The sequence below is a fragment of the Amblyomma maculatum genome, chromosome 10, assembly GCF_055883805.1.
Source record: "Amblyomma maculatum isolate TAMU_Amacu chromosome 10, ASM5588380v1, whole genome shotgun sequence".
NCBI classification, from domain to species: Eukaryota; Metazoa; Arthropoda; class Arachnida; order Ixodida; family Ixodidae; genus Amblyomma; species Amblyomma maculatum.
The window spans coordinates 140,640,888-140,712,976 of record NC_139353.1 but is presented as its reverse complement, the minus strand read 5'-3'; the positions used below and the strand labels follow the sequence as shown (position 1 = coordinate 140,712,976).

Here is a 72,089-nt window from a genome sequence, read left to right as displayed (position 1 = left end):
CTACCCACGAGCTCCGTCGGTTTAGAGCAGTGTTCGCGCGGCATGATTTTCGGCATGGACACCCTAAATAAACATAAGGCGATCACCAACCTCCCATCCAATCTCATAAAGCTCTTAGCGGACAAAGCCATACCTGATACGACGACTTTGGCGCAACAAGTCACCCTAAACGTCCCCGGCGGAGACTTAACCATTCCACCCCGATCAAGTGTCCTAGCCTGCGTGGGCAACACAGACATCGAGACAGCCGTAGGCGTCGTCGAAGGAAGCACCCAGTTGCTCTTGCAGCGTGCACTGGAAATCGCAAGAGGCGTCTCCCATTTCCGCCATGGACAAGCTGAAGTGCTGGTCATGAACTTCACCGTAGAATACTGACACCTGAAATACAGCTGGATATGGACATAAAGTACCTACAGATGCCTTCTCCGTCCATAAGCGAGTGCGCTTTTAATGTTTTCTTATGGCATAACAAACAACACATCAATACCTGGCCATGCTAATACAGGACATCTGAGGAAGTAGCTTGCAGCAGAGTGCAAGCACATAAAGCAAAGCCAGTGATGAGATGATGCGTCAAGAGATCCTGGGGTGTATGGGCAACAGACCCTAAGGAAAATGCGTACACCGCGCAGGAACATATTTCAAACTGATAGTTTAGGCTTTCTGATAGCAGTGATGGAATCTCTGGTTCTTGCATACATTATCAGCTACTTTAGTAGTACACATGTCGACACGGAGCAATAACGACCCTGCCAACTACAAGCATTGATGTTAACATCGAGCTTATATGGAAGGAGATTTACGAATAGTAAATAATTATCTAACACTCCTCTATTCAAATGCCGTGCGTAATTTAGGTGAGTAAAATAGTATCGTTGTATATTTCGAGCCATCAAAGTTACCTACAATAGGCAGGCGGTGCTTGAAATTTCATTCATGAATTTTGCTTCCTTGCGCGTATATATATCTGAGATCATTAACATAAAATGCGTCTGGTGGACCTAGTAAGATATTAAAATGAATGGAAAACGTTTGTGGGATTCTCTGCGGGGCTGCGGCTCCGTTCTCAGAGAAAACAACGCTCCGCTCGCTCAGACCACAGTGGTGGCCACCAAGAACAACACGAACACCGATGAGCAAAGGGTAAACCGGTTTAATGGTTTTCCTCGGCCGCGCGCGCGCGATCAGCCAATTCAGTTCACCTGGTTCCAGTCCCTCTTTTCCAAACGCGTCCGCAGTGCTGGCCCGTCCGGTCCGCTCTCAGAGGTTGCACACCACCACACACACCACACACGCACTCCCTCTCCCCGAAAACCACACCCAGTCAACACAAAGCGCTCTTCCCCTGTCACTGCAGTCGAAGGAGAGAGGACGAAGGAGGCTGTCACGTGATGTAGAGAGGAGAGTCCACACCTCACCCTCGCCGCCGCGTCGTAGCCAGGAGGGGAAGTAGCGGCGATATGTTCCTTCCCACACTCCTCCTACCTCAATCAAGGCGTTCGCCCGGGGGTGCAGGCGCGCGTCGCTTCCACCCTTTAGTGCCGTTGGTCTGGCTTCTCGGCAGTTTCCTGCCGCTGGACACTAGGATGTGCCCCGGAGATGCAGGCTCTACATCTGGGATCGTAGTCGCTGCTGCCGGGGGGGAAGGCGCGACGTTTTAAAGCTGGAATCGTGGTGCGCCGCTTGCTTCAAGCAGCGTCGACGCCCTGGGATTGTCAACCAGAGCAGGAGGCAGGGCTCGTTCATCTTCTCCAGCCAGGGCTGAACAGACGTACTCGGGTCCGGGAAAGCCTAGACTGCGGCGGGAGAGGTCAGAGTGCACTGGTATCTCCTCGCCCTCCCGTTCGTCATTCGGTCGAGCTCGAATGCGAGCTGCTCCAAGAATTTTGCAGGCTGGCGCAGCCACAGGGCGCGCTGTCTAAACATCACCTCCGCCGCTCTCGCTGCCTAAATGCAGACAGCGTGGCCCATGCGCCAGGAGTGCCGGTGTCATAATTATGGCCAGTCGGCGGGCTAGGTCCCTCTGAACGTGCTCAGCAGAGGCTTCGCGTAAAGGAACACTGCCGGCTTGTGTATCGACACGCACCGGATAAACACGAGACCTCTTGTGCCCTTGCGGTTGACATTAGGCGACTTCGCCTACCTTCCGCACTGTAATATCGCGAAAAGGACTGCCTTCCCTTGCATGCGCTTGCGCGCGAACTCGCGCGTCTGGTGTTCCTCCCTCAACAGCTTGAATGCGAACTGTGCAAGCAAGGACCGCGTTTGAGGCCTGCATGCGTGCTCCCACGCATGCGGCCTCAACGATTTCGCTGGCTGAGGGTGTTATAGCGATGCCTGTAGAGAATGCTCTCAGCATCGCCCGCCTCGGCGCTCTCCAGAACTAGAGGCGTTTCAGCTTCCGCAGCATCTCTCTGGAAATACTGCTTCAGCTCTCCCACATCAATGGGTCCGATTATTCGGCCCAAGTGCGGGTCTTTCAGTCGGTAAATCAGCCGCGACTGTTTCTCTGCGATCACAAAGGGCCCGACCCATCGGGGCGCAAGGCCGGCCGCGAATCCCGCGGATGCATCGCTGAGAACATGATTTCGCCTCAGAACCGTGTCTCCCAACTGGAACTCAAGGTCCCTGTGGGCTTGGTCGTAGCTCGCCTTTTTGCTTGCCCTGACCTTCTCACGGCTGCGGCTCGCCTCCTTAATGGCATTGGCCAAACGCTCTCGTAATCGCCGTGCGTAGTCGTCGACATTGGCCTCGACTTTGCGAACATCGTCCGACCTATGGGTCAGGACCGTGTCCGTTGGCGTGTTCAGCTGCCTGCCAAACATGAGAACAGCCGGCGTGAAGCCGGTCGAGCGATTTACACTCGTGCGCAGAGCGAAGGATATGGCGTCCAAGAGCTCATCCCAATCATGCGACCGCGCATGTGCGCCCAGGAGCGGCTTGATATCCCGATTGCGGCGCTCGCTCACGTTGGACTGGGGATGATAGCACGTGGTTTTCTGCTGCCGTACACCCATTGCCGCGCACGTATCACGAAACACCTACGACGTGAAATACGTGCCGTTGTGGGTTATCAGTCGCTCTGGAAAGCCAAAACGACAAAACACCTCCGACAGCTTTCCCAAGATCTCCCGGGCAGTAGCTTTCCGCAGCGGGTACAGTTCAGCGAAAGCGCTGAAATTGCACGTAACGACGAGCACGTATTTGTACCCCTTTTTGCTGCGCGGCAGCGGCCCCATCAAATCGCACGCCAGGATTTACCATGGCTTCGTGCTCATGATGGGCTGGAGTAAGCCAGGTGGTTTGCCACCTCGAGGCTTCCTCTCTTGGCAGATGTGGCATGTTCGCACGTAACGACATACGTCAGCCTTCATTCCGGGCCGGGTAGCGAACTGACAAAGCTTCCGCCATGTCTTTGGGGCGCTCCCATGACCGTCGTCGTCGTGATAGTGCCGCATAGCGGCGCGGCGCACTTTACGCGGAATCACAACTTTAAAGCACTCACTGGAGGCTTCTTTGTCTGGCACGTATTTTAGCAAAGCTCCTTCACAGTCCAGCAGGAAGTTCTCCAACTCACTCGTAGCAATACCAGCTACACTAGAGTTAGCACCAACTACACTACCAGTGGCTTCACAGCGCAATTTGGCCTGAGTTGTCAGAGCATCCGTCTCTTCGCTAAGACAATTGATTAACTCCTGACAGTACGAGTCTTCCTGCTGAGCTCTCAGAAGCTCTTCTCTGCTGAACGCAACTTCGAGGGGAACTACTGCTCCCACAAAGCGCACGTGCTTTCGGGGCTCCGCAGGCACGGTGCTGCCCGCTGCGCGCTACCTACGCAGAGGGGGAGACAGATGCCCTTCCGTCTCCTCCTCGTCTTCGCCTGCCGGTTGGGTGTCAGTGACCAGCGCCCGTGACAGTTCGTCCGCGACTGCATTGGCAGTCCCTTTTCGGTAGCGCACTTCGAACTCGAAGCGTTGTAGTGTCAGGGCGCACCGCGCAAGCCGACCGCTGGGCTCGCGCAGGCGTTTCAGCCATGTTAAGGCCATGTGGTCGGTCTCGACCGTGAACCTTGTTCCTTCTGCGTACATTTCGAAACGTTGCAGTGCGTAGATAATGGCCAAACATTCCTTTTCCGTCGCTGAGTAATTGCGTTCTGCCGGCGAGAGCGCGCGGCTCACAAACGACACTGGTCGCAGCTGATCCCCATCCATCTGGAGGAGTACAGCGCCCACTCCGATGTCACAGGCATTGGTCTGGATAACGAATGGCTTGTTTAGGTTAGGCAGCTTCAGAGCTGCTGTCTCAGCGATGGCGTGCGAGAGCTGGCGAAAGCTCCTTTCCTGCTCATCTCCCCATTGCCAACGGGAAGACTTTCTTAGCAATTGTGCCAAGGGCGCTTGCAGGCGCCCTTGCAGTATCGTAGTATCGCACGTAGTATCGCACCATACCCAGATATCGGCGAACAGCGCTGACATCTGTAGGCGCAGGAAACTCCAGGATCCCCCGAAGTTTCTCTGGATCAGGAGACACCTGCCCCCGTTCAAGCAAGCTCACCTGAGCCGGGCATATTTGCGCCTTTGCAGTATTGAGCGTAAGGCCAGCGGACCTGAGCTTTCCCAGAACGTCTCTGAGGTGATCGAGGTGTTCCTCGAATGTGTGGGAATAGACGATCACATCGCCCAGGTAGGAGAGGGCGTGCTGCCATCGGGCATCGCCGAGTACGCGGTTCATTAGTCTCTGGAATGTGCTCGGAGCGCCGGACAATCCAAAGGGCATTCTTTTGAAGTGGAAAAGTCCTCTGTGACATGAGAACGCCGTTTTGTACTCCTCGCCTGGTCGCATTTCGACCTGCAGATACCCCATGCTGGCGTCAAGTATCGCAAAGAACTGAGCGCCGCCAAGATTGGAAACAATCTCGTCTAGTCTCGGAAAGGGGTATGCATCTTTCTCCGTGACCTCATTCAGATGCCGATAGGCCACGCACAAACGCCAAGTGCGGTCTTGCTTTTGAACGAGCACCAATGGGCACCCCCATGGACTTTGAGAACGACATATAAGACCAGCATCGAGCAACTCCTAGAGCGCCTCATCGATCGCTTGCCTTTTAGCAGCGCTGACGGGCCTTGGGTTACATTTCCAGGGCAGCGCGTCACCCGTATTTATGCGGTGCTGCACCAGATTGGTAAATCCCGTCTGGTCTGTGAACATCTCGTCGAAGTTGTGTAGCAACAACAAGAGTCGGTCACGTTGGTGCTCTGTCAGCGCACCGGCATCGGCCAGCAATCTCTGCATTTTCTTTTCCGAATGCGGATGAAAAGCGTGCTGACAAGCCGCCGCTGCCGATCGCGGCAGCTGGCACGGAAACCCACTGTCTCTTTTTCCGCCGGCAGTGGCCGGGGTTGTATGCGTTTTCTTCTCCGACCGCGGAGAGGGAGCATTGAGACGGGCCGCCCTAACCGAGCTCGGTCGGGGCGGGGGGGGGGGGGGGGGGCGAACAGCGCTCATAGGAGGTATGCCTCCCGTCTGCGAGCGGATCGGCCGTGCGCGTTAACAACGATTGCGTTGTAACCGGCGGTTCGGCGAATGGCCTGAGCGGGGCACACGGGCTCTCCCGATAACCCCCACTGGCGATATCGATCACCAGTCCAGTTTTTGCGAAGAACTCTCGGCCTAGGATAATTGGTACTGTCAGGCCAGGCAGGTGAACAAAACGCATTCTGCGTACATGCTATCGAAGCGCACTACGAGGCGAATGTCACCGCAGGAGCGCACCTCTCCGCTAGCGAGCAGGAGGGGCGTTGTTCGCTGTCGCATCCGAAGGGACCGTCGGAGCTGGGAAACGACCTCGTCTCCAATGAGCGAAATGCTTGCACCCGTGTCCAGCAGTGCCTTAAATGTTGCTCCCGCTACGGCGAAGTCAACAAAAGGCGCTGGCGTGTTAGTTGGCTCTCCAACTTTGAATGCGGACGTGACGGGTACAGGCTTCCGAGCGTTTTCAGCCTCCGCCAGTGCTGCTACCGGCGGCCTTCCTCGTTTCCCGATCTCGAGGGGCAATTTCTGGCTATGTGACCAGTTTCGCCACAGCTAAAGCAGCGCACAGATCGCCATGCTTGTTGTTGCGACGCTCGGCGGTTTTGAGAGGCACACCGACCGTCTGGCCATATGCGGCCCTCCGGGGGTGCGTTCTGAGTAGGTACGGACTTTCGCGGCTGAACCCCGGTGAACTCACAGGGGTTCAAATCAGCACTGCGCAACCGGTACCCAAAGGGATCCAGGGCGCTATCCGATATTTCGAGCTGCCGCGCGCGCGGAAGAGGGTGTTCGCCGCGCGGCGAGCACCCTCTCTCTCTCTCCGGGAGCCCTCATCTTTCCACTTTTGGCCTCCTTCCTCTGGTGATGTGGCGGAGAGCGCGGGGGTGAGAGAACGGCCCCTCCTTCCTCCTCCCCTCTCATTTTGGTGGACAGCAGCTTCACCCGGAAAGACGACGCCAAGACGACGCCGCGACGCCGTAGCGCGCGGATGCTGCTATCACACCGAGAAAGAACCCCCATTGGGCGTTCCCAATAAACAACTTGTCCCGCTGGCTATGTTTGCCTCGGTGTGACGTTCTTCACGGCCACTGCTGTGGTCAGAGCTAGCGGTGTGGCCTCGGTTCTCAGAGCGGAGCCACAGCCCCGTGCGAATTCCCACAAAATGACGCCCAACGTGGGGCCCCACTGGCAGTCCAGTTGGGGTGGCTAGCTCACGAAGAATAGTGGAATACCACGCAGTAAGTCGTCCAAAGTTGGCTGGGCGATTCTGGCCGGTATGCGAAGCCTAGCCCAATGGCAGGGGCTTCCAACCGCTATAGCGATACGCCTCAAGTTAAATCGCAGGTGTGGTCCGCCGAACGAGTCATTCTCAAGGAGATCCTGAGCTACTCGTCAAGCTACTGCCAGTTGCCTACACTACCCCCGTACACCCGCTCGGGAAAGCCGGCCCGTTGGTCCAGCTCACGATAAGTGCCCATTTGCCTACCTCCGCCCAGAACCGCCGATGCGGTAAGTCCGTTTTGCCCGTTGGCTCAAAACCGCGCTGTCTGTACGGCGGAGAATGCGGGTGAGAGCGCTGCCGAAGCGCGCCGAGCGCAAGTTCAAAGTTCACCGGCTCAGGAGAGTCGAGAGCCAAGTTGACTGGAGCGGCGTCGCATGGATATGCGGTGAGGTCACTGGCATTCGGCAGGTCAGTTCACGAGCAGCCAAATGCTGTTCGGAAAGAGAGCGTGAATTATAGTCGCCTGTGCGATGTCACTAGGAGCCGTAGTACACAAAATTTGCGGAAGGAGGTCGCAGCGGGGAGCGCCCTACTGCGGAAACCTCCAAAGCACGTGCATCTCGTAAGAGTGGGGACACCCACTTGAGCTTGCGTTCAGCAGTTAAGAGCTGTCAGGGGTTAGTAGGAAGGCTCATATTTTTTTTTTATTTTGTCGTAAGAGGGTCGCTAGTCTTATTGAAGAGACAGAACCCCACGACGATGCAGGCCAAATTGCGCTGTGAAGCCACTTGTACTGTGGTTGGCGTTAGTTAACTCTAGTGTAGCTGGTATTGCTACGAGTGAGTTGGAGACTTCCTGCTGATCTATGATTAAGCTTTGCTACATACGTGCTAGGCAGTGACGCCTCAACTGAGGGCAGCAAAGCCGTTATTCGCAAAGGAGCGAGCGCCGATGTCGGAATATAGAGCCACTCTAAGGTGAATATGCGCAATCGCATAACTACCGGAATGTGCACTGGCACGCCATTTCCTTAGCTCTGCGCATGAACGCAAAGGTCGAGACCAATGTCGACGACTACGCAATGTGATTGCGCGAGATTGTGGCCAATGCCAATGGGAACGCAGCCGCGGTAAGAACATTGCAAGTCCGATGGCTGGCTATGCTTACCCACTCAGCGACGTGAACGCGAGATCGCGACGAGTCGAGCGCCCAGATGGGTGGGACCGTTAGAGGTTGCTGAGATTGTTTCGCGGCTGCAAGTTGAAAGGCCCGAGGGCGGATGGAATCGACGGACCCATGTCAACAGTACTTCCTTTGAAAGTAACTGTGGAAGCGAACCCTGCATGCGCATAACAGCTCATAGGCAAGCGATCCCGAGAGCGGTCTCTACGGGCACCTATGCAAAACCCGAATCCAGCGCAGTCGCTGCGACAACGGGAAAAATGCCGCGCAAGTGCAATCATTCAAGCAGCGGCCCTGTAGCACCCACAGCCAGCGAAATCGCTGAAGGATTGTCAAATGCTACGCATGTGAGATCACGCGCACAGCTACTCCGTGGGAATCGCTACATCACCCTCCGTCAGCGCGATCGCTGAAAGAAGGGGGAGTGCTCCAAGCGTGGAGGTCACGCACGCAGAGCAGCGCCGGCGGCGTCGGCTGCCTGTGCAGCTTGAGCTGACGACGGACAAACGCCAGAAGCGCGAGTTCGCGCGAGCGGATATAAAGGAATGCAGTCCTTTCCGCGATGATACAGTACGGAAGGTAGGCGCAATCGCCTAATGTCAACCGCAAGGGCACGAGCGGTCTCGTGTGAAGTTATCCGATACGTGTCGATACACAAGCCGGCAGTGTTCTTGTACGCGAAGCCTGTGCTCAGCACTTTCAGAGGGACCTAGCCCGCCGACTGGCCTTATTTATGACACCGGCACTCCGTGCGCATGGGCCACGCTGTCTGCATTCACGCGGCGGGGAGCGGCGAAGGTGATGCTTAGTCTACCAGCCCAATGGCTGCGCAGGCATACAGCGGTGCCCGAAAAAAAAAAGCTGGCATTCGAGCTCGAATTGGAGAAGAACCCGGCCCGTGTAGATATGCAGGCCGGAGTGGTTCTTGTATGCGGAGGGACGGATCCTGCTGCCCTGATTGACGACCTGCGGGGAGTCGGCACGGTCGTAGGCGATCAGCGCACTGCGGGTGTGCCGGCGGCCCGCGACCGGATGGCGGGCCATCGGACTTCGTCCCCGTGACGGCAGCGGCGGGGATTTGTGCTGCCTGCACGCGGAGCCAGCCCGACGCGGGGGCGGTCATCCCTGCTTTGGCCGCCTGTCCTGCGGCATGGACCTGCTGAGGTATCAGCCGTGCAGCTTCAAAGGGGAAAACGGCGCCCAGGTGGAGGTGACGATTAAGGCAGGAAGGGTGTGGGAATTCAACATTTCCCTCGCCCGCACGACACAGCGAACAACCTCTCTTTCTCTCGGGGAGCCTTCATCTTTCCCCTCTTGGCCTCCTTCCCCTGGCGCTGTGGCGGAGAGGGCGGAGGTGAGAGAACGGCCCCTCCTTCCTTCTCCCCTCTCATCTCGGCGGACAGCAACTTCAACCGGAGAGACAACGCCGCGACGCCGTAGCGCGCGGATGTTGCCATGACACCGAGGAAGAACATTGGGCGTTCCCAATAAAGAACTTGGCCCGCTGGCTATGTTTGCCTCGGTGTGACGTTCTTCACACCGATAAGGGACAAGGCGGGCAACGTCATCACTAATATGGACAAGATAGTCAAAGTAGCCGAGGAGTTCTATACAGATCTCTACAGTAGCCAAAGTAGTCAGGACCGTAATGAGATTGGCGGTGGGGAAAAACAGTCAGATGTTCCACCAGTGACGAAGGACGAGGTCAAGAAAGCACTAGAAACTATGAAAAGGGGGAAATCAGCTGGAGAGGATCAGATAACTACAGATTTGCTGAAGGACGGGGGGGATATCGTGCTAGAAAAACTGGCCACCCTGTATACGCAGTGCCTGGTGTCATCGACGGTACCGGAAGCATGGAAGAATGCAAACATTATCCTCATTCACAAGAAAGGGGACTCTAAGGACCTTAAAAATTACAGACCAATCAGCTTACTGTCTGTTACGTATAAGGTATTTACTAAGGTAATCGCTAATAGAATCAGGACAACCTTAGACTGCAATCAAGCAAAGGATCAAGCAGGGTTTCGGAAACGGTACTCTACTATCGATCATATCCATACCATCAATCAGGTGATAGAAAAATGCGCGGAATATAACCAGCCCTTATACATAGCATTCATTGATTACGAAAAAGCATTTGACTCAGTTGAAACCTCGGCGGTGATGCACGCATTGCGAAATCAGGGGGTAGACGAGCCATACGTGAAAGTGCTGGAAGATATATATAGTGGCTGCACAGCAACCATAGTTCTGCATAAAGAAAGTAACAAAATTCCCATAAAGAAAGGTGTTAGGCAAGGAGACACAATCTCCCCAGTACTATTCACAGCTTGTTTAGAGGAAGTATTCAGAGACTTGGAATGGGAGCAGTTAGGGATAAGGCTAGATGGAGAATACCTCAGTAATCTGCGATTTGCTGATGACATTGCCTTGCTAAGCAACTCGGGAGATGAACTGCAAATAATGATTGATGACCTAGACAGGAAAAGTAGAAAGGTAGGCTTGAAAATCAATATGCAGAAGACTAAGGTAATGTTCAACAGCCTCGGGAAGGAACAGGAGTTTACATTAGGTAGCGAAATACTGGAAGTAGTAGGCGAATATATCTACTTAGGACAGGTAGTAACCGCAGATCCGGACCATGAAAAGGAAATAACAAGAAGAATAAGATTGGGATGGAGCGCATTTGGCAAGCACTCGCAGATTATGACTAGCAGCTTACCGGTATCGCTCAAGAGGAAAGTATACAACAGTTGCATCTTGCCTGCACTCACCTATGGGGCTGAAACGTGGAGGCTAACCAAGAGAGTTCTACTTAAGTTGAGGACAACCCAGAGGGCTATGGAACGAAAAATGGTAGGGGTAACATTAAGAGATAGAAAGCGTGCAGAGTGGGTCAGAGAAATAACTCAAGTTAACGACATTCTAGTGGAAATTAAGAAGAAGAAATGGACATGGGCAGGACATGTAGTGCGAAGAGAGGATAACCGATGGTCGCTGAGGGTAACAAACTGGATTCCAAGGGAAGGAAAGCGTAGCAGGGGGCGGCAGAAAGTTAGGTGGGCGGATGAGATTAGGAAGTTCGCAGGGGTCAAGTGGATGCAGCTAGCACAGAACCGGGTTCAGTGGAGAGATATGGGAGAGGCCTCCGCCCTGCAGTGGGTATAATCAGGCTGATGATGATGATGATGATGATGATGATGATGATGACGTTCTTCACGGCCACGGGTGTGGTCAGAGCTGGCGGTGTGGCCTCGGCTCTCAGAGCGGAGCCGGAGCCCCGTGAGAAACCCCACACATTTCAGGACAAACACTATAGGGGTGCACTTGGGCATTACAGGTGTGGAATGGCAGTGGCCTGGCATTCTACATATACGTGAGCTAGAACCTTTAGATATTACTTTACGGGAAATGCCACATGATATAAATATAAATCACCGCTCCAGTTCATGATGAAACTCTGCCACCATTGTTTACGTTTTTTAACCTCACATGCACATGGATAGGTACTCATAATGTTCTTAATGTTCCATCGTGTTGCTAAACAGTTAATTTTTGTAATATTAGTTATTTTCATGTTTACATTGTGACATAACTAAAACTACGCAGGAAACTTGTTGTCAAAGCTAAAAAGGCAAAACACGTTGAACATTTTTTAAATTTTTATTTCACCTTCGTGATACCAACGGGTCAAGGAAATTTAATTTAAATTTTTCTCCGGGTTGGCTGTGAACGCCGCCGTGAGTTTAGATGGAAGTAAACATTCAAGATGAAGCATGCGGTAATGCGCATATGAGCACGTTCACTATGAACGAATGCAGATCATAGATCGGGGCTCGTTTGCGCTTTCATTTCCAACATTTGAAGTAGAGTAAAACTATTTTAATGTGTGGAGTCATTCACTCATTGATGAACCCACGAGCCAGCAGTTTCTCTCTGTCACAAGTCGTCCGGCACGACTCAGCTGAGCTGTTCATCAAATGAAAATGCTGTATTTAATGATGAACCTTGAGGTGGTGTGGCGTATGGCCTGCCATTTGGATTCCGAAACGAGGGCGAGGTGGACGCACTGACGCTCGAAAAATAGTTGTGCGCGCCTGTTCATTCTAAGAGTTGTACGACAACGTACAACTCCCAGGGATGCACTGCTCAGACATCGGTTGTACCTCCATTCAGCGCTAGCTACATGCACCTGCATTACCACAACTTTGGGCACAACTTGTGCATTGCAAAACATTGAGCTTAGTCACAACGCCGATAGCAATATGCGGTTGCTTTACAAAGGTTCGGGGAAAGTAACCATTCTCTATTGAGCAGTACAGACACAACGGAAGCTGCACACCTGGGGGATATTCTGCGGGCGCTCAATTTCCGTTCATTCAAGGAAAGTTTTATTTGAAGTGGGGCAAAAATTTGAGTCCCTGTAAGTTATTTAACCGCCCATGCTGGGGACTCGTTTGAGATGAGAGTATGTTTCTTGTGCACCAGACAACCTGAATTGTTTTCTCAAGTTTTTGTAGCGAAAGTAACCATTCCTGCGCGTGTACCATTTTCACAGAAGGTACTATCTCAGAGCATTTCTAGTTTAATACACACGCAGCAGTCGTTTGCAACGTTAACAGGATGTAAACATATTAATGTCGGATATACTGCCCAATATTGCCGAAAGGACAGGATGGATTACTTCGTAATAATAGTGAACGTCCGATCATTCTATAAATATCACGAACCTTACTATTTGGCGCCAAAATATACAAGCGTGACGAAAACGGGTGACGGGTAATACGACGTATTCATCTTTCTAGCAGAATAACTATGTTGCTGTCTAGATGCTCAATGTGGTAATAATCCTACGTGATACACACCGCGATTTTGCAATGCACACCATATGCACTAGCGAAATAATCACCTGTGGTTGCTCTTAGTGATAGTAAGATAAGCCTTTATCTCCGAGCCTTTAAATATTAGTTACAGCTCTTACGACAGCTACACCGGTGTGTTTCATCACCATAACAATTCTTGTCATCATGAGATAGTTTCGCTAATGGTCTTGCTGTAGCATCTTCATCGGGTATACCATAGATTCTCCAGAACCAGCCACTGGGATCCTTTCCAGATCCATCGCTTCATCTCCTCTTCCAAGCTCATAAGTTCAGTTGCAGGCTGCGATATTTTTTACGGGAATTCGATTCTTCTGGAAGTATAAAATTTGTTTTTCTCTTCATTCCTTATTTCACGAATGGTCTCTTTCCACCGTTCTAAACCTGGCTCTGTCCTTAAAAGTGCAGCTACCTCTCACTTGTGCCCGAATGTTTTCAGGTTGTTCTTACCAGTGGTAATTCTTTTTTGTGCGTCAATGTGCTTCATCGCTTCATTCAATTTTGGCTCCCCACTGCAGATGTTAACTTTCCATAAGTTCGAACATCCCAACTAACGCCACTGGCCGCTTGGCAACTGCACCGCAAGGCTTAGACGCTTGCAGTCAGCGCATCAGATATTTTATGCATTGCTATGGTGAAGGCATCCAAAAATAATAGGAAACAAGTTGCCTCGACCCGTGCTCTTAAGTATAACGGCCTTAGGTATATTATACAGTACAAAATATTTCAACTCTTTTGACAGCCTTGAAATTGATACTGAGGTAATATAATCTGTAACGTTGCCCTGCCGATCGCACACGGTCATTAACAAATCAGCCGTTAAATCATTTAAACAGCACCTATGACGTTATCTGTTTTTCATTCAATATGTCCGATTGAACGCTAATATGCAGTGCCCTATAAAATTATAAGTTTTATTTGTGTTTTATCTTAGTGTGTACTTTATTGAATTTTAATTTTGTGTCATTGTATGGTATGTGATAACGAACACATACACAATTCGCATAGTTTTTTAGTAAACAGACGTCATACTTTTCGTGAAAAGACCAATCACAACAGCGCTGTTTAAATAATGTGCGGCATGGAAAATCCAACTTAGGCAACATTCTAAGACATCTTTTATGTGTTCAGTATCTTGAACCCCGTTTCCCACTGAATAATTTTAAAAAGCGGGTTTCTCACTGTAAGGCGCTGAGAGCCTGCAATTTCTGAACGTAATCTCTCGCCCCCTTAATCAAAGTGAAATATCTGTTTCATGTATCACTAATATTATTGCGGACTTTTTTGCAAGTGATTAGTTTCCGCACAGTTCACCAACATAAAAGGCAATTAATTTGTTATTTCAGCGTCTACAAAAAAGGTCGCCAATAAATAATTTGAATTTTCAGGTAGGATATATGCGTAATCCTTAAGGAAAACACCAGCGGCGTTGTTTTCTTTTTTGCGTTAGTAGTTAAGGGACCGCTTCATGTATGGTTTTACTGATGCTGTCGCAAGAGGTCACCTTTGCGCATCTGCTTCCACAGGAAACGAGCAGACGTACCACTGTGGGGCAACGCCTTCATAAAATAAATATATTGAGGTCATACGAAACAGCAAGGCAAGCATTACAGCAGGAGCGATGTTAGACAGTTGTGGCTTGCAGGCGCAATATAACTGCAGATGCGTCCTCGCACACAGCATACAGAAAGCAGAAAAGCACTCGAGTGAAGATCTATAGCAAAAAAGCTCAAGCAACGAGCCACGTTTAGGCAATGGCTTTGAATGGAAGATTAGCTCTGGTGACGGGAGGCTCCAGCGGTATTGGCGAGGCGGTTTGTCGCCTCCTCGCCGCTCAAGGGGCCACCGTGTTGGTTGCCAACAGGCGTGTTGAAGCAGCCCAGAGAGTGGCTGAATCTTTGCCAGGTGAGAATTTAGTATATTATATTATTATTATTGCGAAAGCAATACTACTTGCACTTTCAAGCCGTCAGCGTGGTCCCGGTGGTAACCACGTTTGACCTTTGATGGTCAAACGTGACCCCCGTAGACGACCTCAAGCTGGCAGGAGCTGCCAACTTGGGTTTCTCGTTCAACATGGGACGGTTATGTCAGAATAAGCCTGCTAGGACCCTGGCATTCACGCTACCCCTATAGGCCACAAAGGCACGTTCATACGGCCTGGTTAAAGCGGGGCTTTATATGTGGGCTGATGAAGAGAAAAAGAGAAGAAGAACGCTCGGTCACCCGCAGCTAATGCTTTCGCTCAATACTTGGTTCAGCAGCGTAGAACCCTTGTAATTTTTCAGTATATTTAGTATTTATTAGTTTACTTTTGTGCCAATACAGCCGAAAGTGCTTTATGGAGGTGAGACAACTGCTGCCGCCAGAGCTGGTAGGATGTGGAGAGCTGAGAAGGGGTACGAAATGTCACCGGCTCAACTGGTGGCCTCGATCATGCCTGCTACTTTGTTAGTTCGAACTGGACAGCTAAAACGCCTGATCGATCTATCCCTGAAGCGTACTCTTCCAAAAGAGGCGTCATAACATGCAGGTCAGAATTTACACCAGGTGTTTCTAAATGCATAGGGGCTCCGTCTGCAGACATTTAGCAGTGCGTGGTGGTTTTCTCTGTATATTGTAAGGGGGCCGTGTTGCTTCAGCGCAGCTAATGCCGATAGTTTGAGATTCGAAAGCCTCTCGCCAGTGGCAACACAGAACTTCGGCCCCCCTCCTCTGACATCCAACTTGGAGAAATTGGGTCGCCTTCTCCAGTCTACCGCCCTTCTGTTTCAAGCATTTATCTCCCAGTTTTCCGGTGCACAGCTTCATTGTTAGTTCTACTTTTTTCCACATCAGCTGCAAGTAGCCTTGGGCTGATAACTAGCCCTAATGTTGTAATATTTGGTTGTAATTATTATATGCAGGTGGAATGGCCAGGATTGTTTTACGTTCGTGTCAAATATTATTTTGGTGGCGGGCGGCTGCCATCGCGGTCCAGATTGCTTCTGAATTCTCCTTTGTACATACTGTCACGTGGTGGTGACTAGGGTCGATGACATAAATGAAGACACAGGCTTGATGGTACGGAAATTAACTCTTTATTGGGCTGACTTGCGCCCGCAAAGGACTAAGCAACTCGGCGGCGGCGATAGCAGCAAACGTGTTGGTCGATCGTCCAACAAAGAATGCTCGTCACACTCGTCAACGCTCAATTTAAAGGCTGCACAGAACAATCTAGATAACGTCGAAAACAGCTACCAACACGGGCTGGAACATTGTGGAAAGACACACGAGTCGCCGGAACCTTCGAGACAGATCTCGGTGCCTCTTGCGCTACAACGAAACTGATAAAGGTGTGACTCGCGACATCGAGCATTGACAAACAAAGATTACGGAACTGATACGCGATCCAGAATGAGAGTGATGAGCCTGTATGCCGGCGGCTGTTTAAAAACAACAAATAGTTTTGAATGTTTCGCGGCATTACTGCCCTCTTGAAAAAAACATCGCCTCGATGTTCCAAAACAAAGCAACTTAAAAATAAACACTGCAAAGTTTAAACGCCAACGATTCTTTAACGCGCGTAATATGGCTTCAGTCATACAACATGTACAATTTCTGGGTGTGCGCGTCGCCGTTGTGATGCTGACGTTCCGTCGGGAATGACTCATAGTCCAGTGGTCCGACGCAGCGAATGATTTTGTACGGCCCGAAGTATCGACGCAATAACTTTTCATTTAATCCGCGACGGTGAATTGATGTCCAAACCCACACTTGGTCTCCTGGATTGTACTCTGCGTGGCGTCGTGTAAGTTGTATCGTCGGCTGTCGGTGCGCTGTTGGTCTTTAATACGTAGCCGTGCGAGTCGTCGGGCTTCCTCTGCACGCTACACGTAGGCGGCGACGTCAAGATTGTCCTCATTGGTTACTTGCGGCAGCATTGCGACGAGCGTTGTCATGGGCTCCCTGCCGTACACAAGCTTAGACGGGGTCGCTCTGGTCGTCTCCTGGACTGCCGTGTTATACGCGAAGATCACGTACGGCGAGATGGCGTCTCAGGTATTGTGTTCAGCGTCGACGTACATGGCAATCATGTCTGCGATTGGTCTGGGGATGGTACGTAGCTGTTTGTCGAGGGCTTGTCGAGGATGGCTTGCGTCAACTCTGCCGTAAACGCCGATCCCCTGTCCGTGATGAGCACTTCTGAGGCGCCATGTCGCAGGAGAATTTGTTCGACAAAACATTTGGCGACTTCTGCCGCGGTACCATTTGGTAGTGCTTTTGCTTCGGCGTAACGGGTAAGGTTGTCAGCAGCCACGATGATCCACTTGTTACCCATAGACGAAGCTGGAAAGGGGCCGAGGAGATCCATCCCAATTTGTTGAAAGGGCAGGATTGGGGGCGGAATCGATTTTAGTAGTCCTGCTGGTCTGATAGGCAGCGTCTTGCGTCGTTGGCACGCACGACACGTCTTCACGTAGTGGGCAACTTCGGATGGCAGTCGCGGCCAGTAGTACTTCTTCTGGATTCGATGCAACGTGCGCGAAAATCCGAGATGGCCTGCTGTGGGCTCATCGTGCAACGCCTGCAGAATTTTCTGCCGGAGGTTTTTAGGCACTACAAGAAGCTGCGCGTTCTTGTTGGTTGCGAAGTTCTTCACAAGGAGGCCATTGCTTAACGCGAACGATGATAAATGTCGCCTGAACACACCAGGAGGGGAAGTGGTCTTTCTTTCTATAATCGGCTAGCGCTTTCTCGCAGGGTCTGGTCGCTGTTGTTGTGGCAAACTGCTGGCGCTTACCGGTCCTAAAAAGGCGTCGTCGTCATCGTCCTTCGGGGGAGCGTCGACGGGAGCGCATGATAAGCAGTCTGCGTCGGAATGCTTCCGGCCGGACTTATAGACTACAGTCAAGTCAAATTCTTGAAGTCGTAGGCTCCATCTGGCAAGGCGGCCGGAGAGATCTTTCAAATTAGCCAGTCAGCAGAGCGCATGATGGTCGCTTACCACCTTGACTGGTCAGCCGTATAGGTATGGACGAAACTTAGAAGCTTCCCAGATGATCTCGAGGCACTCCTTCTCGGTCGTCGAGTAATTGCCCTATTGAAAAACCAGTGCTAATGGGTCCCAGCGCGCCAGCGCCATACCTGATTATGGTCCCAGTATGACGCTGGAGACTGGGCGCACTGGGACGCGGCATACTTGGACGCTTCGCAATGGCGGCACTGTTCGCCCGGAGAAAACAAGGCGTTGGATAAAAATTAAAAAGTAACGAAACAAGTTAAGTACATAAAAAAAACAAAAAAGTGAAAAAAAGAAACAAAAGTGAGCGCACCAAGCGCTCTTCGAACTCAGTCCCTTGGTACATTTCAATCACTAGCTCAGCACGCTTACCACTCGGCCACGCCGAGAACTGGCTTTTTTCGAAACATTTTTGTATTTTATGTCATGACCTGACATGAAGGTTGGGACTTCATGTTTCGCAGTCTACAGGCCATTGCTACCGCTGTAACATTTACAACTTCTTGATCATTGGAGCTTACTGTCTGCTCTTACAACTTGCAACTAATGTTCTGGGTGCCTATGCGCAATATTTTGTGCACTGGAATCATTTTCACATGTGGAGTTTGACATCGCTGGCAAATTTACCAACGCCGACTCTTCGGTGGTGCTCTGCTACCGTGGGCGTAATTTTCGCTGAACACGGAGCTTTAGTTCAAACCTTCAAGGAAAAAAGTGCGACCAAGCTTCAATACCGGCAAGCGCCGCAGCGATGACCCTATATTGCGTGTAACTAAACCTTATTTGTATGTAAACATTTCGGGAAGCGTTGCGATGACCGAGGGCTCGGCTGCTTCATACGCAGAGTAAGAAGGAGCGCAAAATCTTGAGAAACACGCCAAATATTGTGCATTACAAGCGCTGTATGTTGTTTTTTCTATCATGGGCCCATCGCTCGGTAAACTACTCTCTTCCTCGTTTTAGTTCTTCGTTCTGCTGTTTTTACTGGGCCGTGGTGCAGGCTACGCTCGCCTGCAATTGAGCCCGCATTGAACATTTTGGCAGTAATCATTGTGTTAGAGTGCCCTTAGATCAGCTGTGAAGTTGGTTATGCATGGTAGCCTACATTATTCAATTCCAGCTTTAGTTCTCCGTTAACCATCAGTGTGTCATGAGATAGAGTCACAGCGGTCGTGGTCTCTCTAGAAACGCTCGAAACGACCTATCGAAACATAGAAACTCTAGAAAAAAGATACTGCCTTTGTTTTTCTTACAAATGCGCAATGACTTCGACGCAAAAAAGCGCTTGCTTGAACCATATTTTCATATGCGCCCCGATGGTCGATTGCGAGTACGCTGTTGCCCTGTTGGCCCCTGAGGGATGCTACTTCGGCTGACGCCGCAGGCCGCACCGGCTATACTGGTGCACTGGGACCAGTGCGGCCCCAGCGCACATACAGCGCTTCTCCCAGTGCATCGCGGATGCCAGCAACACATGCAGCGTCAAAAGGCTAATCCCGGCGTTTTTCTCCCGTCGCACCAGTGCAGCCAGTGTCTTCCCGTTACTGCTCCAGTGTATATCGCAGACCTCCAGCGTGCCCAACAGATCCACTGCAAAACCATCGCGAAAACCTTACTTGTTTCGCACTGGAGACACTGGTTTTTGCAATAGGGTGACTTCGGCTTTTTTAAGGAACCTGCTCGCGTAGGGGATTGCTTTCTCCTGTTCGGCACTCTTATGGACGAGAACGGCTCCTAGGCCCGCACAGTTCGCGCCAGTGTGAATTTCGGTCTCGGCGTTTTCATCAAAGTGGCCAAGTACAGGAGGGCATTGCAGGCGGCGCTTAAGTTCACCGAAGGCTTCTCCATGCGGCGCTTCCCATTTAAAAGGTACGTCAGCCTTTGTAAGCTGCGTCAACGGTTCGGCGATCCGCGAAAAGTTTCTGACAAATCGTTGGTAATAAGCGCACAGCCCAAGGAATCGGCGCACAGCTTTCTTGTCGGTAGGCGGTCGGAATTGTGCGATTGCAGCTGTTTTCTCCGGGTCTGGGCGAATACCGTCCTTGCTAATGATGTGACCTAGGAACCGAAGTTCTTCGTAGGCGAAGTGACACTTCTCTGCTTTTAGCGTTAGTCCCGATGATTGGTGGCTTCCAGCACTGTCTGTAGTCGTTTTAGGTGGTCTTCAAAGTTTGACGAGAAGACAACAACGTCGTCCAAATATACCAAGCAAATTTGTCACTTCAAGCCTTCCAGAACTGTGTCCATTACTCGTTGAAATGTAGCTGGTGCGGAGCAGAGGGTAAATAGCATCACCTTGAAACTCAAAATACCGTCCAGTGTGATGAATGCTGTCTTCTCGCGATCTCTTTCGTCGACCTCAATTTGCCAATATCCGCTCTTCAGCTCCATCGATGAGAAGTAACTTGCATTGCAGAGCCGGTCGAGAGTGTCGTCGATGCGGGGAAGCGGGTAGACATCCTTCTTAGTAATGCTATTCAAGCGGCGAAAATCAACTCAGAAGCGAAGTGTGCCGTCTTTCTTCTTCACCAAAACAACTGGTGCCGCCCAGGGGCTCTTCGATCGCTGGATTACGTCATCACGCAGCATTTCCTCAACTTGATCGCGTATGGCCTGGCGTTCTCGCGCCGATACACGATAGGGGCTTTGGCGCAGAGGTCGAACGTGTTCGTCCGTTATAATGCGGTGCTTGGCCAGAGGTGTTTGTCGTACCTTCGATGATGACGAGAAGCACTCCGCGTAGCTTCGAAGAAGACTGAGAATCTGGTATTTCCTGCTGTGGCTCAATGCCGGGTTGATGTCGAATGCGGGCTGACGGAATAGGTCCGGTGCGTCTTCCAGCGTTTGGTCGGGTAGGGCGAATACGTCTTTGAGGTCCGCTAATTCGTCGAGAAAAGCGATCGTCTTGCCCTTGTTGGGTTGCCGGTATTTTTCGGTGAAGTTTGTTACCAGCGTCTGGGCTTGTCGTGACGGGAATTTCGCGATGCCTCTTGCGATGCCGATACCTCGTTCTAAGAGCAATTGGATATTTCCTTCGACGATGCCTTCAGCGGTTTCGATGTTCGCGCTACCTACGCAGACTGCGATGCTTGATCGAGGCGGGACGGTCAATTCATCTAGGACGTTTAGAGCGATGTGTTGCGTCGACGTCGTCGTAGCAGGAAAGGCTTTGTCTGCAGAGAGCTTGATGAGCTTTAATCGCTGGTAGATGATAGCCCTATGTTCATTTAGGAAGTCCATGCATAAAATCACGTCGCGGGAGCACTGCTGCAAGACCACAAAGCTGGTGGGGTAAGTACGCCCATTTACGGTTATTCTTGCAGTACATCGTCTCGATGGAGTAATCAGGTTGCCACCTGCGGTGCGAATCAGCGGGCCATCCCAAGCGGTGGTACCTTTTCTGAGCTGAGAGGCTAACGGTCCACTAATGACTGGATAGTCAGCTCCGCTGTCTACTAGGGCAGTGACTCTGCGACCGTCGATATCAACTTCAAGGCCACTTGTTCGCGTCCTCGCATTGCACGTGGGTCTTAGTGTCCGATCACGACTTCGTCGTTTCTTCAGGTCATGGCCAGGGCATACCATTATTACTTCGCTGGGCGGCCGTGTCTGCTTGCACTCTGGTCGTGTTGTCGTCGATGTCGTCGTGTGGAGCGGCGATGAAATGGCTGCGTCGTTGTTAGTGGTCGTCGGCGGAGGAGGATGATCGTCTTTTCGCCGTTGAGCAACCTCACCTCCAAAGGTTGCTCTGTTTAGTTTCCCCTGCGCGGGCTTGGGGACCTTCCGCGCACACTATCATCATAGTTACGTCGTGGCGACGCAAAGCGGGCCCTGTACGGCGATGCAGACCTGAATCGACGGCTTGGTGGCGCAATCTCACCGCTACGCAGATAGTTGTCGATTTCTTGCGGTCGTTCACCTGGGCGTGGTCGGGGAGGTCGACTGCAAATTCGCGGAGACCGATTCGTCGGTACAAGCAGTGCCGCAGAATGTGGCCGGCCTCACCGCTGTGGAAGCATAATGGCCGGTTGTTTGTTGTCCTCCAGGCGTCGCACTTCCTGGGGCTTGGGGGTTGTTGGTAGGCTTGGCGGGCGGGGGCCAAGGGGCGGTTTTCAGGAACAGGACGGTAGCGGCGAGGGCTGGGAATGTCATCACGTCGGGGCACAGGGCGACGTAATGCACCAGCGTAGTTCATGGCTGTTGCCTCCTGTGCTGGAACAGTCGCAGCCGTCGCTGGAGGAACGCGCAGCGCTTGCTGGACTTCTTCACGGACGACGTCCGCGAGAATCGCCACCTGCGGTTGTTGCGCTGTGGCATCAGTCGGCGGAGCTCCTCTCACACGATCTCCCGGATGACGTCCGAAGGTTCTCTCCGCTTAGAGATGCGCTGGGGTAGCGGCTTGAGTAGTCCGGTTGAAGTGGTCGCTCGTAATGGCGCATCCGGTTGTCCAACGTCTTCTCGGTGGTAGACGCTTCTGTTTCAAATTCCGCCACAGTTCTTGGCGGATTTCGCACAACACCCGCAAAGAGCGACTCTTTAACTCCTCGCAATAAAAGTTTGACTCGCTCACCTTCGGTCATATTATAGTCGCCGCGGCGAAAGACAAGCTTTATCTCCTCAACGTACGCCAGGACAGGCTCGTTAGGGAGTTGAAGTCTTGACTGAAGGAGGGTCCGGGCTCTTTCCTTTCGGACGACGCTTGAAAGGCAGTCAGAAACGCTTCTTTGAAAGTCTCCCAATCCTTCCTAGTACCCTCATGGTTTTCGAACCAAACTCGGGCATGTCCTTGAAGAACAAAGTAGACTTGCCTAAGTTTCGCGGTGTCGTTCCAGCCGTTGTATTCTGCCACACGATCGAAAAGGTCCATCCAGCCTTCCGCATCTTCATCCGGTCGTCCATGGAAGCAGGGGGGCTCACGGGGCTGGACGAAAACAACCGGTGCTGTAGGCTGGGCCATTGTCAGCGTCGATGCCTTCCGAGATCGAATGGGGTAGGCAGCAGGCCGTGTTCGGGTTGTAGGCCTTGGAGTCGGCGGCTGGCTCGGTGACCTGTAGGTTGGTCTTCCAGGGCGGCAGGAATAAGGCTGAGGTCTTCGCTTGAAGGATCAAGGGCAGCACCTCCACCAGACGTCACGTGGTGGTGACCAGGGTCGATGACACAAATGAAGACACAGGCTTGATGGTACGGAAATTAACTCTTTACTGGGCTGACTTGCGCGCGCAAAAGAACTGAGCAACTCGGCGGCGGCGATAGCAGCAAACGTGTTGGTCGATCGTCTAACAACGAATGCTCCTCACACTCGTCAACGCTCAAATTAAAGGCTGCACAGAACAATCTAGATAACGTCGCAAACAGCTACCAGCACGGGCTGGAACATTGTTGAAAGACACACGAGTGGCCGGAACCTTCGAGATAGATCTTGGTGCATCTTTCGCTACAACGAAACTGATAAAGGTGTGACTCGCGACATCGAGCATTAACAAACAAAGATTACGGAACTGATACGCGATCCAGAATCAGTGATAAGGCTGTATGCCGGCGGCTGTTGAAAAACAACAAATACAGTTTTGAAGGTCTCGCGGCAATACTCACCAGAGTTTTGCGCGATTACTTGTAAAACATTATGAGTAACTTTTTAAGGAATCGCTTCATTTTGTGAAACAGCAATTTTTTAGGTAATATAATTGTTTTCTTCTTGAAACTGATTACCTGTATTGAGTGACTTATTTGCGAAAAAAAAAACTGCTGGGACGAAAAGACCATTGCGAAGGGATTCTATTGAAAGGTTTGTAAGCGCGAAGATGGGCAATGCAGCCTGGCATCTTGCGCTCTTTGCTGCCTTTTATTCATGGCGTAGTTGGCGATATATCTGGATACCTCTTCAAATAAGACTTGTCTTGATAATACGTTGTTACAATAAAAACTGTTCTTTTCTTGACTTTAAATGTTTCTTGTTGGCAGCCGTGCAAACGGAGGAAGTGAAATGGGCATCATATTCGTGAATCTGTCATTGGTGCTAAGTCTATCTCGCTTACATAAAACGTCCATAGGCGAATTAAATAAGGATAGACTGGAAAGCAGTGAAGCAGAAACATATCACAGCCGAACAGGGACTGTCGATGCATGCTTCCCGCATAGGCTTTTGGCAAACATAATTTTTTTTTATTTGATACTGTGAATCCCATCAGGGATTGAACAGGAAGGGCTGTGAGCATATTATACTAAAGCATAAAAGCTACACAATAATACATGGTGAAGAGTGTTACATGCAGCTTACAACAATCGAATAACACAGATAATATCACCTATATTAATTACATGATTACGGATGATACAGCGAGGGGATCAGTATTAGTTGTAATTGACAGTCAAGGCACAATCAAGGTTTAAAATACTAAAAAAAGGAGAAAATAGACTATAATGAATTCACAACTTGAACCTGGCACAACAGGCAAATAAAAATACCAAGAGAACAAGGAAGCAATTTCAACAAATTTTCTGCGATGACTAAGATAATATTTAATCCAATCTAGAACAGGACCAGTTCCCAAAGTTAGCTCAAGTTTTACCAGAAGTTTTGTGTGTGATACACGGTCAAATGCTTTAGAAAAGTCTAGAAATATGAGGTCTATTTGTTTCTGGTTACCAATGCTCAAGAATATATCATATGTTCATTCAATCACCTGAGTAATGGTGGAAAGGCCCTTACGAAAACCATGTCGGCAGGGGGTTAAAATATCATTTACTTCTAGGAAGGCATTTATGTGTTTCAAGATATGCTCTAGTAGCTTACATACTGTGCTGGTTAATGATATTGGTCTGAAATTCGAGGGGTCAGATTTATTTCCCTATTTGTGTACTGGGGTTATTTTTGCTGATTTCCATTCCCTGGGAAGGGTACAAGTGGATAATGATTTGTTAAAGAGTAGAACAAGGAATTTAGCCACCTACTCAGCATATCGACGCAGAAATATGTTAGAAATGTTATCTGGCCCTGGTCCTTTCTTAGTGTCTAGATTTAGTAATAGATTTAATACTCCAGTTTCTGTTATAATTATAGGTTCCATCTTCATACCTGTGGTAGAGTTCATTGTGGGCAGTTTTTCATTATCACTTGCAAAAATGGAGCAAAAGTAGTTGTTCAGAGTAATCGCAGTATGTTTGTTATCTTCGGTAGATGTTTTTTTTTTTCATCTCGTATTTTAGGGTTTAAATAACGCCACAATTTTTTGGGAGCATTCTTCAGGAAATTAGGAAGTGTTTTTGTATAGTAGTATGATTGGGCTCTCTTAATCTTTGATTTCAAGTCGTCAATGGCGAAGGTTAATTTTTGTACTGTGCGTTGCGACGGATGGCTTTTTTGGTTTCTTCTGAGCCGGCGAACGTGTCGTTTTGCGGGGATAACGGTTCGAGTAATCCAGGTGTTGTGTTTATGCGTTTTCTTAGTCTTCAATGGGACGTAGTTAGCGATGCAATGTGACACAACGGATTTGAACCGTTGCCATAAAATTTCTATGTCTGTGTTTGCATCATGTGACAGTTCATTGAATGACGACAGTTCATGAAACAGTGTATCAATGATGCTTGTATCGTCAGCTCTGCTGTAGTCTTTGTATGTTTTTGTTGATTGTGAAGGTAGCGAATCGTGATATGGTACCGCACATAACACTAGTTTGTGGTCCGATAGGCCAGATGACACTTCGATATTAGCTTTATGACTGGGGAAATGATCACTTACAAATACTAGATCTAAAATGTTACAGCTGGATCCTTTTACGCAAGTGGGTTCAGTTACTATCTGGGTTAGATTAAAAGAGAGTATGATGTCTAACAAAATATCTGCGCAAGGTGAGTGGTGGTATAGTGTGTGCCAGTTGGTATTGTGTAGATTGAAATCGCCTAATAATATCACCTTGTTTCCCTTCGCATACTGCTGCATATACACGTGCAATGATTGCAGAACATTCAAATCAGAAGAAGGACTACGGTAAATGCATCCCGCAATGAAGGTGCTATTAGTAAGGCAAAGTTTGCAAAAAACGGCTTGAACTCCTTCGACCTCAGGCAGTGTAATGGAAGGGATTTCTTTCTTTACTAGTAAAGCAACGCCTCCGCCTCGAGTTGATCGATCTTTGCGAACAATGACGTAGTTTGGGGGAGTAATTTCTAAATCTTTGATGTCTTTGTTTAGCCAGGTTTCTATTATGCCTATAAATGCCGGTTCGTAAGCTATTAATATTGATTCGAGGGGACCGAGTTTACAAATGATATTGCTATTTCTTTAATTGCTTGTGCAGTCCACGATCACGCATTGCTGTCCAGATGACGTTAGCATTAAAAGGGGTGCTAATAACGGCATTTAAGTCTCTCAAACGACAAAATACCGAGGTGCAAGGCCGCTCTGCTATGCATGAAGCGTGCGAATGCACAGCCCACTCGGTACTGGCAACAATGAACCGGCGCAAGGAGTCTGGTTAGAGAGTATTTTCCTCCTCCCCTGCTCGCTCTCGGTAAAGCGGTCTATATGCCATGACTCGAGAAGGCGTCTTTTCCGTTAATTGGTTTTGGTCTCCAGGAGGAACGATTCTTAGAAATTTATTCTCTGATCGGAATCTTCGGAATGTTCAGCTACGGGGTTGCGCTCTCTTGAAAAATTTCGTACACCGTTCTTGTGTTGCCGAATTCTTTCTTTTAGGCATTATGTTTCGCAAATATAGCTGGTGTCACAGTCGGCGCAGAGACCTTTGTAGACAATGCCTTGGGCCTTTCTCTTGGCGGGATAGCACGCTCCCCAAAGTGCTTGAAGGCTTGTGCGCCACTCGAATTCCTTCTTTTCTTAGTGTATGGGCGATGGTTTCGCTGGCGCCTCGGACATATGGGATAGTTACATACTTTTTAAATGCAGTTGCTTACGGTTGGCTATTTTCTTCCCGGGGCCTGTCGTTGCGTTTTTGGAGGCGAATGATTTCCCGGATAACATATTTTGGGTAGCAGGTCATGGTTAGTTCCTTGAATATCAAGCATTTTTCGTTTGCTTTGTCGGGTTCTGTGGTCCAACGAGTTTCCACTTTTTGTAACAAGGTCTTTACAACTGACGTTTTATGGCTTGTCGAGTGGTCCGAAGTGAAATGCAAATATCGCCGTGCGTAGGTGGGTTTTCGGTACATGGAGAATTGCAGACGGTTGTATTCTCGGGTCACCAGAACATCCAAAAACGGCAGATCGCCTCGCTTCTCCTTTTAGAGGTTGAACTAAATCTCCGGCTGTATGGAGTTTAGATGAGAGTGGAAAATTTGGACTTCATATTTCTTAATAATTGAGAAACAGTCATCGACATATCTTAGAACTGTTTTTGGCGGTAGGCGGAAAGAGTTGAGGGCTCGTTCTTCGATGTGTTGCATGGTTTTTTTCGCCATAGCGACAGAGTTGAAGGCACCCATTGGGGTTCCCTTAACTTGTTTGTGGAATTCTCCTCTGGATGAGAAGTATGTGTTTGATAAGCATAGTTCCAGAAGGCGGCATACCTGGTCAACACTGAGTGGAGTTCGTGCGCTGAGTGTATCGTCGCGTTGTAGAGCTTCTCGTGTGGCGGCTAACGCGAGATTTTCAGGGAAATTTGTGAAAAGGGACACCATGTCAAAGGAAACAAGGCACTCGTCGGCCTCAAGGCTCACCTGGGATACGAGTTCGATGAAACGCCCGGCGTGTCGGACGTGTGTCGCGGTTATCTCCGTGATGGGTGTTATGAACTTGTGCAGGTATTCCGACAACGAATGGGGGGGGGGAGAGAAACGGAAGTCGGCAATCGGGCATAGAGGGGTCCCAGGTTTAAGGACTTTGGGCAGACCCTAGAAGGCTGGGGCCGATCCGTTGGTGCATGATAACTGCATGTCGAGGTTTCTAGCGGTTTGCGTTGGAGATGATGGAGTTGTCAAGTTTCACTTTGTTCAACCCAACCAGAGAGGCAAATATGACGAAATGCTTAGCTTCCAACAATTACAAGTATTTGGCTTATACTTCTGGGGTCCTGCACTAGAAAACGATCTTGTTGGGACTGTAGATATTTTGATATCACTGTCCATATATCAGCAGTATTCCCCATTGTACAGTTTTCGGATGGAAGTATTCTAGTTAACAAAGTCAAGATATAGTCAAAAAGTTTGGGCTCCCAGAATAAGCTTCATTTAGGTGTAGTCCTTATTAATTAGTGCAAGATTAACGAGGAACGACAGTACACCCGGAATTTTAAATACTGAAAATATATTATGCTTACCGTATTAAGCTGCCTGCGGGATATTCCTAGGAACACACCTACAATCTATTTCATCAACTCTCCACCGTCCTAACTTGTAGCTCGTTCTCTCAGCGCCAACAATAAAACGCGTCGCTTAGCGACGACGTAGAAGACATCGAATCATAGAGCAGTTGCCAGGCTGTGTGGAAGTTGTTAGCACAGTATTTTACCTCTCTACCGTCAAGTGTTTACCTTGAAGTAATGTTTAGTGTAGCGTATCAAAATAAGCGAAAACTTTGAAAACAACTTCTTGCAAAAATTGAAAATTTGTTTAATTCCAAACAAGCAAAACTAGTTCAATGCAGTTTAAGCATTTGTGTCGATACCAAAGTACGTAGTGAAAAGCAATAGTAATCGATTACTGTTCTGTAACTACTCTATTAAAAATCTATAGAGGTCTACACGACCACTGTAGTCAGATACACTTCCCATAGAAGAATGGCAATTGCGATCGGTAACTTCTTTTTTGTACGTTTTCATGGCTGATGACATTTTCACGGAACAAGGCTGTTGTGTTTCAAGAACATTCACATAATCATTAGGCACAATTAGCGCCAAGAATAATATCTATTATAGGATGAAGGTTTATTGAAGTACTGGGACGCGATTTAGAAGCGCGTCAGGAACAGTCCGCTTACAAACCGGTCCAGCCCACACACCGACAGCGCACGGCAGCTTCTTTATCTTCGCACGCACATCTTCATCCTTACAACGACGCCAGGGGAGAAAAAGGAGCCACCCTGTCGACTTACGGCACTGCCAAAAATGGCAGGGTCGTAATATTGTAGAAGACACCGGACGTGGACAGTTTCGCGGCCTCGCCGACCGAGATCAGGTGAGGACTTCAGAGGTTCCACAATGTAATTGACTGGCAAGATGCGCTCCAGGACACGATAGAGGTCGTGATATATGGAAATAAATGTTGAAGATAGTCCGGGAGTACCTGATGCAATACAGAGCCACACAAGACTGCCGGAAGAGAATTGCATTGTCGTCTGGTGTGTGTCGTGGTGGGATTTCTGGTGGGACTGCATTTCAGTTATGAGGCCGGGCAATTTTGCGGCACTCCTCTGTGTGTCGGTCGGGCACCTTCAGAAACAATGGTATACACAGGTGCTTCTGATTGATAATAAGAATGGTATTTAGTGGAGCAGAAGGGTGACGGCCATAAAGAAGATAGAACGGAGAGAAACCGGTAGTTGACTGTGTAGCAGTATTGTACGCGTACGTCACATATGGAAGGAGGAGATCCAGTCAGGGTCAGAGAAGACGTACTTAGAAAGAATGTAACCAAAGGTGCGGTTAAAGCATTCAGTGAGTTCGTTAGTGCACGGATGATAGGCGGTAGAGGTTCGGTGAAGTATGTGCCTTTGTTCAAGAGAGATTTAACAACGTCAGATAGAACGACGCGTCCTCTGTCACTGAGTAGTTCACGTAATGCGCCATGGTGAAGGACGAATCGCTGCAAAATGAATGAGGCTACGTCTGACGCTGTGGAAGATCAATGGGCAGCGGTTTGAGCATATCTCGTCAGGTGGTCAACCGCAACGATGGCCTAACGGTTTCCAGTGGCAGTGCACGGGAGCGGGCCGTATAAATCAATACCGATGCGATCAAATGGGCGTGATGGCCAAGATAACGGCTGCAGCTGGCCAGCATTACGATGAGGAGGAGGCTTTGGACGTTGACAGTCGAAGCATGAGCGAACATATTTGAGGACGAAGTTGTACTTGCCCCTCCAGTAGTATCGTAAGCATAGCTGATGTTTGTCTTGTACACTCCCGCATGGCCGCATTGGGAGTCAGCGCGGAAGCAGCCGCATACTTGCGAGCCTAGGTGGAGGGTAATGGCTAGCAATCATTTGTTACCATCGGCACTGTAATTCCGGCTTTAAAGAAGGTCGTCGCGAATGGCGAAGTTTGATGCTTGTCGGCGAAGCGCGCGCGATGGAGAAGCAGCCGATGGATCGGAGAGAAGATCTATAAGAGAAGCAACCCAGGTGTCTCTTCGCTGCTCAGAGGGCATGCCACTGATTTGAAGTGACTTTGGCGAGGCGTCCAAGTTGGAAAAGATAGCGACGTCAGCTGGTAGACAACAGCGAAAAAGTGCATCAGCGTCTTGATGCTTGCGGCCAAATTGGTAGACTACGTTGACATCAAATTGAGGTAGACGAAGAGCCGACCTGGCTAGACGACCGGATGGGTCTTGCAAGGAGGAAAGCCAGCACAGCGCATGGTGGTCCGTCACTACTTCAAAAGGGCGGCCACATAGATAAGGGCGGAATTTGGTCAGATCCCAAACTATTGCCAAACACTCTTTTTTAGTTAACGAGTCATTCACTATGCCTTTGTGAATGCTCTGCTTGCATGGGCGACGACGTATTCAGCAAATACAGATTTCCGCTGGCCGAGCACAGTACCGAGACCGACACCACCAGTGTGTACTTCAGTAGAGGCCGTCGGGTCGAAGTGACGCCGGACGGACGGTATTCTGAGATTGTTGCAAAACGTATTGAATGCGTTGTCGGATGACAGTGACCAGAGCGCAAAGTCGGAACTGCCTGACAGAAGCTGTTTCAAAGGGGCAGCGATAGAGGCGAAGCTTTGAATGAACCGACGACATTAGGAGCATATTCCTAGGAAACTGCGCAGGTCTTTGATGTATCTCGGCTCTGAAAAGGCAGCGACAGCACGAAGTTTGGCCGCGTCTGGAGGAACCCCTTCCTTGCAGACAACGTGCCCTATAATGGTCAGTGGGCGGGCGGCACAATGACACCTCTTTAAGTTTAGCTGCAAGCCGGCATCAGAAAGGAAGCTCAAGACGTGCTTCAGGCGGAAGAGAGGAGTGTAGACGTCAGGAAAGACGACGGCAATGTCGTCGAGATAGCATAAGCAGGGTTTACATTTCAGTCCACGCAAAATGGTGTCAATCGTTCTCTGAAATGTCGTAGGAGCACTGCAAAGGCCGAAAGGCATAACAGTAAATTCGTACAGGCCATCTGCAGTAACAAAGGCGGTTTTAGAACGGCCGGCCACTTCCATCGGGACCTGCCAGTATCCGGAAAGAAGTCAGCCCCTTGCAAACTGTCCAGTGTGTCATCTATGCGCGGAAGAGGATAGACGTCTTTCTTCGTAATCCTATTCTGTCGGCAGCAATCTCCACAGAAGTAGATGGAACCATCCATTATTTTAACGAGCACAACAGGAGGACCCCAAGGACTGTTTCAAGGAGATTCATCAAATAAAGGTATTTCGCGCTGCAGAAGCAATCCAGAGCGTCGTCGATCCGGGGAAGAGGATAGAAATGTTTGTGTGATTTTGTTTAGCGACGGTAGTCTTCACTGAACTGCAATGTTCCATCTTTTTTCTTCACAAGGTCAACTGGCGCCGCCCAGGGACAGCGGAAAGGACAAATTACGTCATCGCAGACCATTTCCTTGACTTGGCGGCCATTAGCGTCGCGTTCACTACGATACGCTCTGAGGGGGGCTGCCGGAGAGGGTGCACGTTCTCGTCCGTATAATGCAATGCTTCGCAACGTGGGTTCGTCCACCATGTGACGATAGCGAGAATGTATATACGCAGCGCACATCTTCTATTTGTTATTGCTTCGTCGGAGAGAGCGCCGGATTGGCGTTGAACGTGAAGCCAGTAACTGAACTCTTCCTTTCCGACGACACCATGGAAAGACTTGATGTGCTGCTGACATGGACGATGGCATTAACTTGAGCAACAATGGTTCCACGTTCAGATGTTGGTGTGCACCACCAAGAGTGGTTATGAGCACTTCTGTTTCTCTGTCGACGATACGAACGACGCCTCTGGAGACAGCAAGGCTCCTGGCAAAAAGCAAGATTTGGTTGCCCTCCAAGATGCCTTCAAAATTACGCAGTTTTGGCACCAACAGAAATCATTAGGCTCAAAAGAGGCGGAATAGTGACGTGATCGTTCGGGATGCAAAGTGAGGTCGGATGGTCTGAATCTCTGTGTATTGTGTTCTCTGTGGAGAAGTACACGGCCTTTGGCTGGAGGTCGATGACCGCGCCGTTCTCAGTCAAGCAAATAATTTTTAGAATGCCACCACGTAAGCAAAGTTCGACTATGACAAACATCGCCAGGTACGTGGCGCCTTCAACTGTCACCCGATGTGCAAGTCCCAATCGCAGTATCCAAGTGACCCCCGGCTGTACAAATCTGTGGGCTCAACCAAGGAGTGATCACCTTTTTCAAAGTGGCGGCGAAACGTCCACTGACGATAGAGTAATCGGCTCCTGCGTTGACGAATGCAGTGAGGTTCTTTCCATCGAGGGAAGTGCTGAGGTTTGCTATCGTAGCCCTTCCGGAAATGCCATATCTGGACTTATAAAAAAAATCCAGATCAGGTATATCAGGAATTGGGCAGATATGGCATATTAAGACAGATCTGGGCCAGATAAGGCATATCTGCCCAATTTCTGATTTCGAGTACCAGATAAGGCATATCTGGTTGTATATGCCTGATCTGCCCAATTCCTGATTTCGAGTACCAGATAAGGCATATCTGGTCAGATATGCCTTATCTACCCAATTCCTGATTTAAAGATCTAGCCCGCATGGCAGGTAGGTTTTGAACTATAGATCTATATATCTGCATATCAACATAACACTTTATTACAACACACACAAAACAATTTCAGTATTCCAGCTAAACGCATGCTCAATCAAGTTTGCCAAGGGAAACCTGAGTTTCCCCTTTTATTTCAAACCTTACAGGAAAATAGCTTTGAAACCACAGGTTTTCTTTTTTCCTGCCTATATGGAATCGCTCAAAGACAGTCCTGAATTACGTGTGTATACCGAGGGTCAAAGACATGCTCATCTGTTAGTAAATATTAAGATTCTACTCATTTACGCGCGATACTATAACAAACTAACGAGATATCTGAACAGAATAATGTCTACACGAGAAGCTTAAGTGAAATACATACCTATTAAATTAGATATTACATTTTTATTCAGCTCTTTTACACACAGAGCTTTAACCAGTAAATGCTTTTAGTTTGAGCTGGTTTACTTGCGAAGCTAAATCAAATAAACGGCTATTAATCAAACTAGACTATTAAAATGAAATTTAAAGGTTTGTCGACACCCGGAAAAGGTATCGCTAAACCGTAGGGCGATAAAACACACACTGCTGGGACTGCTGATAATACCTAAACCTTAGCAAAGTACACATAGGCTGTCAGGAAGTACTGGTGTTACCTTAAGCAGAGACTGCAGTGCAAAATGAGCGAACGCGCCTAACTCGTGGTTGCTTTTCAAATTAGGAGAGAAAACAAAAAAACATGTCCGATGGCATTTGTCATGACAGCGACAACTCTGCCCCTAAACCAAATCTAGCATGAAGCTGCTTAGGTAGTGCAAATAATATTAATAATAATAAACAACGAAGGACCCTATCCACTCACTGAAATTTGTCAAAATAGCTAGAGCAAAAGACATTAGCAACGAAATGTACGGAAAAATATCACATACTGGCAATTACCATCCAATTTACTGATTGGAAGATTAATTTTCCATCAAAATAATAAAGTGAACAATACCCTGAGGCTTTGCTAGTTCCCAACAAGAAGTATCACGCTCACGGTTTTGGTGATCGGGCGTGAAGATGAGGCGGCACGATGAGGGTGCGATCCGACACAATGGTGAAGATTTGGCCGGGCCACCCAGCGCAGAATCCCCGAAAAGCGCAATCGACCATCATTCTCGCTGCCAAGGCTTGGGAGGCGGCTTCCACCCGCACTGGGACACAGTAATTTCCTCTGTGCCGACGGTCAGACTGAAGCTCTTGTAGGTTTGCTGTCGCATTTTTGTTACACGCACACAGCTAATAGCGAACAGGCGCTGGCACACGCACACACACCAGCATACACAACATGCAGCACGCCCGCCAGCCGCACCGAACTCCATGTCTGCCACCGAAGAGGAACGAGAGACGCCAAGTGCTTAGGCGCACGGAGTTGAAAGGGGGAGGGAAAAGCAAGCGCACACAAAGTGGAGAGCGCGAGGCCTACGCGGTATAGAGCGTGGCAGCGAGGAGGAGAGATGAAATGCGAGCCAGCGACGCAGGGGCCGCCGCTGTCTGAGAGGGAAGAGGGGAACGCGGGAGAGGAGGAGTCACTGTCTAGCCGCTGCGGCCCTCGACGAGGCAACCGCCAGCTGTCTCTGAGGGTGAGTCACCGTCTGACAGCGCGGAGGGGGCCGTATACTGAACTGCCATCATTTTCTTGATATTTTGAATCGCTCAACTTAACCGACCATGCTTTTGTGCACCGGACTGCGGCCGCATTTTAAATGAAAATGCGAGTTAGTAGGCGGAAAGAGGAGCATGTAGCTATAACCCAGCGCACTCCTGGATAAAGGAACACATGGTGTAATAATTATAGTGCAGCGAAATCTGCAGAATATTTGAAGTATGAGTCGTAGCTATTTTCTAAATTGGATACAATTAACACGCAGGCCATGCTGAGTGTAGAAAAACTGAAGCTCGACCACATGATGCCAATATTAGGTATTTGCAGAAGGTAGACGAAGGCCATAATACAATAACTATGGCGCCTGCATAATTAAGGCCCCGATGAGGTTATATAAAGTCCTGTTGATGCCAGGCATATGGCCCTGGTCTGTCTATATAAGGTCATGACGATGCCACATATGCCCTTTATCAGGCCACATAAGGTCGCGAGGATACCATATATGCCCCTGATCAAGCCATATAAGGTCCCGTTAGCCGTTCAGATATGGGTTATATGTTGCATGATATGGCCAAATCTGAGCCATATAAGGGCAACATTTTGTACATATATGACCTTATCTGGCCCAGATAAGGACTTATTTGCTGCCTTATATATTTGTATCTGGCAGCATATGTTCCATATCTGAAGCAGATATGGGATTTCCGTAAGGGAGACGTCATGTGAGAGGTATAACGTGGTGTTTGGGCGCAGCTGCGGTGTGGCGCGGGATAGATTCGATTAGCCAGTTGGTAGTGGCGTTGAGTCGACGTATCATTGTTTTGGACGGTGGTCGGTCATGACACCAGGTAGCCTAATTGCGGCGTAGGCGGGTCTTGTACGTTTTGTGGATAAGCAACCTCCCCAAAGGCCTGCCTGGGGCATATTGACTGCGTAAAGTCACCGTAATACCGACGAGAAGAGAAACGACATGGGGATGGCGATCTACGTGTCCCGCCAGAATATTTGCCCAGATATTTGTCGATTTCCCTGGGTCGCTGCCCAGGCTGCGGGCGTGGTGCGTCGGCAGGGATCCGCTGCAGGCCAATCGGACGACACCTGCAATTGCGGTGCAGGTGGCCCGGCTCACGGCTTACAGCAGTGATAGCACAGTGGTAGATAGTTGGGAGTGCGCCAGATATCACTTTTACGTGGGCGCGCTTGAGCCAGACGAAGAGGTGGCTGTGGCCGTAAAGAAATCGGTTGTTTCCTGAAGGCGACTCGTTGGCGAGCGTGCGCAATGGGCAACAGAGGCGTATGTCGTAAGCGGTATAGCTGTGGACGGCTGAAAGGAAGCTGGGGTCGTGTGCCTGTTGAACTCCTTCGCGAGAAACCTCGGATAAAGCAGCTGGAGCTTCTCTATCCGAGAACAGCTTCTGGAGCTCCTCGCGAAAGATAGCTCATACGGCTTCGCGTAGCGCATCAGTGGTATTGATTTCTCTGGCTGCTGTATTCATTGCCAAAGACGGACGCCCGTATTGCCGCAGCCATATATCGAGTGTCCTTTCTATGGTGGTAGCTTCAGACACAAACTGTGCGATTATGTTCATAGGACTTCGAACCATTCCGGCATAGGTTTGCTCCTTTATACATCGAATTAAGTAGCGGAGCTTTTTCTGCTCTGCCATATCCGGTGAGCCCGGCGAAGTAGCTTCGTCATCTCTTGAAAATACACCAGCACAGCACACTTTCATTTGGGAGCAGAGGTTTGGACTGAAGGAGCAGATCAGCATTATCTTTTCAGAGCACCGTGGTGAAATCCTTCAGGAACAGATATTTAAAGACAGTCCAAGTCGTTAAGGATGACTCCCGGTTCTCGAACCATGTACGTGCTGCGCCCTCCATTAAAAAGAACACGTGTTAAAGCTTGGAGTCATCCGTCCATCTATTATAGCGTGCCACGCTTTCAAATTTCTCCAGCAAGTCTGACGGATCTTTGGCTGGGAAACTGTGGAAGATAAGAGCTCCCGAGGGTGCTGAAGCACAACGTAAGGTGTGGTAATGTCGTCTGCATGCCTAGTTTTGGCGGGTCAGTTGTCAACGATGGTGCCCGACGGACTGCTTAGGTTAAGCGAAACTCCAGAGGCCAGAATTTGGGTTAAAGGCAGGCCTTGGAGCCAGCGGCTGCCGTGGTTTACTGACGTCCTCTCAAAGGTAGATGACTCTCGCGGACAAAGAATTTCTGCTTGCTGGGGGAGTCCGAGGCGTGTAATGTGTTACCCTGCACCTACACCAGAATGCACACCTGGATCAAAAAGTCAGTCACGATTGCGTACTTCTGAGTAGCAGAGCTGCAAGGCGATCCCAGCGGATGTCGATTGCAGCCCAAAAGCGCAGCACTGTAGCTTTTTTAGGCAAGACCGCGCGCATGCCGCGCTCTTGTGGTTCCAGGTAAACGACGACGACGGAAGGACGGCGTCAATGTAAATATTGTAGCAGTTTTAAAAATACTAAAAGGTTGGGAAACTAACGAACCCAGAAAAGGCCCGTATTCTCACTTTGACATTCTGCGCACTCATCTTGTCATTGTTTTAAATACGAGCTTCGGTCACAGAACCGCAGAGATGCAGCGGTCAGTAAATATGTCCGCATGCCATTTCAGTCGAATACGCCGCTGAATCCTGACGCTACTCCGCGCTTCGCTAACGATGAAGACGAACATCTGGCTCTTGACCGTTGAGGAATAACAAGGTGAAGTCTTAAGTCTACAGAAAAGATTTCATAGAACAAGGTTCTGAGATGTAAACAAATGACAAATATGTTAAGTTTTTTTCGAGCAACACTTTGGCTTATGTGGGGCGACAAGGTGAGGCATGCTCCCTGCATCCCCCAGGCACGTGCTAAGCCACTCCTCTACCATCGTCGTCCTCATTCTTAAAACGTAATATTACTCTGCATCACTTCAACAGTTCGGGACCCTGACCCTAGGTCGACACACTTCAAGGAGTCTGGTCAAGAGGCTACATTTGTCTCAAAGGTCGACGTAGGTTCTGGTAAAATGTTTCAAATTTCAATAATGAATGACGTACACTGCCGAAGAATAAACAAGCCATGAACCCCGCTCTTCAGCATAGTAATTATATTTGCTTTTGTTTTGCACAAAATGACATGTGTTGCAGATATAACCAAGCGCTTCATTTTGTTTTAAAATATATACAAAATTTCTTTGGTAGTTTTCATTTGATGCTTTGAGTCTCGGAGTTCACAACCTTATACCACCGACAAGTGAACGTACAAAAATGTGCTATAATCCGCTGCCGTATTCCATTTCATTCTGTATTAATGTATTTGACTGTATTCTGATTCCATCCTTAAGCGAGCACAAAATGACATGTGTTACAGATATAACCAAGCGCTTATTTTGTTTTAAAATATATCCAAAATTTCTTTGGTAGTTTTCACTTGATGCTTTGAGTCTCGGAGTTCACAACCTTATACCACCGACAAGTGAACGTACAAAAATGTGCTATAATCCGCTGCCGTATTCCATTTCATTCTGTATTAATGTATTTGACTGTATTCTGATTCCATCCTTAAGCGAAAATTAATGGTAACGAAGACGGTGATAACGTTTTATTTCTTATATGGTTGGAGGTGAATGTCGCCCTCTACTTCTGGAACTCTGGATACCAAATTCATCGAAACAAATAGCAAAATACTTGTGACACGTCTTCAGGTGCCGGAAAACACTGTGGCATGCACGTTGATGTCGGTGATTCATCATCCGTTGCCGAACTATTCGAGCGCATCCATACCAAGTTCACGCAGCCTCTGAGCATCGTAGTAAACTCTGCCGGAGAGGCTGCCCTCTCGCCCATCACTGAGTGTACTGATGAGATGTTCGATGAAATCATCCGAGTCAACTTGAAGGTAAGCCAGAAGTAAATCCTCGAGTGATAAATATTTTCCTCAAGTGGCCATGGTGACATCCTTTCCGGCTTCTATACTACTCACAACCTTGTTTTTCTAAAATATAGAGAGTATCATTACAAACTGCCACGTTGCGGCCGTGCTTACCGTGAGAAGTGTGAATTTCGCCAGAAAAATGCGGGGATTGAATCGTTTTCCTCCAAGAGTGCTTCTTTAAAATGTTTCAAAACGAAGCCGTTATCCCTAGGAAATACGCAGATAGAGGTCATTGAAAAAAACTTTTTTAGACGACCTTCGCCTTCTCTCTAAGCAGGCAGCTGCCATTTCGGCGTTCATTATTATTCAAGTCACTAATTGATGAGGCTCAGCGCAGGCGTTGAAGCCATCCTGAAATATCAGCCCCGGAGTGTAGCGCTGGAGGGATTGGTAGATAGCGCTGAGAATTCGAGTGGGTGGATTCAAACGCGACACACTAAGTTTATAATAAATTTACTCAGGTATACATAGGTCGGTATAGTGAGAAATTTTTGCCTGCACTGAGACAGTTTCAAGATGATACTGCAGAGTATGCTTTTCACTTTAATATATGATTACTACTCAGATGATAATTTTGTTTTACACTGATGTTTTGGTTGAGCAATGGGAAGTATGATTGAGGGAGCAAATAAGCTATATCTTGCAGCCAGCGTTAAGTCTGGGATTACGATTAATTTCAACAATGAATGCCTGCTTTTATGAAGCATTTAAAACGATAACTTACCTGCTCATAAACGGACGATACACTCTCGGCTAGGTAGGATATATTAGTTTTATTTCTAATGCTGACATTTTATATTATCCGTGAGGAAAGACGCAAACGAGGGAAACAAGCAGATTGAAATAACCATTCTGGCCATAATGTACCACGCAGCTGGCTTGTTTTTTGTTTGTGTAGCAGAGGACTTGACGCATCCATCAAGCACTTTATCTGTGGGAGGCAGAGACTAACGTAGTCCAGACATTCTCATACGTGCTGGGTTTAAGAGCTTCACTAAGAACTTCAAACTAGAAAGTAGGTCAAGAAAAGCTGCATTTTAACGTAAGCAAACACGGTACGTAATACAACGCTCTGTGAACATCTGGTGAGGGTCTGATACACGACTTTTTTTAAAGGTCCTGTTGGCGTTTAAGTATAAATGTTTTTCTTCAGTGGGCGCTCAGCGAGCAGATTGAACAAGTTGATAAATGTATATTCTTGCAAAACTTCTTGTCATACTTCCCTTTATGGGAGATGGAGAAAATACTTAACCGTGAAGAAAGAGAATATATCAGTGGATGACGTCTGAAGCGTTGAAAATAAATTTATTCATGTGGCAGAGGTGTATCCAGGCTTCTTTAACTGGATATTATATTTATCTCTAGAAGTTGTAGGTATCCACTGATGCATGTGCTAAGTATGGCTATGAGTGTTCCTCTACTGCTGAATTTCAATGAATAAGCTTTGTGATATTGATGTAGCCTATAGCTTTGTATCCTATCTAGAAACTACACGTATAAATATAGACCCTAATAACATAAGGATTTAAAGTGATGCGTTTTGCTTTAGCGAATAATTCAGTTGTCTTGAATTAAGCTATTTTTTAACAGAAATACATATAAAACAGTCAGGCGGTGATACATTACAATCAAAGCAAATGGAAGAAAGGCGTCGTCTACGCTGGAACTCAATTTCAAGCTACTGTAGGGGGAGAAAGTGCCGAGGAGGTTGGGCGAATGCGTATTTGTAATTATTTCTTTAGTGACACTTAAAATCTTCGGAGTCTGGGCATTACACGAGGGTGGGTGGCTTCAGAGAAGAAAGTATTTTTTGGCACTCAATAATGTTTTGTAATTGAATCGTACACCCTTTCTTGAGGCATATTTTCCTAGGCTTTTGTTATATGTGGAAACAAACGAGTGAAGATGCGACGTATCTTGAGAGTGGTCGCAATGAGAACAGCCGAGGAGGGGGTGAGGAAGGGCGACGAAAAGTGAAGAGGTAAGGCCAACCAGCCCATACCAATAAGATCCCCTGTACATATCTACGAAGTACAAAAAGCTGGAGAAGGTTATCTGAAATACGACACAATATTCACTAGTTTATACGTAACTATAGATATTAAAGTTGTGTAGTACATTGTTTAGATTGTTTACTTTTCTGTACTACTTTTCTCTTGCCTGATGTTCTGCCAAACCTTTCAATTGTTAGTAAGCAACACTGTAATGCAAATACAAAACTTCCTTAAGTTGCTATACACCCACGGTGAAAAATTGCACTGAAATGTTGTTGTAGAAAAAGAACTTGTCTTCTTTGTGGAATGGGCTCTTTTAAGCCAGTAACCTTGGCTATACAGTTTTCTTACCCCTGTGACCACAGCGACCTTTACTTTCCACTGTATGCGCGCAACTAACTCGTTTGCCTAGTCTCTAGAAGCGAACCAAATTCAAGGAATCAGACCTTTACTTAGTGCCTTTTTCTCTAATACCAATTGATACTTTCGAAATAGCAGCTGGGCTATTCGCATAGTCGGCATCTGTTATGCAGGGTGGATATTCCAGGAGTGCAAATATCCCAAATCACTATTATTATACCGAAATTGTTCTTACCGATATTTAACTGAAATTGCAAGCCATACTTAATTCTTAATCAACAGCCACAAGAGTGCCATTTTTAGCGGGATAGCTCTCTTTTTGTGCCCCATCAATTTTCCAGATTAAGCTCCATATTGATCTATGAAACTGATGTAAGCAAATAATACAGTTTCGTATGAGACAGACGCTTTGCTGAAAAGTATAGCATGTCGCTCAACGTTTTCCTTTGCCCCCTTCTTTTCCAGGGTGCCTTCTTAATAACACGGGCAGCCAGCAAGGCAATGATCCTTGCTGGCGAAACGCTGCCAGAGGGAGGCGGTGCAATCGTCAACGTGACAAGCACATCCGCTGTTCTTTGCAGTGCGAATTACTGCGCATACGCAGCTTCAAAGGCCGGCGCTGAAGCCATGTCCAAGGCAGCTGCGAAAGAATTGGCCCCTCATGGTATCCGCTGCAACACTGTGCTACCGGGTTGGGCGGACACAGCAATGACAGCTGCTTTAGGCAGAGAACGCAGGGCCACTGTAATGTCCAAGATACCGCTTCAGAGAGCCGCCAAGACGGAAGAAATTGCTGAAGCTGTCGTGTTTCTCTGCTCGCCTAAATCGAGCTCCTACGTCACAGGCGCTACACTTAATATCAGTGGAGGTCTTTCTATGTGATATTTGTTTCCAGAGATCAGATCGTGGCTATAAAGGACAAGTAGCTTGATACAGGTTTAGTAACTGCCTTTGTAGATGCTCCAAAAACAGAAATGAATAGCATATCAGAATGGAAGAAAATAAAGCACTTTTGTCCGAATCGTATGCTTTCATATTTGGCGTTAGCAGAAAGTTAAGAAGTGTATGATGTCAAATAATCTTGCCTAAAATGCATTGCGAATCCCCGAGATTGCATGACAAGTCTTTCAGAGTTTCATGTTTCCCGCAGCGTGCAATAGACCTGGTTGCTACAAAATGTGTCTGTTATTTGCTTGTTGTTGAAATGTATTTTGTGTTCATTATGGACCATTTGTGTAGTAATACAAGAGCTGTCGGGATGAAAATAGGAAAATGGAATGTTTTGAACTTAAATTTATTAGAGTAAGGCCCTCCAATTTATGTATTCAGAAATATTGTAATACGAAAACTAATGTCGGATACATTTGGCAGATATACAATAAAATGTAGAATTAGCAGGTGTTTGCTGCAAGGCTGTGTTGGCAGACCTTCCATTCTACAGACGAGAGAGAGCAGAATGAGGCAGCAAATGATTGAATACTGGAAATAGGATTGAATACTGGAAATAGGATTGAATATTGGAAATATTCAGGCGATGATCAATACGGACAGAAATGTGTGTCCAAAAGGTGACTTGTTACAAAACAGCGCAGAAAGGACGGGGCAATAAAGAGACAAGGGCTTGCCTCCTTTGGTTGTTTCTTAACTGCGCTATTTAAAATGTGTAACCACATGGCATAGGTAATATCATGAAATGAAGCTGATGCAGGGCAGCATAAAAGCTGAGCTGCTAATTTATTTGAAATAACATTACAGCCTGCAGTGGAGAAATACAAAAGCGTGAACGTTGTTGCAGCTGTTGAGAAACTAGACGCGTAGTTCTGATTTTTCTATTTGGTATATTTATTAGGTTTAGTTAATGCTTTATGTTTCTATTTCTCTCAATGTTCTCCAGGCTGCTTAGGCTAGGACCAGAAAATTATGAACGCGTTCGCATGAAGTTAGCATAGAGTATATGTTTGCAAGCATGGTGGTTCGTTTAGTTGCGCAGATGGAATTTTTTAAGTTTAGTGTCTTTACTTTAGACGAGGAGAACAATAGACACGATTGAAAAAGTCAAATAAGGAACAAGTAGGCCGACATCAAAAGTGTGGCATCCACAGCTGCGCGATATTTACGAACCCTTAAATTACAAGGTATCTACTAGCACGGTGTGATGCAAATGCGGGTCTGGTAACCATACTGGAGCTCCTCCATGCAAATATGTCTGACCAGGTTTCACATGAAGTTCTTCTCTGTGCACTACAATGCTTCATAGCGGGAAACATTATTTTAGAAGTTGTTATTATGGCCTATGACGACAGTTCATTTCAGATAATTATAAACAAAGCTTTATTTCGAAAGTGCCAATTCATTCATCATTGAAGGAAGGGTGTCCATGTCAGCTCTATTTTTTGCTGTATTCCCGGAATGTTTTTTGGAAGCAGTCATCCGAAATTCAAGCATATGTATTTTTAAGCTGCACGCCGTAGAACTTACAATGCTTACTTATGCGAAAGACGTTGCGATCTTCTGCGATGACGGGGAAAGTCTGCTCGAGCCTTTCTGCCTTATTTAGGTACACACAGCTAATTATTTAATTGTACCGCGCGACCGACAACCGTTCGGTGCAGCGGCGCGGAGCCGAAGCAAAGTAGAAATCAGGAGAGGGAACGAGCAGGTGGAGTAATCATGCTACTTGAGCAAGTGTCGTCATCTTCGCAGTTCTGCTTAGTCGGAAGCAAGCCCTAGAATCAAGTATCATGTCCAATTTCTGAGAGATTTTGCTCTGTTTGCTATGTGCTTGTGACTCTGATTGGGGCAAATTAGATTTGTGCCCGGATATACTTGAGGGCACTCTCCTGAGGAGGGTTCTTTTGAAAGTAATCAATATCAGTTCAGTTCAGTTCAGGCGTTCAGTCGTGTCCGACCCTTCGTGACCCTATGGACCATGTCACGCCACGCTTTCCGGTCTCTCACTATCTTCTTAACATCACATAGCTTCATCTGCAATGCCTCGAGAATGCCATCTAACCATCGCGTTCGCTGCCTACCCCTTCTCCGGCGACCCTCAACCTTTCCCAACATCAAATCTTTCTCCAGCGACTCCTCTCTTCTCATCAGATGACCAAAGTAGCTGAGCTTTAACTTTAGAATTTGACCCTCCAATGAGCAGTCAGGGTTTATGGTCGACAATATCTACTGATTTGATCTTCTGGCAGTCCAAGGAACTCTTAAGAGTCTTCGCCAGCACCACAATTCAAACGCGTCAATTCTTCGGCGGTCAGCCTTTTTCACAGTCCAACTCTCGCATCCATACATCACAACTGGAAAGACCATAGCACGGGTTATACGGATCTTGGTTGGCAGACTAATGTCTCTGCACTTTACTAGGCGGTCAAGGCTAACCATTGCTCTCTTTCCCAGAAGCAGGCGTCTCCTAATGTCATGGCTGCAGTCTCCTTCCGAGGTAATCTTGGCGCCCAAGAACAGAAAATCTGTCACAGCTTCCACTTCTTGTCCATTGATGCTCCAGGACTTGATAGGGCAAGACGCCATGATCTTCGTCTTTTTAATGTTCAGTTTAAGCCCAAACTTCTCACTCTCTTCTTTACGCGCATCAGAAGGCTCTTGAGCTCCACTTCACTTTCTGCCATTAAAGTGGTATCATCCGCATATCTAAGGTTGTTGATACGTTTTCCAGCAATCTTCATTCCAGCTGAAGACTCGTCCAGACCGGCCTTCCTCATGATGCACTCTGCATATAGGTTAAATAGGCAGGGCGACAGTATGCAGCCTTGCCTCACCCCTTTCTCAATCGGAAACCAATCAGTAAGACCATGCCCAGTTCTGACTGTGGCCTCTTGCCCTTCATACAGGTTCCTGAGGAGACAGATGAGGTGAATTGGAACTCCCATCTCTTGGAGAGCCCGCCACAATCTGCTGTGATCTACGCAGTCAAACGCTTTCGCATAATCAATAAAGCAGAAGTAAATGGGTTTCTGGAACTCTGTTGCTTTTTCTATGATCCAGCGAAGGTAATCAATATACCAATATTTAAATGGCGGTGACAATTATTTGTTCCGAAAGTAATCATTACAAATATTCATTCAGATGCTAATTTTGTTATTGGAAATAAATGTTGTTGCCGGTATTATGCGCGCTATATGAAGCGCATAAAACAAGTAATGATAGTGTTTCTTGGATCAATCCTCTGCCGGTTGAGGGGCTGCTTCTTACTTATCAAAACAGCCTAGCAGACGATGCCCACTGCAGCAGCAGGAGTTGTTGCCATGCTCGTGCCTTGGTCAACTTCTGCGTCATGAGGTACAGCAGCGCATGGCAGTCGATGGTAGCGCGCAACTGCCAAATATTGGCCGGGTGTACATGAGAAGAAGAATAAACATTGAAGAATGTGGTGGCACATGACATAGAACGTGGGACGTGGCACCTGTAAATATTGCTGGTATGCAGTGCACCTGCTCTTTAGCTAGGGATGCCCTTTCAGCGCTACCGGAATTCAAACCGCTTCTTGAGCGAACAGACCGCGATGATTAAGAATAAACCAAGGCGTGTCAAAGCCGCGGGTTATCAGCGTTCGTGCGAACTGCAGCTCGCGATGCTTTTCTTCAAGTCATATGTTCAAGTGCAATGCGTATGTACTTCAAGTCATGTTCATGTGAGGCGTGAACGCTCAAATGATGCCCAGTGTTTGCTGTATTTGCCTCTAATCCAGGTGACAATAAACCGGTAGCATAAATGTGTTTCGCAGAGTTCCTGAGATAGAGCTTGGGCTTGCTTACTTGTTTTTAAAGCAGATTGCGTTGCAAGTATTCTTCCTGCGTTCTGTCATGAACTCGTTCATTCATCCTGTCGTTAATTCAAGAACGCAGTATTCAAGGAATTTGTTTTATTTATATCATCAGTCATCAGTCGGAAAGTGACCAGATATTATTTCAAGAATGCTTTAGAAAACTGAGCGGAAATTTTTGGTTGGAGTACCTGGCTTCTTTAACAAAGAAGGATGTGTAGGTAGACTTAGTCCACAGCACAATACCTATAACTCCTTAAAGGACGGTGTACTTTGGATGCCTGTAATATTTATTGCTAAAACGTTTTTTACGGCTACATTAAAAAAACACTCCATTTAAGACATGGCTACAGCAGAAAAGAATCTTAGTACCATGGAAGGCTACATGCTCGCGTAAAAAATAGAAAAACTGAATACAGCTTTACTCATTTTCGGCAGCCGTACTACACTGGGATATAGTACAGTTCAGTTGAGTTCAGGCGTTCAGTCGTGTCCGACTCTTCGTGACCCTATGGACCATGTCACGCCACGCTTTCCGGTCTCTCACTATCTTCTTAACATCACATAACCATCTAACCGTCACGTTCGCTGCCTACCCCTTCTCCAGCGACCCTCAACCTTTCCCAACATCAAATCTTTCTCCAGCGACTCCTCTCTTCTCATCAGATGACCAAAGTAGCTGAGCTTTAACTTTAGAATTTGACCCTCCAATGAGCAGTCAGGGTTCATGGTCGACAATATCGACTGATTTGATCTTCTGGCAGTCCAAGGAACTCTCAAGAGTCTTCGCCAGCACCACAATTCAAACGCGTCAATTCCTCGGCGGTCAGCCTTTTTCACAGTCCAACTCTCGCATCCATACATCACAACTGGAAAGACCATAGCACGAGTTATACGGATCTTGGTTGGCAGACTAGTGTCTCTACTCTTTACTAGGCGGTCAAGGCTAACCATTGCTCTCTTTCCCAGAAGCAGGCGTCTCCTAGTACATCGTCCTCCGAAAAAATAACTTCACATGACCCGGTATTTGATTCGATAATTCCTGGTTTATAGTAATGAAGGTATACCTTTCGATATCTTTATGGACCTTAGAAGTTCGCAAGACGAGAATCGCCGTTCGTCACCCAGATGTCAATGCGCTTTCGGCAAGTGATAATTTCATTAAAATTATCAATGGGAACCACTTGCGCAATGCGCCACCGGCATAGTGTACGAAATTCCCCTGCAATGTGGCCGATCGTACTTCGGGTAAACAAAGCGTTGCATCAACGACCGACTCAGGAAGCACGCAAGAGATCTAAAGAATAGGGAAAGTGCTACCCTTGTCGCGCACTGCACTACTTGCAAGAGCTTGGGCTTGCCTACTTGTTTTTAAAGCAGATTGCGTTGAAAGTATTCTTCCTTGGAGAGCGTACACCGCTGTTTACTGGAGCGATGATTTTAAGCAAAAGCAAATTAAAAACAACCCCTGAAACGATAGAAGCATAATATATGCAGATGCTTTGGTCAGGTTACGTTAGCGATACCTCAGTCGTTTTGCATAGCGCAGAAAAGATTTTCCTTTCGAAGTTCATGAGATAAAAGGTGTGATGTTTTTTTGTTTATGTTTTTCCAGACACGGTACGCGCCTGAGCTTGTCTGGATGTATGTAACTCTTGTGAGTTCAGTTCAGTTCAGTCGTGTCCGACTCTTCGCGACCCTATGGACTATTCACGCCACGCTTCCCGGTCTCTCATTATCTTCCTTACATCACATAACTTCATCTGCAGCGCCTCGAAGATACCATCTAACAATCGTGTTCGCTGCGTACCCCTTCTTCGGTGACCCTCAACCTTTCCCAACATCAAATCTTTCTCCAGCGAATCCTCTCTTCTCATCAGATGACCAAAGTAGCTGAGCTTTAACTTTAGAATTTGATCATCCAATGAGCAGTCAGGGTTTATGGTCGACAATATTGACTGATGTGATCTTCTGGCCATCCAATTAACTCTCAAGAGTCTCCGGCAGCACCACAATTCAAACGCGTCCATTCTTAGGCGATCAGCATTCTTCACAGTCCAACTCTCACATCCATACATCACAACTTGAAAGACCATAGCACGAGTTATACGGATCTTCGTTGGCAGACTAATGTCTCTGCTCTTTACTAGGCGGTCAAGTCTAACCATTGCTCTCTTTCCCAGGAGCAAGCGTCTCCTAATTTCATGGCTGCAGTCTCCTTCCGAGGTAATCTTGGAGCCCAAGAACAGAAAATCTGTCACAGCTTCCACTTCTTCTCCATTGATCCTCCAGGACTTAATGGGGCAAGACGCCATGATCTTTGTCTTTTTAATGTTAAGTTTAAGCCCAAACTTCTCACTCTCTTCTTGTACGCGCATCAGAAGTCTCTTGAGTTCCACTTCACTTTCTGCCATTAAAGTGGTATCATCCGCATATCTAAGATTGTTGATACGTTTCCCAGCAATCTTCACTCCAGCTGTAGAATCGTCCAGACCGGCCTTCCTCATGATTCACTCAGCATATAGGTTAAATAGGCAGGGTAACAGTATGCAGCCTTGTCTCACTCCTTTCTCAATCGAAAAACCAATCAATACGACCATGCCCAGTTCTGACTGTGGCCTCTTGCCCTTCATACATGTTCCTGGGGAGATAGATAATGTGAATTCGAAATCCCATCTCTTCTAGAGCTTTCCACAATCTGCTGTGATCTACGCAGTCAAAAGCCTTCGCATAATCAATAAAGCAGAGGTAGATGGGTTTCTGGAACTCTCTTGCTTTTTGTATGATCCAGCGAAGGTTGGCAAACTGTTAGCTAGTTCTTCTGCCCTTGCGAAACCCAGCTTGCACGTCCGGAAGCTCCCGATCTACATACTGCTGCAGCCTACCTTGGAGGAGTTTCAACATCCCCTTGCTAGCATGCGAAATAAGCGTGATCATGCGGTAGTTAGAACAATCTTTGGCACTGGCGTTCTTTGGAATGGGGATGTAAACTGACCTCCTCCACTTCTGTGGCCACTGCAGGGTTGTTCAAATTTGCTGACAGAAATTTGTATACGGAAAGTTAACAGCGTCGTCATGGTTGATGTTTTGATGCAACTCCGCTGGAATGCCAATAATTCCGCTACCTTTGTTCTTAGCAAGAATGGCTAAGGCCCATTCAAATTCGCTCTTAAGGATTTTCGGCTCGAGGTCAGTAATCACAACCGTCTTATGTTGGGTTTTCACATCCGGGTCCTTCTTGTACAGTTCGTCTGTGTATTCCTGCCACCTCTTCTCTTTCTCTGAGGCTTCAGCTAGGCCCCAGCCTCGTTTGTGCTTTATCACGCCCAGCTTAGCACAGAAGCTTCCTTTGATATCTTCGATTGTCTTATACAAAGCTCTTGTGTTCATCAATTGGCTGCTGTCCTGAACTGCTTGACACTGTATCTTCAGAAAGACATTTTATCTCTCCTTGCTATTTTCTGAAACTCCGCATTTAGAACCTTGTATCTTTCTCTTCCCCCATAAATTTTGCCATCCTCCTTTCCTCAGCTATTTGCAAAGCCTCTTCAGATAACCAGTTTGCTTTCTTGCATTTCTTTTGCTTTGGAACTACCTTAGTAGGAACTTCTTGTATTATATCGCAAACATCAGTCCACATCTCTTCAGGCTCTCTGTCTGCAAGATCAAATTCTTGAAATCAATTACTCACTTTCACAGCATATTCTATCGGAATTTGTTCCAGATCATACCTGAAAGGCCTTCTAGTGTTCTGCGTTTTCCTCAATCGAAGCTTAAATTTGACAACAAGAAGCTGATGATCGGTGCCACAATCGGCCCCAGGCCTTGTTTTTACTGCTTGTATAGCGCTTCTCCATCTCTGCCCGCAAAGATATAATCAATCTGATTCCTGTACAGACCGTCCGGTGAAGTCCATGTGTGCAGGCACCTCTTGTGCTGTTGAAAATAAGTATTCGCTATGGTCAGGTTGTTTTCGTGACAAAACTCTATTAGCCTTTGTGCAGCATTATTTGGCTCACCAAGACCAAACTTGCCTGTAATTCCGGATATTTATTCACTCTCCACCTTAGCATTCCCGACTCGCATGAGAAAAAGGACGTCTGATGATGCCGTGCGGTCAAAAAGGCATTGCAGGTCAGCATAAAATCTCTCAATGTCAGCTTCTTCAGCAGTAGTGGTTGGTGCATAGACTTGGATAACTGTTATGTTGAAAGGGTGACCTTGGATCCGAAGTGAAATCATTCGGTCGTGTTTGGGTTTGTACCCTAGCACTGCTTTGCCCATTCTTCTGTTTACTATGAGAGCGACCCCATTGCGTCTCCTGGATTCGTGCCCACAATAAAAAATATAATGGTCGCTGGAATTAAATTCTCCCATCCGGTCTACTTGAGCTACTCTACTTGAAGATATCAATGTTCAATCTGTCCATTTCTTGCTTGATGACATCCAGTTTACCTTGCGTCATAGATCTTACATTCCATGTTGCTTTGTGATATATCTCCTTGCAACATCGGACTTTCCGGTCGCTTACCGACACGTCCACAACTGAGCGTCCTTTTGGCTTTAGCCCAGCCGCTTCATTCGTCCTGGAGCCACTAGGCATCGCCCTTTGTTCATCCCTAGTAACATGTGGGACGCCTTCCAACCTGGGGGGCTCATGTTCCGGCGCCATGTCATTAATGCTATTGTGACTGGTCATAAGGTTTTCTTGGTTGAAATACTGGAGTGGGCTGCCATTACCTTCTCTAGTGAATCACATTTTGTCAGAACTCTTTGCCGTGACATGTCTATCTTGGGTGGCCCATCAAGTTTCGCAAGTCTTTCCCCCACGACAAAGCAGTGATCCATGAGTCGCTAAATAAACAGTTGTGTGCCAGCGCGGTTTTCGTCCCTAGTCTTCCTTCTGTTCTTTTGCCGCGTGCCTTTGCGCTGAGAACTGTGTCCCTAAATTTGATTAAACGTTTTATTGCGAAAGCTTACTACACCAGGTCTAATCGATAGTCGCTGTGTGCAGTGTTCGTGTCCGTGGTCCCCGAGCCGGCGCTGCGCCTACCAGAAGGAGAAGAAGGACGAGGAGACGAAAAAGAATACTCGGTCGCCCGCGGCTTATGCTTTCGCCCTATATTCGGTTCAGCAGCGTAGAACCGTTCTAATTTTTTCGCTTATTAGAGAAGTGTATTAAGAGTAGAACGTACCCACTGAGTGAGTGATCACTGATCAATCTAGACGACCTGGCACGATAGCAGAACTTTTATTAACACCAGGTGCTGCTGCATTGTTACAATGGTCTTTTTTAGTGCGTTGTTGCCTACGAATGCAATCAAGAAGTCGGCGTGAGTGCAGCAGTAGTAATTACCGTCCTCAGCCGGTGCGCAAGAAGATAGTGATTCGATTGCGGGAGTTGCGATAATGCTTGTTCAAAAATGTTAGTTCGTGACGACAGGCTCTTATGGCAGCAATCATGAGGGAAGAAATAATATCTGATTAAGAGTTTATTAAACAAGCTCATTCTAGCCATTCGACCATGACAGTAAAAATTTATTATTAAACGGAAGTTTTCGTTTAAAAAAAGTTCTAGCATTCTATTTTCTCTTGGTGGTTACAATACAGAAGACAATAGAAAGCGATACTGCCGGGTCAGTAAAAATAAATATTTATGGGCCTGACTTGCGCCTGCAAATAAATGAAGTAAAACGGTGGTGGTGATAGTAACAGTCCGACGGCAGTCCGACGGAGTGCGGAACGAGATGCTAACACCCATGCTTTATTCTAGCCTGCTGATCGTCGATAGCCTGCTGATCGTCGATGAAGGAATGATCCCTGCAGCTGCCTGGTGACCCTACTAGGAAAACCCGCACAAAAGCTACCGGCGTGCATCACCTCAAGCAAGACAGACGGCATCCTTTATCTTATCGTCACGTGGTACCGCCGTTATCAAGGAGGGCGGTGACGAACTAAGGCTACTTAAGCGGCCTCGGATGTTCGACGGATCGCAGTCCGACGGAGTGCGGAACGAGATGCTAACACCCATGCTTTATTCTAGGTAAGCAATTTGTTTAATTTTGCAACTACCAAACTGATTGAATTCTGTTCACTTCGTCGGACTGCGATCAGCGTACTCTTTGCGTGTTCTGTTCGCGTGTGTCTGGTACAAGTGCTTTTTCTGCCATGTCTTCTAATACTATCGGTTTTTGTTGTGTTTGTTCAAAACTAGTGCCTGATGACAATGGCCTGAAGTGCAGTGACTGTAACAGTTCTTATCACTCTGGCAAGTGCTCTGGGGTTGCAAAGAAATCCCTGAAAACTCTGAAAAAATCTGGTTGGGTGTGCCAGACATGTATGTCGTCGAAGTCTGTACATCAGCGCGACACAGAAAATTCGGATACAGATAGTGAAGATGAAGGAAAGCAACCAACGCTGAATCAGCTCATGAAAGCTATCCGTTCATTAGATGAGAAGATTTCGAAAATCAGTTCCAGAGTTGATAAGCTAGACAAAGTTATACAGTCTCAGAGTCAGAAGAGTGATTCAGTGCTTGAACACATTGAGAAACAAGGACAGGTGATTACTGGAATTGAGGCTTCTATTGAACTTCTCGCTTCAAAGTATGAAGAAATGAAGGTGTCTGTGGCTTCGTATTCTGCTGAGGTGTCTGCATTAAAAGAGAGGTCAGGAGAGTTGGCGGGTTCTCTTGCGGAGCAGGCTAATACGCTGAGTTATCTTAGCACAGCCTTGAATAACCTAGAAGCCTACTCAAGGCGTAACAACATAGAAATCCATGGTCTCAAACCAGAGCAAAATGAGGACCTTGAGGTTACATTGAGGTCACTGGCTTGTAGGTTGGAAATTCCAGAGACCACACTTAAATCCGTAGAGGTTGCGCACCGACTACCTGCACAAAAGGACAGGATACCGGCTGTGCTAGTGAAATTTACTTCACATACTGCTCGTGAACTGTGGATAAATAAGCGCTACGCACTGAAGGATGAAGATGTGTACATTAATGAGAACCTACCTGCTCAGACAAAGAAGTTGCTGTGGCAAATTAAACAAGAAGCAAAGAAAAAATCATACAAATTTGTATGGCTGAAAAATGGGAAAATTTTTGTGAAGAAAGTTGAGGGCTCTGGAGCGATAAGAATTGAAAACCTATGTGATATTGATAAGCTCAAATAGCCATGACTGACGACTTCGATTCTTTTGACGACTGGAACACATATAGAAGTACTTTGTTTAACTCCCAAGCCAACGCTGCAGTAGATCTTGTCCATATCAACATAAGGAGCATCAAGAAGCACTGGAATTTATTAAATGTCTACCTGTCTGATTTGGCTAGGTACCTTGACATTGTGATTCTGACTGAAACTAATGTTCACCAGTATGAGTCTGACACGTTTATTCTTCCGGGTTTCCAATCTTTCTCTTATTGTCGTGACTCTGGTAGGGGTGGTGGTGTATTAGTATTTGTTAAAGAATGTTGGCACGTTGAAAGAGTATCCTGTGCTTTTACTGCGGCGGAGGTTGTGACCCTTTCACTCACTTCCAAAGACGAGACATTTTTTGTGCTGGCAATATATCGCCCTCCTAACTCAATACTCGACGTATGTTTTTCTGAACTTACAGAATTGTTAAATCGACACAATCAAATTAATCTGATAATAGCGGGAGACCTTAATATTGACATTTCAGAAACAAGGAAGCCTGGTGTTGAGTGCTATTTAGACTTAGTTGCCTCATACGGAATAGAGAATATGATTCGTAGTTATACTAGAGAAGAGGTAATGGGCACTAGACTTACTCAGTCGTGTATCGACCATATAGCAGTTAGACTCCCGAATTATGACGTTAACGCTGCAGTAATACCAAAAAAGGTGGCGGATCATTATTTCACTGTGCTTTGTGTGCTCAAGCACGATAGGGAAACGTCAAGTCAGACTGTTAGAACGATAAAAATTATCGATAACAATTGTTTGGACAACCTCGTTCAAACTTTTAACTGGAAGATACTGCTAACTCAAAGTCACGTTGATGCTTATAACTCTTTAGTAGCTAAGTTTGATGAGCTGTATGCCAGTTCCACAAAGGAGGTTAAAATCAGGTTAAGGAATCCTGAGAAGAAATGGATAACGTATGATATACTGAAATTATGTCATCAAAAAGACAAACTTTGGAGTGCGTATAAACAAGATGTCGGGAATCTAGCCTTGAAAGAGCAATACAGGGCACATCGTAATAAACTTACTGCTGCACTGAGGCTAGCAAAGAAGCAATATTTTTCTGCGGAATTTTCTAGGTGTAGCAAGAATAAAAGGAAAACCTGGAATCTATTAAATGGGTTATTAGGTAGACAGAAAAAACCTAATTTGGATGAGAATTTGCGTTGTACTTTCGGAGAAGTAGATTCTGCGATCGTTGCGAATTCTTTTAATGACGCGTTTCTATCATCCATTAGGGAGCTGAAAACGCGAACTAATGATTCTACCATCCCCTAGCAAGGCAAGAAAACAATCAATTCGGCTGCGTTTCCACCTGTTGATGACGAAGAGTTGTGGAACCTTATTCAGACGCTACCAGATAGTAAACCACCAGGATACGATAGGATTAGGTTGCGTGATTTGCGGAGCAATTACTCCATACTTAAAGAAGTACTTTTAAATATACTCAATGGTTGTTTTAATACAGGAGACATACCGCCAGGTCTTAAGATATCAGTTTTAAGACCAATTTACAAGTCGGAAAAAAAGTCGGATCCAACCAACTACAGACCGATTGCCATACTGCCGGTCATTAGCATCCTGATGGAAAAAATTGTCCACCAATATATGACATCTTTTTGTGAAAAGTATTCATGTTTGAGTACTACACAGTATGGTTTTCGTCGTAATATTGGTACGGTTGAGCTTCTCGAAGATTGCTGCGATTTTATCAATGGTAATTTGGATGAGAATTTATGTGTTTTTGGGTTATTTATGGATTTATCGAAAGCATTCGATACCGTAGAACACTCTGTTTTGTTAAAAAAATTGGAAAGTGTTGGATTCCGTGGTCCATATCAAAAATATTTTGCAAGCTATCTGTCTAATCGTAAACAAGTAGTAAAAATTAATGAATCATTTAGTACCTTTTCTGATATTCAGTACGGCGTACCGCAAGGTTCTGTTTTGGGGCCCTTCTTGTTTAATATTTATGTAAACGATATGGTTGACTTAAAATTAAATGCAAGGTTATTTCAGTATGCTGATGATACGGCATTAGTAATATCCCATGAATCAAGCCCACAGGCACTGAAACTACTTCAGTACGATGTCAAAAAAATAGTAGATTGGTTTTCTGGAAATCAAATATACATAAACAAAAAGAAAACTGCGTTGATATGTTTCCGAAATCCGCACAAGAATGTTGATCTTTCCGCGTCGATTCTTTTGCATGGTAGTGACTGTGCCAATTGTGACTGTTCGCTGCTGCCCTACTCGAACAGTGTTAAATATCTCGGCCTGTATCTTGATTCTAATATGTGTTGGTCGTCTCAAATTGACCCCTTATTAAAGCGAATGCGTTCCCTTTCTGTGCAGCTGTATCGTATAAAATACAGTGCACCTGTAAAGTTGCGTCAGACTGTGTATAAATCTTTGGGAGAATCTATGCTTAGATACGGCATTTCTGTCTATGGATCATGTGCGCCCTGTAAGATTAGGAAGGTTGATAAGTTGTTGTGCAGAATCTCCACTAATTTGCTGTATGGAACTGCTTATGAGAAGGCTGACTACAACACCAGGATGGCTGAAGCAGGTGTTAGTCCCCTGCATGACTTGTACGTGCAAGTGGTAATTCTAAGAAATTACCTTTCAAACCAGTTCAAACAACCAGATAAAAAACCAGAGTCCCTTAGGCACATAGCACGTTACAAGGTACCAAGGGTTTATACCAATTATGGCAAAAAAACACGACAGTTTTATATTCCTTACTATTTCAACAAACTACCAGCACATGTGTTGGGTTGCGATTCTATGAAGGCTACTAAATCTGCACTGAAAGCGTGGATTGCAGGTCGCGAAGAAAGCTATCAAGCTTCTTTGTAATTTATGTTCGTTTTTTTTTCTTTTTTTGCCGATTTCATTACGTTTATTGACTACAGGTTTGAATGTCTTTTAGCTATTGATTGTACTGAGAAAACTATATATGCATTGTACCAGTTTTTGTTTGTTTTTCTTTTTTGACTGACTGTGTACTATCAGCGTTTTTATATTGAATGCATACCGCTGTGACTGCCGTTGCCCGCCCACAAGCGCTTGCGCTTCTGCGGGCACCCGATATTTTTTGCATGTATAAAAAAAAAAAAAAAAAAAACAAGCATACTGGATAGTCCTCGAACTATGAATTCGCTGCATTCAGTAGCGATAATTTTAACGTCGGCACAGAAACTAGATAAAACGGCGAAATGGAACTAGAATAGTAAGTAACCATGTGAAAGCGGTCGATTTGGCTCTAATTTTTTGGCCTCCTATAAATTTTTGGTATCCATAAAACAAGCAATTTATCGTGTAATTTAAACATTAGTTACGTCAATAATGACACTAATCGTACTTTAGGAAACGCAGAGGAGATTTTTTGCTCCCTTCCTTACCTCAAGCTCTTCGGTGTAGAAAACTTTGGTTAGAAAAAAAACTAAAAATGTACTTCAAATGCATTGTATTTATTTCGTATAAATTTCGCATTTTTTGTCCCCATACTCAAAGTGCAATCGCGACTGATCGACGCATATGTATGACAGACGTAGTCGGTTTAATACATAGATAAACGACTTTTAATCAAGCTAATGGGAATAAAACGCTATGCATAATTGAAAAGAGCGGGAAAAATAAAAAGCAATTGTCCTTCAAAGGTACACATTGTACTGCATATTCATCAATTCATCAAAATGCGACATGCGGAGCTAGGAAATTCAGTCTCAAAATCTTCCTGGAAAGATTGTGCACATAAGGAGCTGGTCTCTCATTCCTGTCAGTCGCTTTCTTGTCTTAACTAATGGACAAGAAAGATCCTGAGAAAATATTCAGATATGAAGCGGACCTTACAGCATGGCTGTTGTCAATTTCTTCGGGGCAACTCAGTGGTGAATCCTCAAGTGTTGATTGAATCAGGATCTTTAGTACTCCGAGAACCGTTGTGTGTAGTAGCTGGACGACAGCTTCTTAAAAGAAAAAAAAAAACGTGTTTTTTTACAGGCAACAAACTCTGATTTCGGATAATGCAGTTTACTAGAATATTGTCCTCTTAGACGACTGTACATGGGGCTGCTTCTTTCGCTAGTTTCAAGAATAGCACAAGCGTCATATCCGTAGTTACTGATTAACTTAACGATATCTCCAACGACGTAAGCTAAACCAAAACATGTGACAGTGTGTAATATGATCGCAGGAGATGCCATCACTTCCTTCAGTTTCTCGATTACTTATTGCGTACAGAAGAAATGATTTCTTCGGCATCGACGCAAGGTGTCTTGATTTTGCTCCAAGATGAAACGTCCGTCTTGACAATGTAGCCAAGTGCCGCTGTTATGGCCCTCGAATCTAGCATGTCGTTCTCTTCTGCACATTAGCCTTACTTTCCCGAAGAGAACCTCAATGGAGTTTTTATAGTGTTTTGAAATGTTTCTTCAGTGAGAGTGTATTTGTTTACCGCTTTAGAAGTTTCTTAGATGTTTTGCATATAGCAGGTGGACCCATTTGTTAGCCACTGCAATCGAGTATCACCTGCGTCATTTAGTGGCCTCTTTTTACCGCTTCCAGTACAAATTGTGTCTTAAATATCAAACCATTGTTTGTTTCTACAATAAGCATAATATCACGGAGATTTCATTAAAAGAGCGTTTATATGGAAAATGAAAATAATCTTTATTAAACAGCACATTTGCTAATTTATAAATTATAGTAGCACTGAAAACGCAACCTTACAGCGTTTACTTTGACTGTTATACTAATACTTTATGTCATGTGCAAGCATTATGCACCTTGAATTACATTTTTATAAAATTATTTTCTTCTTTGGTGCTACCTGGATTTCTCATCTATAGCGCTGAAAGACGACTCTGCCGTTGCAGACGAGTTGCTGTCGTGTTAGTCTTGAAGAAGCTTCGATGTGACAACTGTTCATTCAGATTTTTTATTCCTATTCTTGTACAGGCCTTGGAAAAATTCGTATTAAAAGGAACAAAAGTAGCTATCACGCCGCAATGTATGTCATATGCTTGTCGGGCGTTTGCTGAGCGACAGTGTTTTTTATATAAAGACTCCGTTCACATGTGCAGTACGCTGACGACATGCTGCTGCAGCATCCACATTCTGTTATAAAATTTGATGCATGTTTATTTTTTTTCTATGGAGCTTGGGTAGAATATACTTTGATGCGCCGAAGTTTTAAGAAAACTGCCTTCTGCTAAAAATGTTTCGGGTGGAAAGGTGCGCGACTTCTGTCAGGCAATTCCTTATCTCTCCTTTTTTGGAAAATTTTGTGGGGTTAAATACAGCAATATGTATTAAGGCCTACGAATCGTTTTGAGATATTATATGGCCCACACCACTCAGAATGTGATGTACTGTGAGCCTTCCACGGATCTTCTTTCATTTGTACATACCATCGTCATCGTCCCGCGGCGCCGGCTCCAGCACGCGCCGGGGTTCACCATCATATTAAAACGCTGACACGGCGTACCTTGCCTGCCGTCACGATTTTGGCGTCTCGACCTGGCCTTCTTTCACAAGTGGTGGAGGTGAAATTTGATCCCCTTGCTGCTTTGTGCCCTGCCTCTCGCTGGAGCTACGTTCCGGTCGCCGTTTGGCAACAAGCACCATCGTTATGTCAACCGAGAGCAGTCCCGACCCGGCCGGACCCTCTACCTCGGCTACACCGCCGCCTCCCACTGTGCCCACTGTGCCCACACGACAACGTGACCCGCCGCTGTTTGCCGGTCGTCGCGACGAGGACGTGGATGACTGGCTTGACATGTATGAACGCTGCAGTGCCTACAACCGGTGGGATGACGCTTTAAAATTCCTCAACGTTTCCTTCTACCTTATTGAGGTCGCCAGGAATTGGTTTATCAACCGCGAGCCCCCCACCACTAGCTGGCCCACGTTCAAACAGCAGTTCCGCCAATACTTCGCCGACCCGGCAGTTCGGACTGAGATCGCGAGGAACAAGCTCGCTTCCCGTCTTCAAGGTTCCGATGAGTCATATGCGTCTTACATAGAGAACATACTGGCACTTTGCCGGCGTATTAGTCCCACCATGCCTGAACCTGAACGCGTGCACCATGCCATGAAAGGAATCAATTCTGTGGCTTATAACACCCTACTTGCCCAGAATCCATCAAGTGTTGAGTCCATTATTACGACCTGTCAACGCCTCGAACAGCTGCAGTCCTCCCGATTGCAGCCCGGCTTCTCTACTGCCCCCCCCCCCTACTGACTTCGATCTACGAGCCCTAATTCTAGCGATAATCCTCGAGGAGCTCCAAGCCTTGAGCCCTTTCTTCCGGCACGGGTGTGATCACTCTTCTTCTAATGACGCCAGCCTCCGCACCATCATTAAAGAGGAATTGGCAACTATCACCCACCCTGTCGCACCTGACCCTCCTGCACCTCGTACAGCGCTGACTTATGCTCACGTTGCTGCATCCCCTCCTCCTTTTGTTCCCCCCCCACGACAAGCACCGCCCTACAACCACATCAACGCCGTGACGATGGCTCAGCCTATCAACCGCGAGCCCCACACCACTAGCTGGCCCACCTTCAAACAGCAGTTCCGCCAATACTTCGCCGACCCGGCAGTTCGGACACAGATCGCGAGGAACAAGCTCGCTTCCCGTCTTCAAGGTTCCGATGAGTCATATGCGTCTTACATAGAGGCCATACTTGCACTTTGCCGGCGTATTATTAGCCGTGACGATGGCTCAGCCTACGCCGCCCTATTACGCACCTTGGCGCCCCTCTCGCCCAGTGCTACTACTGTGAAATCAGAGGACATATTTCCAGCTTCTGTCGTCGACGCATTCAGAACGAGCGGCGCGGTTACGACGCCTTCGAAAGTGACGTACCCTCATATTATCAGCGACGATCTATTCCCAGCCCACCTCGTCGATCCTCTCCACCGCCAGTATCCTCGTCTGAACCAAGTGGCGCCCATGTATCCCGACGCCGGTCCCTTTCCCCATACCGCCGCTCTGTTTCTCCACTTCGACCAGCAACAACTGTTCCTGCCCGTCATTCGGAAAACTAAGCGATGCAGTTTCCGGAGGTGAAACTGCACTCTGCGAACTTACCAAAAGTCCTTCTAATCGCCCGTACAATACGATTTCCGTTTTAGCTGAAGGATTAGCGGTCGAAGCTTTGATTGACACAGGGGCTGCAATTTCTGTTATTCGCGCTGATTTGTGCCACCGTTTGCGGAAAGTAACGGCACCATATGATGGACCTGAACTTCGTCGAGCAAATGACGTCCCTCTACATTCTTCAGCAAAGTGTACAGTTCGAATTGTTATAGAAGGCGTCCGCCACCATGTGCAGTTTGCTGTGCTTTCACCGTGTGCGCATCAGATGATTTTTGGATGGGATTTTTTTGTCGACCTCGTCAGCGTGTGCGAAAAACTTGTTACCATTGTTTCGGAACACATCAATGACGGGGATGTACTTATCGCGCCATCTCATCGTCATTTTGCACGTGGAATCGCCTTCCCATCAAGTCTTGTACGATTCCTCAGCGGCTCATCGATAGTAGCTGCCACGATCACATCCCGTGAATCCCTCGTGCTGACTAAAGGAACTTCCCTGCCGTGCATAGTGGATGCTCACCTTATGTCCATAATGGTGCTCACCGCCCCGCTACCTCAACAACGTGATTCATCGCACGTCTCTCTTCCGATCCTGCCGAAGACAATCAGTCCGGACCTCATGCCGCACCAACGCAAAAAATTGCTGGAATTTCTTCAAGCCCATCAAGCCATTTTTGATGCCGCTTCCCCTCCACTGGGACGGACTAGTGTTGCACACCACCGCATCATGACTGAAGGTAACTCGATCGTACGCCGACGACCTTATCGTGTTTCTCTCTCGGAACGAAAAGTAATCGAAGAAAATGTGAATGACATGCTCCGTCGCGATATTATTCGTCCATCAACAAGCCCATGGTCCTCCCCTGTAGTATTAGAGAAAAAAAAAAGGACGGATCGGTACGATTTTGTGTTGATTATCGCGCACTAAACAAAATTACCCGTAAAGATGTCTACCCGATGCCGCGAATAGATGACGCCCTTGACTCTCTCCAAGACGCCGAATATTTCTCGACCTTGGATCTCCGCTCAGGTTATTGGCAAATACCAATGCATGAGGGCGACAAAGAAAAAACCGCTTTCGCAACTCCCGATGGACTTTACGAGTTTAATGTTATGCCCTTCGGCCTGTGTAACGCACCAGCGACATTTGAAAGAATGATTGATACGGTACTTCGTGGCCTAAAATGGAGAACCTGATTATGTTACTTGGACGACATTGTTATCTTTTCGGCAACTTTTAACGACCATCTCACGCGCCTGAATGAAGTCCTGACGTGTCTTTCTTCAGCGGGCCTTCAGCTCAACACCAAGAAATGCCACTTTGCACAGAAGGAAATTAAAATATTGGGACATCTGGCTAGCCGTGATGGCATTCGTCCAGACCCAGATAAAATAAGCGCGGTCTTGAACTTTCCTCGTCCGCAACCGACTGCAGATTTGCGCAGTTCCCTCGGCCTGGCGTCATATTTCCGGCGTTTCATAAGGCATTTTGCCGCTATTGCTGCGCCACTTCATGAACTACTTAAAGCGCGCAGCTCTTTCATGTGGACTGAACAGTCAACACTGTTTTTACCGACCTAAAGCACGCCCTCACATCCGGTCCCGTTCTTTGCCACTTCAGCGACAGCGCTCCTACCATTCTGCACACTGATGCCAGTGGTCACGGTCTTGGCGCTGTCCTTCTGCAGCGCGATGCAACTTCGCGTGAGAAAGTCATTGCCTTCTCCAGTCGGACCTTGACTCCAGCTGAGAAAAACTACACCATTACCGAGCAGGAATGTCTTGCCGTCGCCTGGGCTGTTCAAAAGTTTCGCCGCTACCTCTATGGTCGGCACTTCACAGTTTTGACCGATCACCATGCTCTTTGCTAGTTGCCTTCACTGAAAAATTTGACAGGCCGACTTGGCCGCTGGATTCTACGCCTGCAAGAATACAATTTCGACGTCGTTTATAAATCGGGTCGCCAACACCAAGACGCCGACGCTCTTTCTCGCTGCCTACTTACGGAATCAACCTGCTGTTTTTCTTCGCAAGAAATTTCCACCTCTGACCACAGCCGACCATCTCTTCCCCCGTCGCATATCACAACAGTTTCTTTTGACGATTCTGAGCACAAACACGTACTCCGCTCGCAGCAATTAGCTGACGCCTACTGCCTGCCCATCATCGACCGCCTTATCGGTGCTTCGAAAACGCGCAATGCTAGGCTTCGCCGACAGCTTCGCAATTTCAAACTCGAAGAGCATACTACGCCGTATACGTGTATCGCCCTGATGGAACTCGTTGGCTCCCAGTCGTGCCGCGTGCGCTTTGCCCACGTATACTAGCGGCTCACGATGACGCTACTGCAGGTCGCCTTGGTTTTGACAAAACATATGACCGCGTGAAAAGACGATTCTTTTGGCCTGGCCTATTTTCTACCGTAGCTAAATACGTCGCTTCCTGCCATCTGTGCCAACGTCGCAAGCGGCCGACTTCGCCTGCTGGCCTCCTACAGCCTCTTCCATGTCCCGCCACGCCATTCGACGTAGTCGGCATCGACTTATATGGTCCCCTACCTCTCTCCGATGGGTGTAACCATTGGATTATAACAGCTGTCGACCACCTTACACGCTACGCTGAGACAGCCTCTGTACCGACCGGTTCCGCCGAAGAGATAGCTAATTTTTTTTTTGCGATCAATTGTCCTGCGTCATGGCGCTCCTCGGGTGCTTCTAAGTGACCGCGGGACGGCCTTCTTATCGACAGTCGTTGCCGAAGGAGCACAATTGTCTATTATAGTGCGCAGGGGCAAGATGCACTTAGGAGCACAATTGCAAGGGCTCCTCTGCCTTTCGCAGTGCTGTAGGTATCCTGTGAAACGAAGTATAGTTTTGCTGTTCTCAATACTGCAGCAATTTTAGCACAAAACTCATTTCAACCAGAAGAGTGTGGATATCAGTAAGAAAGCCACTATTATATGTGCGGGCAACGTAAGGACATGTTGCCTGATAACATACCCATCCCTTTGAGTACAATCTGCTGCAAGTCAGTTTTTTTTTCGTTCTTGGGCAAGCATGTTCCTCAAGGAACTGATCTCTTGCTGTAGTTTTTTTGGTTTGTTGTGGAGAATTTTATATTCAATGAGCTCTCCTTCTTACGATGACATGAAGCCAGCAGCTAAATCTTCCAGTCTTTTCCTTCGCGCCATTTTTTTCTCCCTTGCTTTTCTTTGCGGCTTGGCTCCAGCCAAATTAAAAGGTGTTTGAAGGAAAAATATTGCTGGGTAAGAGAAGAAGAAGTGTCTTCCTGCTAAGGTGGCTTCATCGCTTCTCCGAAAATTCTTGCCGTCCTTGTAAGCACCTGTCCTGTCTCCAGTGAAGTGGATCTTCTACTTCCGAGGAAGCTCCAGACATCCTCTCAGCATCAGAGCCCTCCGGCGCATTCTACCCATGCATGATTGCAGCTCAGGTCGGCACGGAGGCTAGGCCTAGTGCTGCCGCTGCCACGCTGGCAGAGGTGGCTTCACCGGAGTTGCTCGCTGCAACTCCTGCCCTGCAGTCGACACCTCAACCTGACCATCGGCCTCAGGTCCCGCTTGGTGCTCCCAGTTCTTCAGCACCAGCGCCAATTTAGCCTTCCGAAAATGCGCAACAGCCCGTAAGTGAACTGTTCACTGGGCGGAGCACGGCTATGGCCACCCAGCTAACACGACGAGATGCACATCCAACAGTGCGACCTGAGGAGACAAGCTCTCCAATGGACGTATCGGCTCCACCATCCGTATCAACGAGCACCCGTGCCCCTCACAAGCGTCCTTCGGAAGATAATCAACCGAATTCGTCCTCGGCAAATGGTGGCTATCAAAGAAAGCGCTCCTGTCTAACCATCGAAAACCAGGTTGCACCTACAAAGTGGCGATTAAATCTCTAGCCAACAAAAGCCTCACCGATATACCAAACAGGATTATCCAGGCCAACTTGGACGCGTGTCTCGGAACCAGTGGTTTTCGGGGCTTCATGGCAAGGAAGAAGTCAAACACTATAGCTGTGTGGCTCCCGACACTTACTGCGGTGGAACGTATCCAAACGCTTAGTTATATTTCAGTCACAAGTGAGATCTCAGTGCTGTGCAAGTGTATCTAGTTGAAGGCTCCGACTTGCAGCGTTGCGCCGTTTACAACGTCGACATAAACGAAGATCAAACCACCCTTCAACGTGAGCTGTACTGCCCAACGCACCGAGTCATACAGGCCCGACACATAGGAAAGGGGCGTTCCTGCATGATCACCTTGCAAGGCCCTCCGACACTCCCAGCCTGTCTGTACTACTTCGGTGGCATATTAAGGCCACGGCCGTATAAACCGAGTGTGGTTTTCTGTTAGAACTGTTTTCGGGCAGGGCACATGCGCAAATCTTACCCCTTTGCTACTGCCGATGAAGGTGTGTCTGAAGTAAAAGTTATGTACCGATGCGGCCTCTGCAAATCAGACGACCACGAGATAACATCTCCAAGTTGTCCGACAAAGCAAAAGGCAACGCAGAAGGCTCGTCTTCGGAACACTAAGCGTTGGCCAATAGAGGACGTGACACCGGTGCAGACATCCAATCGCTTTGCAGCTCTCCGGTGGGATGATGACGAGTGGCCAGAGCTTCCTGAGCCCAATTCGAATGCACCTGCAGCTAAGACAAAGTCTAGTGATACGGTGCTCAAGAAACGCCGTCGATAACAGCCAATACAGCAGCGTACTGATCTACCAGACTACGATATGGCTGTAGCGGATGAGCAAATCAATCGTCTCTTAGCAGAGGTCTCAAAGCTCCGACAACACCGCGAAATGCTTGCTCGACATTGGCGAGCTGCAGAAGTAACCGCCAAATCTAGTAATTGCCTAACACTGCCGCCTTCATCCCGCGCAACAGGGCCATTTGCTGCCTCTTCCCAGAGTACCACAACGCCCAATGATAGCTCTGCAATATAGCTGCTCCGCTATATGGTCAATGGTCAACCAGTTGTCCAACCTGACATCTGTGATACTGCAGCGCTTGGACCAAAATGGCGAAATCCGGTCGTCCTGGTGTACTACAGTGGAACTGTAGAGGCATTTCCACGAAGGTCGCCGAGCTCAAGACCCGACTGCGATTTAACAAGCTTCGGGTGTGGGCTATGTTACTTCAGGAAACGAACGCCTTGCCATCTATTCCGGGCTTCAGCGGCGACGTGTCTCCTTCAATGACCGACCGTCGCGTGCAGACTGCTTTTCCCCCGGGAAGGCGGCGGTATATGTTGAAACGCGTATTCCTCATGTACGCCTTTCTCTCGAAACCTGGTGCACATCATACCAAGAGGTAGCAGCAGTTGCTGCGAAATTTCTGAAAGGAACCGTTGTTCTTGTTTCATATTACGTTCGACCAGCTGGAGGCGCCTCTTCCCGTATTAATCTTGGATGGTTATTAAGTGTTCTTCGGAAATGCCCCGGGTGTCCAATTTTAGTCGGAGGCGACTTTAACGCCGCTGACCCGGATTGGGGGTATCCGACTGCAAGCCCTCGTGGTAGGCGTGTGCGGGACGCCTTCACTGATGCCTTGTTCTATTAATCACCCTGGGACAGCAACACGGCCTGTGCGTCACATACATAGTGCTGCCTATGCTCCAGACTTGACGTGGTGGTTGGGCGCAGGAACTCCCTCATGGCACATGGAGCCGGACTGCTGGGGAAGTGATCACCACCCTATCCTCATCGGTCTCCATCCCTCCCGTCTCCGCCCTTTACGCCGCAAATGTTCTGTGATAAACAGGGACACCTTTCGCTCATGTCTCGACAATATGTCTTCAGATTCGCCGTCATTCCTTGTTGACCGTATACAGAGAGCACTAAACAGCGCTACGACAACTACCTGGATTGATGTAGGTCGACCGGCACCAGATTTCGGCCTGCTTAACTTGTGGGCAGCCCGCCGTCAAGCTGAGCTGGCTGCTACGCGAGACCCTACTTCGGGGAAGGCACGTACACGACTGAATTATCTTACTGCGAAGGCTCGGTGATATGAACGCGATCTCTCGCGACGCCAGTGGCATGCATGGTGTCAACAATTTTCTGATTAATCATCGAATGCCTCACTCTGGCGAACGTTTCGTGCAATGGAACACGGTCGTAGTTCTGCGGACGCAGCAGCAACAGCTTGCTTTGCGGCTAATCTGTCGCCGGGCGATTTCGCCAAAGAAGCTACTCGAACATTTTTCCTAAAATACGATATACTGCCTCCTTCAGCTATAAAACTTAATTTGGCAGGTATCCCTCAGACGCATGGAGACTACCATCTGCTGCCGACGCAGATGGAATTGCGAGCCCCTTTTCGATGTGCGAGCTGATGGATGCAATTGAAGATGCGAAACGGAAAACAGCGCCAGGCCTGGACAAAATTCAGTATGAGGTTTACAAGAACCTGAGTACTGCTGCACTTCCTCAACTACTAGACACCATAAACAAAGTGTGGCTTGATGGTGTCGTACCCGAGAGCTGGAAAACCGCTGTCGTAATCCCTATTCCAAAACCTGGGAAGCCTCCAACGGACCTCGCCAACTTACGACCAATCTCCTTAACATCAACGCTTTGCAAGCTCGCAGAGAAAATGCTAGCCACACGACTTTCTTTGTGGCTTGAACAGCACGGTTTTTATCACCCTGCTCAAATTGGATTTCGTCCATATATAGGTACAGAGGACGGGTTCGCTGTCTTGGCATCCGCAGTTCTATTATCTACCCGCAGCCGCAATGTACGTACCATATTGTCAATGGACGTTGAAAAGGCATATGACAACATCAGTCATGCTGCAATCCTAAATGCCATTGACATGCTCTATCTCCCTCCGAGAGTACGCACTTTTTTCGCATCATTTTTGGACGGAAGAAAATTTGCAATTCGCCTCAGCGGTGACCCTGTTGGTTCATTCGTTTCACTACGTGGCGTCCCCCGGGGATCAATATTGTCTCCGACGTTGTTCAATATTACTTTAATCCCATTGGCGTGGCGCTTACAAGATATCCCTGAAATCAAGTTTTTGCAATACGCAGATGATATCACGGTATGGAGCACTGACCATGATCTTCTCACTCAAGAGGCCGCCCTTCAGTCAGCATTAGACATAACCTCTTTCTGTGTGTAAAACTTCATACAGGTCAGTCGCCAACCGCTAGGGACGCCGTAAACTTACCTCAAATCCAATTCCTCTCTCTCTATCAGGCACTCCAATACAAGAAAGTTCGAGCCTGAAAATTCTGGGCTTAACAATTCACCAATCAGGATCAGCGACTGCTTGGCTTTCTCAGGCAAAAAAGCAAGCACTTCAAACTATGAGTTTAATAAGAAGAATTGCACCTAAAACAGGTGGTGCTGGCTCGTCGGTTGCACGCCAGTTAGTGAGGGCGGTTCTGCAGCCACGTATTGTTTATCAGGCCCAGTTCCAGCATCTTACAAGGACACAATGGGATCGTCTTGAAGCCTTAAATCGAGAAGCTATGAGGACCATAACATGCCTTCCACGAATCACACCAGTCGTAGCGTTACAGGAGAATGTGCAGCTCAACACCATCGATGAACTGGTGCAGCAGCGCTGTGATGCTCGAAGACTCAAGGCCACTTTGTCACATTCCACGCAAGCACTGAGGGCGTATGCAACGTCCCACATTATTTTTCAGCCACCTGCGCCAGTTCTCCCTCCCTGGAAATTTATACAGTTGGAGACAACAAGCCAACTGACATCCGCAGGCCGACGTCTGCCAACTCGGCATCGTTGCTACTCAAGAAATTTGAAGACAAAGATACTCGCCTGCCTCAAGATTCCATAGTAGTGTACGTAGATGGAAGCCTGCAAGGCTGTGAAGCCAAAACGGCAATCTACTGTCCACGGAGACCTAGCCTGAATAAGACAACTACGTTTCAGCTTTCGGAACCACTTACATCTTTCTGCGCTGAGCTTGTAGCAGTTCAGGAGGCACTCTGCTCCGTGACTTCTATAACCATACTCCCTACAGCCCACGTTTTCATCCGCACTGACGCACTTCAAGCAGTACATCTGCTCCGACGTGTCAGCCGCTGCCTTAAATTTGCCAGGACATCCACCAGCTTGCGGCGCGCATCCCACAATCAATACGCATTGAGTGGGTCCCGCGGGATCTGCTGCCTTCCTAAAGTCAAGCTGATTTTGCAACCCGCCTCGTGAACCAAGATGCATCAATCCCACGGCTTCTCGAAGTCGACGACGCTACCCTCTTTTTGTCAAGAAAGGAGCACCTCCTAATCTCTTGGCCTTACCTTGCCACGTATAATCTTGGTGGATGGGACTCAAGATCCCCGTGCGCTCAGAACAGAGTGTAAGAGCAAAATACCACAGAAAAGCTGGATTTGCGCAGTGGCCGCCACCTACTTGGGCTCACAACGACGCCAGCAACGACCACTATGACCTCCGAAGCAGCCCCTACCATCGCAGCAACATTGGTTCAGCCAGTGGTACTCACGAAGGTCCGCCACCCTCCAATCTTTAATGGCGAAGACAGGCCAGACGTTGACGACTGGCTAGATGAGTACGAGCGCTGTAGCAGAAACAATCACTGGCACACGACCATTATGCTGGCGAACGTAATCTTCTACTTGGCGGGAATAGCTAGGGCGTGGCTCCAAAATGAGGAGCAAGAGCTAGTGACCTGGCAAATCTGTAAACAAAAGCTACAGGACTTGTTCGGAAAGCCGATTGGGTGGGCTCGGGCAGCAAAAACAGAAGTTTCCACTCGCACGCAATCCCCCACCTTGCCTATATTCAATACATTCTTTCGTTGTGCCGCAAGGTGAACAGCTCCATGCCAGAAAGTAACATGATAGGGCATATCCTCAAGGGTATAGCGGATAATGTGTTAAACATCCTCTTCTGTACGGATTGCGCTACCGTCGACTTGGCACTTCAAGTATGTCGAAAATTCGAGCAGGCTAAACAACGCCGTATCGTACATCGCTTTGACCGCCTTCCAAACACGGCGGCTACATCATCCTGCGCTGACCTGCCGCTTTTGGAACAGCCTTCTCATCCAGCGAACATCACTCGGATCATCCGAAGAGAACTCGAGGCCTTGGCTCCAGCACCACTCACGTCTCCGCCGCCCGACACTGTGGCCATGATACAGGCCGTTGTTCGCCAAGAACTTTCGAACGTCGGCATCTCCCCAGCCCCGTGCCGCCACCGTCACCAACGCACCCTGTTCCTGTGGTGGCTGCTGCTACCACGAGCCAGGCTTCCCCATGTCGCTACCTTTGCCGCAATCCTGCAGTGGCGCACCTCAGACGACAGGCCAATTTGCTTCATTTGCTGTCGCGCGGCCATTTATCTCGTTATTGCCGTAGCCGTACCTTCTTCGCCCCTCGCTCTTATTACAATGCCGACCGTCGATACTACGATGAACCTCCACGCTTACATGCCCAATCAGAGGAGCCCCGCCCCGCCTATGATGGACCTGGACATTATCTTCCTCAAACAGATCAGCCTCGCAGCGAAACCGTCCCCATTGCCTGTCGCACCAGCCGATCTCCATCCCCACTGGCTCGTCGATCTCGCTCACCGGTCCCTCCTCGCAGCTCCTCCCCATCATACGCCGGCACCTACTCGGGAAACTAGCGAGTGCAGCGCCCGGGAGTGACGCTGCATTACCGACCCGGACTGTCAACTCGGAATCGATCCCCACACCCAGACGTAACCTCATTGACATTCTTGTGGACGGAGTCTCCGTTTATGCCCTTATTGACACTGGAGCCCACATTTCAGTCCTTAGTTCGTCGATCCGCCAGCGCCTTAAAAAAGTTCTTAAGCCCGCTAACACCTCTACAGTTCGCGTTGCCGATGGAAACACTGCTACCATCATCGGAATATGCACTGCGCGCGTCAGCATTGCCGGCTATCACGTCCCTGTGCTCTTCGCCGTCCTTACTACTTGTCCGCAAGACGTGATTTTAGGCCTAGAATTTTTAACAGCCCATTCCGTTCTCATTGACTGTGCCTCCGGACTTCTGCGCCTAGCCCTGCCCCATAGTGTTCACGACCCTAGTGCTGACCAATCCCAGCCTCGCCTCCGCTCCAGTACATTTACTCGCCTACATCCCGAGGCGGCAGTATACCTGCCCATGTCACCTTTACCCTCAATTCCTGACGGCGACTACTTTGTCAACCCCATCACCGACGCTACTCTACGGCGCAACATCGTCCTACCTCATAACATTGTACACGTCGAGAATTCCGGTACTCAACTTCAGCATGTCTTCGCAAGTTCTCCCGCAGGGCATTTTCCTTGCCGAGCTGTCACCTTTGTCGAGCTTTGCTATTTCTGCAGTGCTGTCCGACCGTCACGCCGAGGTATCTGCACAGCCTGTCCCGTCACATATTCCGGAGGACCGCATCTCAGCCATGGTTGCCTCTGACCTGCGTCCCGAACGTGCAAGCGCCCTTGCCGGCCTTTTGCGGTCATACAGCGACATTTGTTGATTTCGGTCACGGATCCCTGGCCCAAACGTCCGTTGTCACACATCGCATCGATACTGGAGATGCCTGCCCTATTCAAAGACGGCCTTACAGAGTTGCTCTTTCCGAACGGCGGGTCATTCAGGAATAAGTGGAAAAAATGTTGGCCAGCAAAATTATTGAGCCGTCGAGCAGCCCCTGGGCGTCTCCGTTAGTACTCGTTAAAAAGAAAGACAACTGCTGGAGGTTTTGCGTAGATTATCGACACCTAAATAAGATTCTAAATAAGGTACACGACACCAACAAAGACGTGTGCCCTCTTCCAAGGATCGATGACGCCCTCGACTGCTTGCATGGTGCCAACTACTTCTCCTCCATCGATCTCCGTTCTGGATATTGGCAGATCTCTGTTGACGAAAGAGATCGTGAAAAGACGGATATTGTCACCCAAGATGGCCTCTACCAATTCAAGGTGATTCCTTTCGGCTTATGTAATGCCCCTGCGGCCTTCAAGCGCATTATGGACTCTTTACTACGCAGGTTCAAATGGACCACATGTCTGTGCTACCTCGATGGCGTCATCGTATTTTTATCAACCTTTGGGCGTTTCGGCTATTCTCGGCGTCTTCCGACGAGCTGGTCTTCAGTTGAACTCCAAGAAGTGTAGCTTTGGTCGCCGGGAACTGAAGGTCCTAGGACACTTGGTCAACACCCATGGCATCCAGCCGGACCCCGACAAAATTCGCGCTGAAAGTGATTTTCCTATACCGAAATCTAGCAGCGACGTGCGTAGCCTCCTCGGACTTCGCTCATATTTCCGGCGATTTGTACCAAACTTCGCGGAAATCGCCCGTCCACTCAGCAAGCTTCTGAAAAAAAGGGGTCTCCTTTTCCTGGGGCCACGAGCAATCGGCCGCCTTCGTCGCTCTTATTGTCCACCTCACCGGTCCGCCAGTATTGGCTCACTTCAATTCGTCAGCGCCCACAGAAGTACGCACCGACGCAAGTGGTCATGTAATTGGTGCCGTTCTCGCACAACGTCAGCTCGGATCTCCTCGCGTCATCGCCTATGGCAGCCGACTCCTTTCTGCAGCCGAACAGAACTATTCCATCACTGAACGTGAGTGCTTAGCCCTAGTTTGGGCCATTACGAAGTTCCGCCCTTACTTGTATGGGCGGCCATTCATAGTAGTCACTGACCACCACGCATTGTGTTGGCTTTCCACACTCTAAGACCCTACTCGCTCCCTTGGACGTTGGGCCTTGCTCCTTTAGGAGTACAATTTTTCAGTAGTGTATAAGCCTGGCCTGTTGTATCGAGATGCCGATTGCCTGTCCCGTCATCCAGTGGACTCGCTAAGCTTACTTGAATGGGACAATGGCGCTTGCATGCCCTGTATTTCTGACTTTTACAATATTCGCCGGGAGCAACGCCAGGACTCTCAGCTTCGCGAAATTATAAATCGCCTCAGCACCGATCGCCATGGCCCTTCCCTTAGTTTGTTTCTGCTCCACGACGGCACCTTATACCGGCACAATATGCGACATGATGGCCCCGACCTTCTACTAGTAGGCCCTCAGCACCTACGCACAGCCGTCCTTGAACAGCTTCACGACGTTCCCACAGCAGGTCATCTACGCGTCTCTCGCACATACGACAGTGTGCGCCGTCGGTTCTTTTGGCCAGGCCTATACCGCGCAGTCCGCCATTACGTAGCTGCTTGAGACCGCTGTCAACGCCGGAAAAAGCCATCAGTTTTACCAGCTGGACTACTGCAGCCGATCGACATCCCCGTCCATTTTCTCGAGTGGGTCTGGATCTTCTAGGGCCTTTTCCACTGTCC

At 47.8% G+C, this 72,089-nt stretch overlaps 1 protein-coding gene across 1 annotated transcript; it reads left to right on the top strand.

The window, feature by feature from the left end:
* The first annotated feature begins 14,573 nt into the window (after window positions 1-14,573).
* LOC146177571 ((3R)-3-hydroxyacyl-CoA dehydrogenase-like) lies at window positions 14,574-41,669 on the top strand. Its single transcript, XM_084581149.1, has 3 exons — window positions 14,574-14,724; window positions 38,063-38,256; window positions 41,112-41,669. Exons 1-3 carry the CDS (start codon window positions 14,574-14,576, stop codon window positions 41,526-41,528), a joined length of 762 nt encoding a protein of 253 aa, XP_084437275.1. The 3' UTR covers window positions 41,529-41,669.
* The last annotated feature ends 30,420 nt before the right edge of the window (window positions 41,670-72,089 follow it).

Bases quoted from the DNA above. Each gene is read 5' to 3' on its own strand.
- LOC146177571 (XM_084581149.1), top strand. From the start codon at position 14,574: ATGGCTTTGAATGGAAGATTAGCTCTGGTGACGGGAGGCTCCAGCGGT. The intron at 14,725-38,062 runs GTGAGAATTTAG...ACACGTCTTCAG, and splicing joins AGTGGCTGAATCTTTGCCAG to GTGCCGGAAAACACTGTGGC. The intron at 38,257-41,111 runs GTAAGCCAGAAG...CTTCTTTTCCAG, and splicing joins TCATCCGAGTCAACTTGAAG to GGTGCCTTCTTAATAACACG.